The sequence below is a fragment of the Pyrus communis genome, chromosome 10 (genome assembly GCF_963583255.1).
Source record: "Pyrus communis chromosome 10, drPyrComm1.1, whole genome shotgun sequence".
Classification (NCBI taxonomy): Eukaryota; Viridiplantae; Streptophyta; class Magnoliopsida; order Rosales; family Rosaceae; genus Pyrus; species Pyrus communis.
Window position 1 is genome coordinate 1,185,700 of NC_084812.1, and position 60,948 is coordinate 1,246,647.

General features: G+C 38.5%; 9 protein-coding genes and 1 pseudogene across 10 annotated transcripts in view; 6 read left to right on the forward strand and 4 right to left on the reverse strand.

The window, feature by feature from the left end:
- LOC137748319 (uncharacterized) overlaps nucleotides 1–2,050 on the reverse strand; it is a 2,363-nt gene extending 313 nt beyond the window's left edge. Inside the window, exons 1-4 of the mRNA XM_068488461.1 lie at nucleotides 1,795–2,050; nucleotides 1,299–1,342; nucleotides 888–1,080; nucleotides 1–575 (exon numbers count right to left, since the gene is read on the reverse strand). The exon at nucleotides 1–575 is cut by the window's left edge and continues 313 nt beyond it. Of these exons, the coding sequence (XP_068344562.1) occupies nucleotides 271–575; nucleotides 888–1,080; nucleotides 1,299–1,342; nucleotides 1,795–1,858 (606 nt within the window). The 5' untranslated portion in view covers nucleotides 1,859–2,050 and the 3' untranslated portion in view covers nucleotides 1–270. The remainder of the gene's footprint in view (nucleotides 576–887; nucleotides 1,081–1,298; nucleotides 1,343–1,794) is intronic.
- Nucleotides 2,051–7,731: 5,681 nt separating this feature from the next.
- Nucleotides 7,732–12,507, forward strand: LOC137747563 (pyrophosphate-energized vacuolar membrane proton pump-like). The gene is made up of 8 exons (XM_068487694.1): nucleotides 7,732–8,065; nucleotides 9,523–10,097; nucleotides 10,187–10,566; nucleotides 10,696–10,782; nucleotides 10,866–11,196; nucleotides 11,313–11,723; nucleotides 11,827–11,886; nucleotides 11,988–12,507. The coding sequence occupies exons 1-8, from the start codon at nucleotides 7,819–7,821 to the stop codon at nucleotides 12,189–12,191; spliced, it is 2,295 nt and encodes a 764-aa protein (XP_068343795.1). The 5' UTR covers nucleotides 7,732–7,818; the 3' UTR covers nucleotides 12,192–12,507.
- Nucleotides 12,508–13,336: 829 nt separating this feature from the next.
- On the forward strand, nucleotides 13,337–16,959 carry LOC137747551 (arogenate dehydrogenase 1, chloroplastic). The gene is made up of 2 exons (XM_068487681.1): nucleotides 13,337–14,508; nucleotides 14,731–16,959. The coding sequence occupies exons 1-2, from the start codon at nucleotides 13,418–13,420 to the stop codon at nucleotides 15,620–15,622; spliced, it is 1,983 nt and encodes a 660-aa protein (XP_068343782.1). The 5' UTR covers nucleotides 13,337–13,417; the 3' UTR covers nucleotides 15,623–16,959.
- A 307-nt stretch (nucleotides 16,960–17,266) lies between these two features.
- Nucleotides 17,267–17,884, reverse strand: LOC137746879 (late embryogenesis abundant protein At1g64065-like). The gene has a single exon (XM_068486895.1). It carries the CDS (start codon nucleotides 17,882–17,884, stop codon nucleotides 17,267–17,269), a length of 618 nt encoding a protein of 205 aa, XP_068342996.1.
- A 1,128-nt stretch (nucleotides 17,885–19,012) lies between these two features.
- Nucleotides 19,013–22,508, forward strand: LOC137747395 (translocase of chloroplast 90, chloroplastic-like). The gene is made up of 3 exons (XM_068487500.1): nucleotides 19,013–19,233; nucleotides 19,469–19,600; nucleotides 19,864–22,508. Exons 2-3 carry the CDS (start codon nucleotides 19,474–19,476, stop codon nucleotides 22,119–22,121), a joined length of 2,385 nt encoding a protein of 794 aa, XP_068343601.1. The 5' UTR covers nucleotides 19,013–19,233; nucleotides 19,469–19,473; the 3' UTR covers nucleotides 22,122–22,508.
- Nucleotides 22,509–31,508: 9,000 nt separating this feature from the next.
- LOC137747117 (bifunctional purple acid phosphatase 26-like) lies at nucleotides 31,509–35,276 on the forward strand. Its single transcript, XM_068487127.1, has 10 exons — nucleotides 31,509–31,682; nucleotides 32,208–32,435; nucleotides 32,600–32,800; nucleotides 33,043–33,154; nucleotides 33,316–33,542; nucleotides 33,729–33,867; nucleotides 33,957–34,177; nucleotides 34,427–34,548; nucleotides 34,647–34,808; nucleotides 34,919–35,276. The coding sequence occupies exons 2-10, from the start codon at nucleotides 32,238–32,240 to the stop codon at nucleotides 34,995–34,997; spliced, it is 1,461 nt and encodes a 486-aa protein (XP_068343228.1). The 5' UTR covers nucleotides 31,509–31,682; nucleotides 32,208–32,237; the 3' UTR covers nucleotides 34,998–35,276.
- A 1,538-nt stretch (nucleotides 35,277–36,814) lies between these two features.
- LOC137747118 (bifunctional purple acid phosphatase 26-like) lies at nucleotides 36,815–41,210 on the forward strand. Of its 2 annotated transcripts, XM_068487129.1 has the most exons (9): nucleotides 36,818–37,559; nucleotides 38,126–38,353; nucleotides 38,564–38,764; nucleotides 39,032–39,143; nucleotides 39,306–39,532; nucleotides 39,777–39,915; nucleotides 40,009–40,229; nucleotides 40,472–40,593; nucleotides 40,787–41,210. In XM_068487129.1, exons 2-9 carry the CDS (start codon nucleotides 38,156–38,158, stop codon nucleotides 40,956–40,958), a joined length of 1,392 nt encoding a protein of 463 aa, XP_068343230.1. In that variant the 5' UTR covers nucleotides 36,818–37,559; nucleotides 38,126–38,155; the 3' UTR covers nucleotides 40,959–41,210. The 2 variants fall into 2 exon arrangements, with proteins under 2 accessions (XP_068343229.1, XP_068343230.1); XM_068487128.1 differs by having other exon boundaries at nucleotides 36,815–37,559; nucleotides 39,777–40,229.
- A 508-nt stretch (nucleotides 41,211–41,718) lies between these two features.
- LOC137748407 (synaptotagmin-5-like) lies at nucleotides 41,719–46,410 on the reverse strand. The gene is made up of 13 exons (XM_068488552.1): nucleotides 46,113–46,410; nucleotides 45,996–46,043; nucleotides 45,776–45,896; nucleotides 45,231–45,352; nucleotides 45,014–45,115; nucleotides 44,760–44,834; nucleotides 44,313–44,392; nucleotides 44,036–44,186; nucleotides 43,707–43,937; nucleotides 43,176–43,472; nucleotides 42,651–42,764; nucleotides 42,257–42,520; nucleotides 41,719–42,130 (listed from the first exon to the last, which is right to left on the reverse strand). The coding sequence occupies exons 1-12, from the start codon at nucleotides 46,323–46,325 to the stop codon at nucleotides 42,374–42,376; spliced, it is 1,701 nt and encodes a 566-aa protein (XP_068344653.1). The 5' UTR covers nucleotides 46,326–46,410; the 3' UTR covers nucleotides 41,719–42,130; nucleotides 42,257–42,373.
- Nucleotides 46,411–48,974: 2,564 nt separating this feature from the next.
- On the forward strand, nucleotides 48,975–52,797 carry LOC137747065 (putative chloride channel-like protein CLC-g). Its single transcript, XM_068487070.1, has 6 exons — nucleotides 48,975–49,513; nucleotides 49,612–49,789; nucleotides 50,066–50,328; nucleotides 50,577–50,846; nucleotides 50,953–52,081; nucleotides 52,235–52,797. The coding sequence occupies exons 1-6, from the start codon at nucleotides 49,152–49,154 to the stop codon at nucleotides 52,367–52,369; spliced, it is 2,337 nt and encodes a 778-aa protein (XP_068343171.1). The 5' UTR covers nucleotides 48,975–49,151; the 3' UTR covers nucleotides 52,370–52,797.
- Nucleotides 52,798–54,376: 1,579 nt separating this feature from the next.
- On the reverse strand, nucleotides 54,377–57,857 carry LOC137748403 (uncharacterized; annotated as a pseudogene).
- Between the last annotated feature and the right edge of the window lie 3,091 nt (nucleotides 57,858–60,948).

Here is a 60,948-nt window from a genome sequence, read left to right on the forward strand (position 1 = left end):
AGGCTATTAATGGAGTCAAGTTAACAACTTTACTACCAACTTCTGCCTGCTCGAATCCAACCTTGAAGGTTTGAACCTTGGGCACGTACAATGGAGAAGGTGGGTAGCATCTGTCTTCAAACTTGTTTTGTGCTTGAAACAGTGTCATGAAAACATGGCTGCAAACGTAGGTTGCCACGTAGTTCAGTTGTAGACTGGTGTTCGCAAGAAAATACAGTTCAGGCGTCAAAGGTTTCAAGTACAAAATTCCAAATGCTGTTCTCACTATCCCTACTCTCTTGAATCTTCAACCTTGGGCAATAATCCCGCACACAACGGACAGTGGGGGTCGTGTCTACCTTCAAAACTTGTCTTCTGCTCCAAACAATCTGCATGGAAAAGATGGCCGCAAACTAAAACTGCAACAACAGAGACTTCAGTAGAAGACTGTGTGCTACCGAGAAAGAAAGGTTTACGCCTCAACAGCTTGTCACAAATCCCACATACCATCTTCCCTGGATCCGGTGACACAGCATCCGTTGCCAAGAAGCTAGATCTAATTCTTGCTGGCCGAAGAAAAGGCTTTTCCTTGGTTTCTGGGGAGGAATTGAAAAAATAATGTCAATACGGCAAAACAAGAGTTCCGACAGCATTCTTCGAGAAAAGTCATGCTCAAGGAAATAAATTGAGCACATCGGAAAATTGAATATATAGTCATCCAACTACAAAAAGAAGTAAATTCCTATACTCCTATATGACATAGGAAATATTCATCCATGTAGCATACTAGAGTTCTCACTCGTTGTCTCGATACTCGAGACCTTCCATAAAAACTGAAAAACTTAATTAAGTTCTTTTGAAGTTGAACAAAATAAGGAGAAGAAAAAGGGGACAATTCAAAATAAAACCTGAATGACGTCTGGACTCGGAGCTGGATTGAGTAGCCAACTTATAGGAGAGCTTATCGTCACGCAAAGGCACTCCTTTTCCGCGAGAGGTTGATGGATTAGCAAGATTGCCTGAGTTACGTCGAGAGTATTGATGCGCATAGTGATGACGTGAGCGTTTAAAGAACATTGATCGCCCGAGGCTTGGATGATGCTGTGTAACAGAAGGGTAGGGATTTAGTAGCTTCAAACAAAGACAAAAAAAATACAAATAACTACTACTCCAAATACACGAAATAGGAAGAAATGTAAACAGAGTTGCAAAATGTCGATCAAAAGGGGTTCATTAAACCTACAAATTTATCAAAAACTCACTATATAACGTCGATGAAACACGAAACCACGAAACACGAAAAGGGAAGAACAGCTAACCTCTTGTGTTAATAATTCCATTCCAGAAGAACACGGCATGGTGTCTGCAATATGCCCAAAAACAACAAACAAATACAAGTCATTAAAATTCACTTAAACAGTTTTCCAACACAATCAAATTGGCTATTTTTCGATCGAATCTCGTGTTCTGAGGCTGTAAATGCCAACAAAACCCCATAAAATTGGCAAAAAATAAACTCAAATTCCAATTCCGGCTTTCTTCTAAACTATATCTAATTAAGAAAGCAAATCAAAGTAATTGATCAACTAACAAATAATCATACCAAATGGGAAAGTAAAATAACAAAGAAACACAACAGCTTGTAACATTTGGATTAAAGGACCAAATTTTGGGTTTTAATTAAACAAAAAACAAAGGTGGAGTCTTTTGATAATTCAGTGAATGCCCTTTAGAAAAGTCGATTTCTTTTGATAAAATTTCTTTGTTTCATGGCATTTTTATGAGAAATTGGCATGAAAAGAGAAGATTAATTACCCGAAGAACGAGGAGAGAAAGATGGAGGGCTGTGATCATCAGAGGGGAGCTTCCTCTTGCTCATAGCAATTGAATGATCAGATGAAGGAAGAGCTTCTGTGTTTGGGGTTTTAGTTCGATCTGCGGCTCTGCGGTCTCAGCGGACGAACACTCTTGCTTTTGTTTCTCGAACTAGAACGTACGGTCACCAAATGTAAGCAAATGTAATGGAACCAAACGGTGAGAGATACAGAGAGCGAGAGTTTCAGGTGTGGTGGAGGTGAAAGTGATTAAGGGAACACGTGCACATCAGAACCCAACCCACTTTTTTTTTTTTTTTTTTTTTTTTTTTTTTAGTACATCGATATTTTTACACAAGAATGAGAGAGAGTTCAATTAAGCAACCCACTTTTTTTTATTTTATTACATCGATATTTTTACACAAGGAGGAGGGAGAGTTCAATTAAGCAACATAATATGCAACCTAATTTGGTATCAAATTCACCATTCACTCGAACCTAAGACCTCTCACTCCCAATAAAAGAAAAATATCATCAGACCGTAATACTGAGTAGCTCATATTTTTCTTTTTAATGACCTTTTAATCCTTCACAGTATGACATTTCTCAAAGGAATACGATATTTACTAAAACTTTCGAGGCATTTACAATATGACAATAAAGCTACGTAATTGCCAACTATAGTTTGCTCAGTCGGTAATGTCTTTATTTTGTGTGTTATTCCACTAAAGTTTGAGTCTTGGAGCCAGTAATTCGTATTGGTGTGCAATCTGTAAATTCTTATGCAAATCTATATCGGTGACAGCTGACAGTTAAGTGTCGTGAGTAAGTCTTTCCGGCTCGAGATTGTGGGTATGCCCTAGCGCTAGTGGTGAAAGTAACCAATCTCCCTCAAACTTTTGAACAAACGATATTATTTACATTAAGAGGGTGGGGAGTGAGCTAAGTTTTACAACGGGTTAGCAATAATGAGTTCAAATTCCCTTTGGCGAAAATCAAACATAAAACATCTCACTTACAATTAAAAAAGAATATCATTAAATCAAAGTATTAAGTGACATCTACTTGAACTTTAGCTCACAAAAAAAATAAAGTTATGTAATGGTAATAAGGATAATCACAATTAGGTATTAAAATTTATATAGACGATTTACATTATTTATGTGAATCGTATTTGAAATCTTCTTTAGGATTAGGTATTGAAGTAAGATCGCCACCATATAAGAGGATTGAACATGACTATTGCATATGGCAATCACCAATATAAATGAGGATGTGAGACCAATACGATGTTGGATGGCACTAAAATATAGAGAGTCTCGTGTTTTTGAGGTTACTATCCATGTTGTTAGGCAGCATAATCGTAAATCTATAAATCTCACTTCGTAGTACTTAATGAAACTAGACAAAAATATTATTTAGATTCATTTTTTATTTTATTTTTGTGTAAAAAGAGTTCAAGGGAAAATTATAGGTTCAAACTCTATTTCTAAATTGCAAATTGCAATGGTGGTTAAAGGCCCAAAGGGAGATCTAAGACTCGAAATTCAAGCCCCCATCGTCGGCCGAAGTGGACTTCGAAGGTAGAACGAAGATCGACAAAAATGGGGTAACCCGTAACTCACGTAATGATACGAGCATTATTCTCAATTTCCTTCGAAAGTTGTTATTTGACACTCTAAGAAAGTGAAATTGTAATTTTCACAAGTATAATTGCTCAAACCAAATGCATTACAAAGTCACGAAGACAAAGTCTAGAGTTGAGTCGGACGATATGCTTCTTGGAACAAAGGTTCATTTTGAATCTGATGGTTGCTTTTGTTCTATTGCTATAGTGAAGCCTTAAAATATAGGTAGGGAGAAAGAAGCTCCTATAGTTGGAGAGATTTTTCAATGTGACCGGCACACGAGTGGTACATCACATGTCATTATACAAATGGTGGGATATGTGTGTCAAAAAGTTAATAATTTAAAAAGTAAAATTTCCCACCACTTACATAAAAACACTTGATGTACCATTTGTGTTCCCGTCACAATTAAAAATTTATCCTATAGTTGCTATCTCTAATTAATGCTAACTGTTTTCATATTATTTTAAATAAATAAATAATTATTATTGGCTAATTATTGACTTAGGTTCATCATGATTTTTTAAAGCAGGAAGTACAGTTGGAGTACAATTTTTTTATATAACTCTTACAGCAAATTTTGTAGTAATTTTAGTTAAAACGTTGCTATAAAATAAAAAAAACATGGTTGGACACGCTTAATAGTCAAATACTTAAAAGACTATTTCGTATTGCTAATAACCATATTCTTTCCCTCTTTGGCGCCTTACCACCAGTTAGATTTCATTTTGACATGCATGTGTTATATATGTGCATTACGTGATGCGACAATTAATGATTAGCTTTATTCTTTAATAATTTAATAAAATAATTTAACGATTAACCACCGTATCATGTAGTATTGTAGCTTGCAAAATATAATTAAAAAGATGACTTTTCTAACCTCACTTATTTAACGATAGATAAAAGCACTTTTCTTGTGAGTGGCTTTTTCACGCAACACTTGTGGTGGTTCCGCGTGGGATAAGATGGAAGATGAAATATCCACGACTTTCCACATAAGCACTTTAAAAAATTCTCTTGACTCGACTTCGACTACCTCACTTTACAGTCCACGTGTCCGAAAAACACTTGGCACTTGGATATACTATAATCTTTTCCTGGCTTTATATTATTCTCGTTTCGAATTTTATCTTTTTCTAATTCTTAGAATATTTTGTGTTTGATGCCACGTTAGTCAATATGTATAATTGGCATAATCATGTTCATCTTCTTATCGGAATCAAATTTTCATTTTCATATTCATATTTCAACTGTTATAAACCACCGTATGGTGGCTCAGTGATTGAAGACGAGTTTCAAATCCTTATTCTACATGACACTTTATGATTCGATTCTTGGTGCTAGCAAATCACACGATGGTGGTTAGGAGAGGCTAAAATATTTGTGTAAGTCTTCTCAACCTCTGAAAGAGTGAACTACCATGACGATTGCACCAATTAATCCCCTTTTCTATATAAAAAAAAACGTATTTCAATTGTTATAGAATTTATCGCAAACAATAATTTATGTGTCAAATAATTATGTTTAAACATGCATAACTCATACATTGCTAACATAATAGAGATGTACGTTATTATTGTGTAAGACTAACCCATACAGATCTAAGTACGTCGATTCTGTGTGTTTAGAATAACATTATTCTTATTCGTGTGGTAACAATCAACAAGAAGAGACTCCAAAAGGTTAGCAACCAATGCCATGAGGCCTTCAGATGTAGATTATGAAGAATTATGGTGAGCCAAATCTTTCGGAAATGGTGCAACTGCAAGGTGGAGAGACTTGAAGGGAAAGGCTCTGCTGGCATGGACGACTACTGGCCGGACATGATAACACAGTCTCACCTTCACTACTCAGCCAACCAACCACCCAACCATATATGCATGCAGATCAATTATTTATTCGACGATCGATCTCTATGTGCATGCAGATAAATTATATTAAATTTTCTATTAAAATATAGGTGGTAGGATAATGTCGCACGTCCCAACCCAACCACATGCATGATTGTTCCTGTCATATTTACGGGGACAAAAACCACAAGAGTAATGCTAGAGAGATTAAATCTATAAGTTAAATTTTGTAAATTACGTAACATAGAAGTTAGTGATTGGATTATTACTTTAATGTTGATAAACTTGCTCATTTCCTATTGGTGACACATCATTTAGTTTATAAATTTAATCTACAAATTTACAATTCCAACAAATAAATTAATACGAGACGACAAAAAATATATTAACTAAGTAGACAATTAGGATAATTTTTAGCACAGATTAATAGATGTAAAAATTTGTTATTGTTGACCATTATTTATTGTTTTTTTTTTTTTTTTGGTCAAAGCTGTTCATTATCTCATCTACAACCTATGCAACTTTCTCTCGTCGCCTACCTACTGCAAATCTTCATCGTATTCCACACGTATCATGTATTGATTTTTCCATTTTTTTCTGGTAGAATATTCTTTCAAAATATATTCTGCAAATAAGAGAGATATTGCAGACATGCAAGCGTGAAAACTACGTGCGCGGGTCGGGTGTATATTACTCTATTATTATTTCTCTATGCATACGGGAAAACTAATTCTAGCATATCAACATACGTTAGTGTGCTAAAGAAAATAACTTGATATATCAAGTGTTATAATATAAACGTTTAGATACATAAAAAAAAAAAAAAAAAATTAACTACTTTCATTATTACTGATGATGTACAGAGAAGTATTTTCCGCATATTGAAAAATCTATCTAGAAGAAGAATATGAAGTGGGGTCCTCCAAATACATAATTTGGTGGATCATTTGCATGTAGTGAGAGAGAATGTGAATAACATGGACCTTTTATCCTCCAAATAATAAACACACGTGTCAGCCAATAAAAAAAGAATACAAATCCACAACAAAATAAAAAATAAAAAAGTTGCAAAGAGGATAAAACCCTTAGCAAAGAAGGAAAGATCCGTTGGGGGCACGGAATAAACGTTCGGTGAAGAGTTATCCGAATAAGTTCCACGTCAGCTTTCACCTGATTTTCATCATTTAGGGCTTAAATAAGTTTTTGGTTCTAAAAGTTTTAGTGCTTGTTGCAGAGACTTAAAGTGTTTTTTAAAAAAACTTACTCGTATTTTTATTAAAAAAATAGCTTTAAAATATTTATGTGAAGAGCTCTTCTAGTTATTTTTTCTTTGACAAACGATATTAAGAGGTGAGTTTAGCCTCATAATGAGTTAACAATAATGTGGTTCATATTTGTCTTTTGCGATAATCAAACTTAAGACTTATCATTTATAACTATAGAAGAATATCACTGACCGTAGTACTAAGTGACATAACTCTTCCATTATTTAAAAATCACTTTCAACACATTTTATTTTTTATTTTCAGGAGTTAATTAATGAGAATTTTGTATTTAGTAAGGGAAAGGGATCATCTCCGGATCCCTTCCACTTAATCATCCTCATCAAACAATCCGGGCCTTTGAAATTTGATTAAATGGCTAAAAACACGGGCATACTTTAAAAGCTATAATAACTTTAACCGTTGGATCAAATTTTAAGAATCCAAATTGTTTGATGAGAATGATTAAGTAAAATGGATCCGGAGATAATTCATTTTCTTTAGTAAGAAAAGGTAAAACCTAATCCGTGAACATAACGACATGTCATGAGTTCTCTCGTACATCAACAGAATGACGTAGGTGGTAGTGTTGTTATTTGCTAGTGTTAATGAGACAGTGTGTCATTTTCCATCGGTTTCACTTGTCGTTTTGGGATTGGAGAGTTAGAAACTTCCTTTTGGCTAAGGAAAGGTGTCATTGTCTTGTTTAACATGTTGTTATTATTCTTCTTTAATTTGTTAAATTTGCAAAAAACTGAAAAGTGTGTTAAAGTAAAAATAGATATGTAGATTAACTGAAAGATTCGAGATTTGATTGGTTAGTAACAAAATATTACCGTGTTGATTGTTTTTAATCAATTAAAAAGATTTAAGTTTTTGTAATTACGGATGATATATTTTTTTAAATAAAAGAGATTAATTGAGCAAATTTAGGATCTAATAGGGAAAGATCATCTAAAAAAAGAGAAAGCAAAGATTTTGACCGTGGTAAAAAAATTAATACCTCAGACTCGGACATTTTCCATGGATATAGACCTAAACATCACTCCCTACAAACTGCTAATTTCTTAATTTTATTCTTAATTAAGTTTTTAATCTTAATACTTTATTTAATTATTTAATCATTTTAATTAAATATAATTAAAAAGCCACCCTCCTAATCCTGGCTCTCACTTATATAAACCCACTCTAACCATCCACGGACACATACTCGTTCGCATTCTCTCTACAACTCCAAAGCCTCCTCTGTTTCTCTGTGTTTCCTCTTCTGGGCAAAGAAGCTATGGGGGCGACGATACTCCCAGATCTCGGGGCCGAGATTTTGATCCCGCTGTGCGCGGTGGTCGGCATCGCCTTCTCCTTGGTTCAGTGGATGTACGTTTCGCAGGTCAAGCTCTCCCCCGGCGGCGCCCGGGACTCCAACTCCGGGAAAAATGGGCACAACGAGTACCTCATCGAGGAAGAAGAAGGCGGTAACGACCACAACGTCGTCCTCAAATGCGCCGAAATCCAAAACGCGATTTCAGAAGGTCCATTTCCACAACCATCTCTCTCTCTCTCTAAATTTCACGTCTTTTGAAATTCTGGTTGATGCGTCGGATTTGTTCATTTGGTTTTCGGGGTTCGGTTTATATGCTAAAGCTAGTTTGGTATTGCTGTGTTTGAAGAAAAATTATCAATAAATTTATTTGTACTGCTTGACGTTTTCAGTGTTCTTTTCATAAAAAATTATAAAAATAATTGTTTTTAAGTGTTTATCCAACATTTTTTTTAGTTTAACTTTTTTTTATATCTATTTTTTATAAAAACATTTCAATACCAAATACTAATTGATGTGATCGTGTCCCTTTTTGTTTGAGCTTTGAGTTCTCCAGTTTGCCGGCCAAACAGAGGAAAAATAAAGTTGTCACCTTTTTGTGTATCCGACGTCGTTTTACAATCTGTGATTAAATTATTAATATGTTTACTAGGGTTACGGTCGATAGTTCTGGAATTCTGAAAATCTGTGTATTTTTTATGTATAAAAGAATTCAGTGAGATGTTTACTTTAATTTTCTTATGTTTTCAATATAGATATATAAATAATGGAAGGATTTGTGACATTATTTTTTATAGAACTTTTTACAAAAATTTTGTAATGTATTTCAATGATTGGAACGTCTATCTTTTAAATAGATCATCTTTATCAAAAAAAAAAAAAGACAAATTTAAAACCAACAAGATATTCATTTGTAATCAAGAAAATAGATGAGTACAATTCTACAAAGAACTCTAAACCCTAAATCCAACAATCATATGATTTCAGATTTGAGTGATTTTTGGTAAACATGATATTTGAGATATCGAAAAGATTGACGGTTAGGATAGTTGAAATATATTATAGAGCAGGCCTCACAAGAACTTTTGTTAAAAGTTGTTTAAAAAAATAGTGTCACAGATCGGTCTTATATATATATATGTGTGTGTGTGTGTATTGTCACAATTCTAGGATTACTAGGATTACTGTTATTGTTATTAAACTTGGGAACAAAATGTATTATGTTAACTGAGCTTTGAGTCTCAGCTTCATATAGTTTAGTCTGGATTTGGAATGTCTTAATGTAACATGATTTAATCTTGCCAATTTGGAATTGTAGTCGAAATTCCCGGCTGCGCGGGGCTTCATTGGAACTGAATGTTTTTGGCAAGTGGAATATTTGCAAAATGATCAAATTCCACATCCCTTGGATCTGGCATTACCAAATATTCAACTAGCCAAAAACATTCAGTTCCAATTTTTGCAATTGTAAGATTTGATTTTTTTTGTAATGTGCTATGGTTAAACATCCCTCCTTAAGTCTAATTCATCTTAACCACGTATGATCATGTCCAATGATTGTTTATTGGACTCGTTTGGTTCAACGCCAGTTATTGTGGAATTGGTAACTTTGATCTTGCATTGTTGGTAAAGTTTATGTTTCACTAACTTGATGCTTGTGTGATACAGGAGCAACCTCGTTCCTCTTCACGGAATACAGATATGTAGGTGCTTTCATGGTTGCTTTTGCAATCTTGATCTTCCTTTTCCTTGGATCCGTCGAGGGATTTAGTACAAGTAGCCGTGCATGTACATATGACCAAACCAAGATGTGCAAACCGGCTCTCGCCACGGCCATCTTCAGCACCATTTCCTTTTTGCTTGGTGCTGTAACTTCAGTGGTTTCTGGATTCCTTGGGATGAAGATTGCTACTTACGCAAATGCCAGAACAACATTGGAAGCAAGAAAAGGTGTTGGGAAGGCTTTTATTACTGCATTTAGATCAGGAGCTGTGATGGGCTTTCTCCTCGCTTCAAGTGGTCTGTTGGTTCTTTACATTGCTATCAATGTCTTCAAGTTGTACTACGGTGATGACTGGGGTGGTCTTTTCGAGGCTATAACTGGCTATGGACTTGGTGGATCTTCCATGGCTCTCTTTGGCAGGGTTGGTGGAGGCATCTATACCAAAGCTGCTGATGTTGGTGCAGATCTTGTCGGCAAGGTTGAAAGAAATATTCCCGAGGATGACCCAAGGAACCCAGCTGTAAGAGATACACCACCATTCGGAAGTTTGTTTCAAGTTATTAATTTAATTCTCCGTGTTTCTAAAACTGATGTTTTCCATTTGTACAGGTGATAGCTGATAATGTTGGCGACAATGTTGGAGATATAGCTGGCATGGGATCTGATCTTTTTGGATCCTATGCTGAGTCATCGTGTGCTGCCCTTGTTGTTGCTTCCATTTCCTCATTTGGGATCAATCACGAGCTAACTGCAATGCTATATCCTCTCATTGTCAGTTCCATCGGCATCCTTGTTTGTTTGCTCACTACCCTATTTGCAACTGATTTCTTTGAGATCAAAGCTGTAAAGGAAATTGAGCCAACATTGAAGAGGCAGCTCATAATCTCCACTGTACTCATGACCGTTGGAGTTGCGATTGCTACATGGATTTCTGTTCCATCTTCCTTCACAATCTTCAATTTCGGAACACAGAAAGTTGTGAAGAACTGGTAAGCTTTGCTTTTTTTGAAAATTTATTGTAATCAGTGCTGTGATTAAGGAGGCTTGTGCGGTTATAGATCTACTTGTATGTTTCTCTATCTGATTTATTTGACCTGAACACTGAATTGCATTTGCAGGCAGCTATTCTTATGTGTCTGTGTTGGTTTGTGGGCTGGCCTTATCATTGGGTTTGTAACAGAGTATTATACAAGCAACGCGTACAGGTAACTAGTTTTCTTGGCATTTACCGTTCCATATGTAATTTAACTGTCTTTGAATCTAACGGTTGCTCTGAATTATGCTGTAGCCCTGTGCAAGATGTTGCTGATTCTTGCCGGACTGGAGCTGCGACCAATGTCATTTTTGGCCTTGCATTGGGATACAAATCCGTCATTATTCCTATTTTTGCCATTGCAGTCAGCATTTTTGTTAGTTTTAGCTTTGCAGCTATGTACGGGATTGCCGTAGCTGCCCTTGGAATGCTGAGCACCATTGCAACTGGATTAGCGATTGATGCATATGGTCCCATCAGTGACAATGCTGGAGGCATTGCTGAGATGGCAGGCATGAGCCACAGAATCAGAGAGAGAACTGATGCTCTTGATGCTGCAGGAAACACCACTGCTGCTATTGGAAAGGTTTGAAATTTTCTCTCAAGTATTCATTGATTGTCCGAGGAATTGACGTCTAGCTATCAATCCTAGTTATTATTAAAATTTAAACGTCACCGAGTCACATGTGCTTCTGTTTGTAGGGATTTGCAATTGGCTCTGCTGCTCTTGTGTCCCTTGCTCTATTTGGTGCCTTTGTCAGCCGTGCTGGTATCAAAACAGTTGATGTGTTGACCCCGAAAGTGATTATTGGTTTGTTAGTGGGCGCAATGCTTCCGTATTGGTTCTCTGCCATGACAATGAAGAGTGTGGGAAGTGCAGCTCTAAAGATGGTTGAGGAAGTGCGCCGGCAATTCAATACCATTCCAGGTCTCATGGAGGGCACTGCCAAGCCGGACTACGCTACATGTGTTAAGATTTCGACTGATGCTTCCATCAAAGAAATGATCCCACCTGGTGCCCTTGTCATGCTTACACCTCTCATTGTTGGGATCTTTTTTGGTGTGGAAACTCTCGCTGGCGTGCTTGCTGGATCCCTTGTCTCCGGTGTACAGGTAATGCTGATCGAGTTGCTGGATTGAAGCTTTCTTTCTGCTCACTCGTCAATTGTTTGGGACAATTATGCTATATCTGAATAACACCTATTTGCATTTGTAGATTGCCATTTCTGCGTCCAACACGGGCGGTGCCTGGGATAATGCCAAGAAATACATTGAGGTAAGCATTTGATAGGTTTTACAAATGCCTTTTTGTGGTTATACTTGCTGTATCGACTTTTTTGCTTTGTCTTATCGTCTGGATTTTGGCCGGTGTAATAGGCTGGTGCGTCAGAGCATGCAAGGACCCTTGGTCCAAAAGGATCAGAATGCCACAAAGCTGCTGTCATCGGTGACACCATTGGAGACCCTCTCAAGGATACGTCTGGACCATCGCTCAACATTCTCATCAAGCTCATGGCTGTTGAGTCTCTTGTGTTTGCTCCGTTCTTTGCCACACACGGTGGCCTGCTTTTCAAGATTTAAGTTGAAAACGGTGCAACAGAAACCCGTAAGTTGTTCCTCTCCGTTCATCTGCTGATCCTCCCTTCCAATCTCCTCCGCGAAATAATAGAAGATGGGACTCAAATTAGTAACCAACGGGAGAATTGACGCACAAATTTTCTCCTTTCTGAAGGAGGGTTTATGATTACGATGATGATAACGAAGATGATACAACGACGATGATAATGGTCGAACTTAGTAGGGTTTGGATTTTCTTCTGTAACTTTCGTTATTCAGAACTGGTCATTGTCCATTTTTATTGCATTGTAATAGATTAATGCATATCGCTTTTCGGTCTTCTGCGGTTTTGTGTTGTTTTCTCTTTCCAGCCAGTTAGTTTTAGCGTCCGGTTTTGCTTTCGCAAATGGCAAATGACAAGCCTAAAGTAACTTAAGAACTCCTTGAGAGAGAACTTTCATACAACGGGTAGCAAGTGTGACGGATTTTGAAGACATTGTGTGGTTGCTTTTTGTTCTCATTCAACGATAATGTTTTAGCATTTGTGCTGTAAATATAAGTTAAATAAGTTTGTCAGAACAATCTATCGTCTTACTTTGGATTCAAATCATCTTAAAAATATGAAAAGGTTTATCATATTAACTGTTAGTAACAACAATGGTCAATTTGTCCATAAAAAAATAACAAACAATAGTTAATACAACAATTTAAAGTAAGTAACGAGTTTGTTCAGTTGATTAAGAGCATTCATGTTTACACTCGAAGTTAGTTCGAATCTTCTTTTATCTTGTGATCATTCATATAAGAAGAAAAACAATTTGAAAAGAAACCAACTTATGTTTTGCAGTTAAACTTCTCAAAACAGAAAATTAACACTAGACCAACTTATATTTTACTATTATATACGAGGGGACAGTAAATTTGCCAATTTGGAGGCAAAATCGCCGAAGCCTCCTTCCTTCATTAATATTTTTATCTATCATTCTCGAGCGATGATGATGTTAATCGTTTTATTTATCATCATTAAAATAATTTTAATTTTAAAAATTCTCATCCAATCCGATGATAATAAGTACAGTAGCAGTAGCAGGCATTGTCATCGTTTGATCGCGATCGAGAAAAATAACCCCTTCCTAAACCCTAAACCCAATTAGGATTAGCCATCTTTTAAGACCAAGTCAAAATTTTTGGGCCGCCCCCGTCATGATCTAATTCCGTTCGAGAGTTGAACTCTCCGCCCGCAGCATAAAATGTTATCTCTCCGCCTCCACCACGCGTCGCCACCCAAACCATATCTCTCTCCCTCCCCCTTCGTAAACCCCCAAAGCCTCAACCTTTCCCCAATCCCAACAACTACCCGCCCCCTCCGTCGCAACTCCCTCAAAATCCAATCCATCGACGCCGCCCAATTCTTCGACTACGAGTCCAAGCTCGCCGCCCAGTTCCGCTACGCAAGCATGCTCAAAATCGCTGTCATTGGCTTCGGCAACTACGGCCAATTCCTCGCCGAGGCCCTCGTCGCGCAAGGCCACACCGTCCTCGCCCATTCCCGATCCGACTACTCCAAAACGGCGCAAGACCTCGGCGTTTCGTTCTTCTCCGACCCCCACGACCTCTGCGAGCAGCACCCGCAAGTTATCCTGCTATGTATCTCCATCATCTCCGCCGAGCCCGTCCTCAAATCGCTGCCTCTCCAGCGCCTCCGCCGCAACACCTTGTTCGTCGACGTGTTCTCCGTCAAGGAGTTCGCCAAGGCGTTGCTGCTCAAGTATCTGCCTCCCCACTTCGATATTCTTTGCACCCACCCGATGTTCGGACCCCAGAGCGCCAAAAACGGCTGGAAAGGGCTTCCTTTCGTGTACGAAAAAGTCCGGATTGGGTCCGAAGAGTCGCGGGTTTCGCGGTGTGATAAGTTTCTGAGCATTTTTGAGAGAGAAGGGTGCAGGATGGTGGAGATGAGCTGCGCCGAGCATGATAAGTACGCGGCGGAGTCTCAGTTCATCACCCACACGGTTGGGAGAGTGTTGGGGATGTTGCACTTGGAGTCCACTCCGATCAATACGAAAGGGTATGAGACGTTGTTGGATTTGGTGAAGAACACGGAAGGGGTTAGCTTCGATTTGTATTACGGGCTGTTTATGTACAACAAGAATGCCTTGGAGATGTTGGAGAGGTTAGATGTGGCTTTCGAGGCTTTGAAGAAACAGATTTTCGGGCTTCTGCACAATTCTGTGCGAGACCAGATCTTTGGCGATGCGGAGAAGGGAAGAACTTTGCAGGAGGATAATGCGAATCGGGCTCAGAATGGAGCTGCGTTGGCATCTTCTTCTAGAGCTTCGAGGTCCGTGATGTTCCAACTTTCCGGGAATACTGTTCACTTTTAACGTTCCAACTTTACGGAAACACTTTAATTTTAACGAAAAACTATTTTTTAGCTTTAACTGTCACTATTCACTATACTTTAAAGAACTTTTCATTAAAAGGGAAGATTTTTTGAATTTTTCGTTAGTTTTCCTTTTAATTAGTGGAGTTGTTAACAAATAGTTTTAATGGTTTCCTTCAGATCGCTGAAAATTGCTCGACCACATGACCAAAAAGCAGAGGTTTCTGATGAATCTAGGCTAGATATTGCAATTGTCGGCTTTGGTAACTTTGGCCAGTTCCTTGCTAAGACTATTGTACGTCAAGGCCATAAGGTTCTAGCATTCTCTCGTTCAGATTACTCTGAAGTGGCTCATAAACTAGGCGTTTCATACTTCTCTGATGTGGATGATTTATGTGAAGAACATCCTGACGTGATACTACTTTGTACGTCTATTCTTTCAACCGAGAAAGTTTTGAGGTCATTGCCCCTGCATAGGCTCAAGAGAAATACTTTATTTGTTGATGTTCTTTCAGTGAAAGAATTTCCCAGAAATCTCTTTCTTCAAACATTGCCACCGGAGTTTGATATTCTATGCACGCATCCTATGTTCGGACCAGAAAGTGGTAAGAACGGGTGGAATGGCCTCGTTTTTGTTCATGATGAGGTCAGGGTTGGAAGTGAAGAATCTAGGGTATCACGGTGTGATCAATTTCTTGATATCTTTGCACGAGAAGGGTGCCGAATGGTGGAAATGTCTTGTGCAGAACATGATAAGCATGCAGCAGGCTCACAATTCATTACACACACTGTAGGAAGGATTTTGGAAAAATTGGGTTTGGAGTCGACACCAATCAACACAAAAGGTTACGAGACTTTGTTGAATTTGGTGGAGAATACAGCGGGAGATAGCTTTGATCTTTACTACGGCTTGTTCATGTACAATGTAAATGCAATGGAGCAGCTGAAGAGATTGGACATGGCATTTGAATCTTTAAGGAAGCAGCTTTTCGGGCGCTTGCATGGTTTTGTTCGGAAGCAAAATTTTGAGACGTCGGATGAAGTGGAAAAGTGCATCCAGTGTGTTGTGTGACCGCTGTATGCCACTGAAGCTCAATGGAAAATTTGATAAGATGGCAATAGGGCCGGCGATGCTGTATGGCATGGAATGTTGCGATGTGAAGCATCAACACGTACATAAAATGGGTGTAGCGGAGATAAGGATGCTTCGTTGGATGTGTGGGCACACGATAAAGGATAAGATTAGGAATGAGAATATCCGAGGTAAAGTAGGAGTAGCCGAAATTAAAGGAAAAATGAGAGAAAATCGGTTACGGTGGTTTGGACATGTGCAAAGAAGGCCTATTGACGCTCTGGTTAGAAGATGTGACTACGAGACAGAGGTTCAAGGCTGAAGGGGTAGAGGAAGACCTAGGAAAACTTTGGAAGAGACTCTAAGAAAAGATTTAGAGTACTTGGATCTAACGGAGGATATGATACAGAACCAAGTGCAATGGCGTTCTAGTATTCATATAGCCGATCCCATTTAGTGGGAAAAGACTTTGTTATTGTTGTTGTTGTTGGATAAGTCTCAAGTTACGCAGGAACAACCGTTGTAGCCAGAACCATCCCAGGGTGAGCAAAATTTTGAGAAGTCGGATGAGTCTCAACTTACGCAGGCAAGTTGTTGCCAGAACCATCCTGGGTGAATCTGCGCCAAGTCAAGGATGACCTATTTTGCTGTCTTTGATTTGCTATGGTGATCTTTCAGTAACATATTTATCTACATTATCACATAATTTTCTTTCTTTTTCATGTTTTTTTTATTATTCTTTTTTCTTGTATTACGAGGGTTAGGATTATGATCTCTGACTAGGTGTAATTTTTTTTTCGTTATAAATAAAAATCCCCACGTACTGTCGAGGTTTTTTAGAAAAAAAAACATAAGTTTCTTTGATTGTATCATTTGTGGGTGTTCAATTAAAATTCTTTTTTCCATGCCATTGAGGCTTATGTGTAATTTTCCATCTGGAAATAGAAGTCGATTTGAAAAAAGGGAAGGGTGTCAGTAACTCGAGAACAACTTATAAGAAACGAGATCATTATCTTGTAGTGTTTCGATTCAATAATATACGTAGAACCATGTGTTGATAAATTTACACTTCTCATTATTTTATTGGAAATGAATGCCACATGTGTCTTATTTATGTCCAAATCATCAAATCTTATCTTAATAGATAATATCTAAGGATATTTATTTGGAATTTGGTTGTGGCTTTTTCGATGCCCTAATCTTTGGCAACAACATAAATCATTAAATTGTGTAATCCAGTCCAATCCGACAAAATGTGGTTGGATAAGGGTAATCGTCTTTACACTCTCGTTTTTCTATGCCCTAATCTTTGGCAACAACATAAATCATTAAATTGTGTAATCCAGTCCAATCCGACAAAATGCGGTTGGATAAAGGTAATCGTCTTTACACTCTCGTATTTCTATTTGCATTTATCATGTGATTTTTTACTCTATTTTAATTTATTCAATAAAAAGGTTAGAAGAAAAAAATAGACGGGAGAAAATCGAATTTTGAAAATAAAATTTCAATTTGCTTTATAAATGAATTTTACCCTTCGAAAGTAAAAAATGGTAATTAAACAAAAGTTGAAGAAATCTTAATTAATTAAGGAGCTATACATAATACATATAACACACATCATCATAAAGTTGTCACTTTCCTTCACTCGCATTTCAAATACTGAATTTTCTTGGTGGACAAGTTAACTTCCAGAGTGCAGTCCATTTTCGCAGACTTCTTCTTCTTCATCACCATCATCAGCTCCACCGTTCCACTCACCCTCGCTTCGCTCGTCAGCCGCAAAACCCCGGTGCTCAGTTCACTGCGAAGTCCGGAGTTTTTTGAGCTCGGCAGCCCCTTGGCACTCAAACTCACCGTGACATCAATCTTCTTGGTCGACCACATTCCGGCCCTGCTCTTGGGAACGCTAACTTGCCCGACAGTCGCGCCATCGTAGTCAAACTTAACAGTGCTTGCGTCGAACTTGTAGCGACCGAGATTTGTGTTCTTGATACTGATTTGGGTTGCGAAGGTCATGTCGAACGAGGGCGTTGCCGGGGCGGCCGTGACGTTCTGGACGTTGACGGCGCCAAGTCTCACCTTCGGCGTCTTCACTTTCAGCACGGTGAGGCTTAGTGCGGTGATCACGATGATCTGAATCACAACAAACACAGTAATGTAGATTCCCAATCGGATTCTCTTCTTCCGTTTCAGCTCATGCTGCTCCGCTTGCGAATTCGCCATCTCTTCGTCGCTTCTCTGATTGCCCTTCTCCGCCATTTTCTTGTCGTTTCGGAATCTTTGATGGGTTTCTTCTGTGGAGAGAGTTTGCTGTGTATTTATCGACCGGCGTTCTTCTGACCGAGGAATGAGAGAGGAAGAAGAGGAGGTGATTTGTTCCTGCAAGAAAAGCTGCCTTTTTCGACGTTGGACTGATTAGGATGGTCACATGGTCCTCGCTTTGGTAAAATACATGTGAAGTTTCCTAAATTCTATCCACTAAAGCTTTGATGGCAACTCCAATTTGGACCTTGAGACTTTTCTCCCCACAAGTTGCCCCACATGGATCGGCCTTTGATATGGGTTGCTCAAGATTGGGAGAGATTTTCAGCGTGTTCGGAACATGACATGTTATTATACAATTGGATAGACATTTGAAAAAAAAAAACTTTCTTCCAATTGTATACTGACGTATGGTGTTCTGCTCCAGGTTCCGAGCACACTGAAAATATATTCAAGATTAGACACTGTTTTATGTTTGGGCCTTGGGCTGCCTTAGCGGCATTGTGAACATATATCGAGATGTAGACGTGGGTATGATCACATTAATTTGAGCGGATGTGATCCTTCTTATGGGCTTGAATTCGAAATGCCACTCTTGATAGTTTACATTTCATTAAAGTAGGATATTACTTGCATAGAAAAAAGAAGTGTTGAATTAAAAGTTGTTAAGATTAAAGACAGTTGAAACTGCGCATGCAAAAAGAAAGAAAAAATTGGCTCATAAGCACTTTTGTTAGAAGCTCTTTCATTAAAAAGAACAAAGTTGAATTTTGTCTCGTAATTCATGTAGAAAACATATCTTTTTTTAATAGAAAGCAAGGTTGAGTAGGAAAAAAAAAAAAAAAGTAAAGTGAATATTATCAAGATTGATTTTTTAATGAAAATAATTTGAAAACTTCGAGTTTTATCGATAAAAACAAAATAAAGGATAAAATAAATAATATTACAATTGATTTTTTTAGTGTAAAAATATAATTTTTCATTAAAATAAACAGTACCGATAGTTTTTCGTTAAAAATTTTTATTTTTTATTTTCTATTGAAAATTGAAATTGTGGATTGGCCTTTAGGGCACAAAAAATTTTCCAAAATATTTTACTTTTGGCTTTGGAAGTATTTGGTTGTGTCTGTCTTATCTATCTAAAGCTCATAGTCATCGTCGATTCGTCTTGTTCCTCCTCAGCCTCTCACACCCTTTCTTTCGTCGCCCCTTCCGATTCAACGGCTCTGTGAATTAGGGTTTTCTGAGCTGCCTCAATCCTTGATTTCGTCTCTCGTGGTGTCGATAGTCATCTCCTTCAAATCGTAGAGTAAAAGCAGCTTCATTGCAGAATTCGCATTTTCCAGGTAAAATTCTAATTCCTTTTTCTTTCAAATTAGCCAAGAAATTCATAAAATTTGAATTAAATTCATAAAATTACATAAAGAAGCAAACTTGCTGCAATTGCTGGAAGCATAAGCTAACGATTTAAAATGGGCTCTTTTTTTTTTTTTCCTTTTAATTTTGTTGTATTTTCAGCCTTGTAAAAGGTGTAATATAGTTAGTCAGATATGTGGTTTATCAGTTGGGAATATTTTGCAGGAAGGATGAACAGCCTTAAAGATTGGATTTCTTCTCAGTTAGTATCCATGCCTCTGGTTTCGCCTCGGCCGTTGTCGGGCAGTGACAGTTTCTTTAGGGAGGAACCCTCCAATGAAGAGTTTGATGACCAAGGTAATACCGCCAATCCGAAAATTCAATGCTGTTGATGTTTTCAAAGACTGATTCCTTAGATTGACTGTCAAATGCCATCTATCTATGATATGCAGTTCTTTAGTTTGACTGTAAGAGTATGTATTGTTTTCGAATTAATTAGTTTCATGTAAAAGGTAGATAATTAATCCATATTTGATGCTAAAAAGCGGAAACCAGTTTCAATCTGCGGGGTTGTACTTTGTTTGACTCTGCGAGGAGAGCTCAATGTTTCTAATTTTCAGGTGCTGCTCACTCGAGCACTTTGGTAACACCACGCATCCGGACTGCCCCATCAACCTCATTTAATAGTGATCGGGAAAATCAGTCTGATCAGTCCCTGCAGCATGTTGTAGTTCAAAATTCTGATCACTCTCATAATCGCTCTGATAAGAAAAAGATGGATCCTTTGGTAAGAATTGATGACCTTCAAGTTAAGTTCTTGCGCCTTCTCCTCCGGCTTGGTCTGTCACAAAACAATGTTCTGGTTGCTAAAGTTCTTTATCGTATTCACCTGGCTACTTTGATACGAGCAGAAGAATCAGATTTGAAAAGAGTTAATCTGAGGAGTGATAGAGCTAGAGCCGTGGCAGCAGAACAGGAGGCATCTGGCCTGCCTGAAATGGATTTCTCTCTCAGAATACTTGTCCTGGGGAAAACAGGAGTTGGCAAGAGTGCCACAATAAATTCTATATTTGATCAAACAAAGACTGAAACCAATCCATTTCGACCTGGCACAGATCGTATTCGAGAGGTTGTGGGAACTGTAAATGGGATTAAAGTAACTATCATCGATACCCCCGGTTTTTTGCCATCAAGTACTGTTAATTTCCGCAGAAATAAGAAGATTATGCTCTCTGTGAAGAAATTTATTAGAAAAAGTCCACCTGACATCGTTTTGTTCTTTGAACGCCTTGACCTCATGAGTAGTAATTACAATGACTTCTCCCTTTTGAAGCAAATAACCAAGGTATTCGGGCCTGCAGTTTGGTTTAACACCATTCTTGTTATGACACATTCTTCCCTAGTCCTTCCGGAAGGACCTGATGGGTATCCTGTCAATTATGAATCATATGTGAGGCAAAGCACAGATATGGTGCAGCACTATATACACCAGGCAGTGTCTGACTCCAGACTTGAAAACCCAGTGTTGTTAGTTGAGAATCATCCTCAGTGTAGGAAAAATATTGCTGGTGAAAAGATACTTCCAAACGGACAGGTTTGGAAATCTCAGTTTTTGTTATTATGCATTTGTAGTAAAGTTCTGAGTGATGTCAATATCCTCATGAAATTTCAAGACAGCATTCATCTGGGGCCCTCAAATGCCACTCACGTGCCTTCCCTGCCGCATCTCCTATCGTCTCTTCTACGTCATCGCACTACTATTGGTCCAAGTGGAGGGGACGTTGGAGTTGATGAGAGCTTGGTTTCAGATGCGGAGGAGGAAGATGAGTATGATCAATTACCTCCAATCCGAATTCTGACAAAATCTCAGTTTGAGAGATTAACAAAATCACAGAAAAAAGACTATCTTGATGAATTGGATTATCGAGAGACCCTTTATCTGAAGAAACAGTTGAAAGAAGAGTACCGTAGGCAGATGGAGATTATGCTTTCCAAAGAGAAAAATACGGCGAGCGATGATAATTCTGATAGTCAGCAGGCTTCCCAAGTAGAGGCTGTTTTATTACCAGATATGGAGGTCCCTCCAAGTTTTGGCTCTAATTGGCCTGCACACAGGTATCGTTGTCTTCTTACAAGTGATCAGTGGATTATGAGACCTGTTCTTGATTCCCATGGATGGGATAATGATGTGGGCTTGGATGGGGTAAGCTTGGAAACCGCTATGCAGGTAAATAGGAACGTGTTTACCTCTGTCTCAGGGCAGATGAGCAAGGACAAGCAGGATTTTAGCATTCAATCCGAGTGTGCTGCAGCTTACCTAGACCCCAATGGGACCACATATTCTGTAGGTCTTGATGTTCAGTCTGCTAGTAAAGATACCATCTATACACTTCACAGCAATGCGAAGCTGAGAAAATTGTGGCACAATGTTGCTGAAAGTGGATTCTCGTTGACGTCTTTTGGGAACAAGTATTACATTGGTGGCAAGCTTGAAGACACCATATCAGTTGGGAAGAGATTGAAATTTGTGATGAATGTTGGCCAAATGATGGGTCCTGAGCAAGTGGCGTATGGTGGCGGTGTTGAAGCAACGTTGAGGGGTAGAGACTACCCTGTGAGAAATGATAATGTGAGCCTGATGATGACTGTACTGTCTTTCAATAAAGAGATGGTGTTGGGTGGAAACTTACGGTCTGAGTCCCGGCTTGGGCGAAATATGAGTGTGTCGGTTAATGCTAATCTGAATAGCCGCAGGATGGGTAAGATAAGCATCAAAACAAGTAGCACTGATCATTTGCAGTTCAGTATGGTTGCGGCTTTCACAATTTTCTGGGCCCTTTTACGGAAGAAGGATGTTAAAAGTACAAGTGATGAATAAAGGGGGTTTGGATGAGTTTTGTTGCTGTTTTTTGTATGAAGAGGACACAAGGTAAATAGAAGCTTTGTTCCAAATGTTCGCTCTTGCTTAAGTCGCAACATGGGAGAATGCTAACGAGCTGCATCTGTTTTTGGCCGTTGTTAGCAGCATTCTTTTGAGTTTATCGGACTTGTTATTGAGGTAAGCGCCAGCTTCCGAGCAGCGGTGAATTAGTGAGCTTCCGAGCAGCGGTGAAGCAGTCAGCTAACTGAAGAGGTTTTGTAGTGAAGTAGATTGAGGCAATAAGTGTACAGATAAATCCTAGAGACGGTCTGTCTTATGTTTATGATATTCACAAAATAAGTTGAACTAGAATTAGCAATTAGGTGGAAATCATTATGATGTTTATGTTTTGTGTTATTTATATTGTTATTGTTTTCTTTCTTTTGGCTAAGATACACACACACACATTACGGAGTGGACTCCACAAAAACGTTTAAAAACGTGTGATCTGGATCTTAACCCACAAGTATGTATGTGTATGTATACATATAATTGCCTTGAAACAACTGGAATTAAACAGGGGTGCTGTCAAACCAAATTCTATCAGATATATGTACTAGGTCATCTACTTTGATCAACATTATACACAAATTCGACGCACCGAAATTTTAGACCGTTAACTTTATGGGTTAGGTCTTGTTCGTCCATTAATAAAATAAGTTGATACGAACACAACAAACACAACCGATTGCTAGGTCTACTTGTGGATACAGTATTTGGAAGTAAGATTTAACTTTTCTCAGGCTTGGACCAAACCCTTGTATTAAAGTCTAAAAGCTACCTACCAACATAACAACTGAACCGCCATGTATCTGCATTCAGAGAACTTGTCTAATGACCGATTTCAGCAATCTTCGTCCAATATTTCAGAGATTTGTCGTCGTAGTCGATTTCATACAACGCATAACGAGTTACAGGGAACCTCAAGCTAGTAATACTCTCATCGAGAACATTAACGATTTCTCGAGCTTTTTTCCTCTCTTCTTCTGTCAACTTCCCGTAGAGGAGGTGCAGATATGGCATGGAACCTGCATCCAACAAAAATTGCAGACAGGCAGATTACAGATGAACATTCCAGTAAACAAATAATACACCTTCTTAACAGTTAAATGCAAACAACAACTTACAGTTGTAGAAACCGAAATGGTGACTCCAGGTTTCGGCAGTTGGAAATAACTAAAAATGAAAATTTGGTGATGAGCGAGTCTATCCCAACTCAAGAAACCAAAACTGAAGAAAACATGAAGAAAATGAATAGCAATTAGCAAGCGATGGAGAAAATATATACCTCTTGATCCATCGACAGAGAAACGCACTGGTGATGGTAATTCCTAGTAACCACCTGATCAACTTTGGCAACGATATTACACCGAGGGGCAGACACCAACGATATTACAACGATATTACACCCAGAGAACCTCCATCACCGTCTTGATTCTATGGGAAACATCAGCCAGCGGAATGGCCCAAACAGCATGTGACTCTGCCTTCAGCTTTCCCTCTTCTCGTCTACCCCCACCATCGCATCTTCATCTTTGTCTGAGCAATTATTCTCTACGCTCTCAGGCTTGTGGCGACGTCCCATGACCAAAACCATGCTATTCACATAACCAACAAAATCCATATAATCTTGTGGCCGGAGGGCTTCAATGGGAATATACATAAACTTCTTAGTACAAAGATTAAAGCAAACTACGCGTCGATCCTTGTCAACCTTAATAAACTCGTCGCTCCACAATGCCACAGGCTTAGACCAAAATATGTGATATGTTTGCGTTAACATCTCAGTAGGGCACTCCATGCGCTCATCGATAGTTAACTGTTTTGTCTAAGCACCCTTAGAGTCGTCATCCATCACCCACATTTCAAATGACACAGGACACAAAGAGCAACGGATTCATTCCACACAGTAAGCTTCAAATCAAAGGGACGCCGGCGCCACCCGGGTAATCGGTGGAGCTCATATGGTACTTTTATACCATGAAGTACCTTACAACTTGTATCGAACGAAATGATCAATCTCCCATTCGCAAGGTATCGATCCATAGCTGTGTCAAATGGAAATAATTCCTTATCTTGCTCAATTCCCAGCCAATAACACATTCCCTTGAAGCACATCTGGAACTCCTTAGGCCAAAACAACGTAGTTTCGGCTTCTAAAGAAACGGTGTCAATTTCTTCCTTAGAATCACAACTCATGGTGTGTACTACGGCTTTGTGCGGACAAGGAAATCTCACACAAATTTCATCGGTCTCTTCATCATCATAAGTATAGGTCACAACTTGGTACTAGTTAGATTTGGGATGGTAGCCAAATCCAGTATGAAAATCAGTCGGTGGCTAATCTAACATCTAATCTAATAAAATCTAAATATATTTTTTGACAAAAAAAAGAGAGGAGAAATTTGGAAAAATAACCAAAATTTGGACCTCATATAGAGTTGTGACCACATTTTTAAATTTATGAAAATTATAACCAAAACTTGATAGGAAATTACTCATACACCCTTAAACCTAGCTTTTTTCAGAGTGTGGCATCCTAGAAAGCGTCATTTCTGCCGAAAAGTAAAACCCTTTTTCTTCATATCTTGTTCACTGAGGGCAAATTGCCTCATTAGCATAAATTTGTTGGCAATTTCTAGGAATTCAAATGAAACCCAAAAGCCAAGTCTACAATTCTGTCCCAAATGAGCCGACCTCTGGGTTTCAATTACCGGTGGATCTCCACATGTGAACCACTAAATGAGGTTACACGTAAGGGGGACTGTTAAAGTCCCACATCGGTGGGTTCAAAGAAACCCAATGGGTTTAAATAGTATTACCCTACTCTAACTAATATTGAAGCTCTTTGTGGTAAAACCCCACAACTAATAGATTGGGCATGTGATAAAGTTGGGGATAGTAACAGTTTCGTTAAAGTGGGGTTGGCCCGACGATCCAAAAATCCAACATGGTATCAAAGCCCACGGTTTGGGCCCATGCAAGCCAATTAGCTTGTGTGCAAGCCTTTGAACTCTTAATATAGAGACGACCGTTGAGTTCCATTGAAAACAAGTGGGCCCAACATGAGCCGACCTCAGAGTTTCAATTATCGATGTGGATCTCCACATGTGAACCACTAAATGAGATTATACGTGAGGAGGAGTGTTAAAGTCCCACATCGGTGGGTTCAAAGAAACCCAATGGGTTTAAATAGTATTACCCTCCTCTAACTAATATTGAGACCTTTTGTGGTAAAACTCCATATCTAACAGATTAGGCAGGTAGTAAAGTTGGGGACAATATCGGTGTCGTTAAATTGGAACGGGCCCAGTGATCCAAAAATCCACATGGTATCAGAGCCCACGGTTTCGAGCCTATGCAAGCTAATGAGCTTGTGAGCAAGCCAACGAGCTTGTCACCCAGAAGGAAACAAGTTTGAACTGTTAATATAGAGATAACCGCTGAGTTCCATTGAAAACAAATGGGCCCAACATGAGCCGACTTCTGAGTTTCAATTACCGATGTGGATCTCCACGTGTGAACCACTAAATGAGGTTACACGTGAGGGAGAGTGTTAAATGTCCCACATCGGTGGGTTCAATGAAACCCAATGGGTTTAAATAGAATTACCCTACTCTAACTAATACCGAGGCTTTCTGTTGTAAAACCTTACACCTGACGGATTGGGCATGTTATAAAGTTAGAGACAGTATCGATGTCGTTAGAATGGGACGGGCTTGGCGATCCAAAAATCCAACACTGAAGGCGGAAGAAGTTTGGATATTTACGGCGGTGTAGAGAAAAACCAGAAAGAAAACAAAACCAGACGTAAAGAAAACTCATTCCCAAATCAATTTATGTTGCTGCATTTCCTTGCACGTGTATGCTCTAGACTTGTGACTACAAAAGCAAACAAAAATGTCAATTTTTTTGGGTCTGATTGTATATGCAGAACAGAAGTACCAAATTAGAGAAGGAAGAGTCGAAGAGATCTATGGTGGACTATGGAAGAGAAAGAAGTGGAGTTCATTGGAGAACTTTATGGGTATATTAGTACTTTTATACTAAATGTTGGTTATAATTATCATAAAATTAAAAGGGTGACTATAATTTTATATGAGTCCAAATTTTAGTTATTTTTCCAAATTTTTAATTGTGTGAAATTACATTTATGTTTATATTTCTTGTTCATGTTTAGTTTTAATTAGAGGGTTAAAATGATCAATTCGTAAAATTTTGGTTGATAATAAGGATTCTAGTAATATGTAGTTTAGATTAACATAATATTATTAAACCAAAACACTACGTCACGATAAACTTGCACCCCAAAAGTTTGCTTGCTTAATTAGGAGGGATCCTTATAGAATATGGACCACGTGACCGTATCCCTATTTTTCGTTCCATTAAGAATTTAAGACGGGCTTAATTACACGGTTGCACCCACCTAAACCATTTACATTAATCATTTAAAAAGTGTACTATTTATAAGATTAGCCTTCAATTTAAATCATTAATTAATATCAATTGCTTAGATCCGATCCAATGATTCCCATCCGCATCTGACATGGCATCATTGATCGTTGACTTTAGATCCTCACCGTTCACACTCACGTGACGTCATGAAAAACCAAATTGCAGATTATCCAGCAGCATATACCTAAGCTAAGAATATCCCTTAACACAAATATATTCGGATTCCTCAAACCCTAAATCAAGAGTCCCCAAAACCACCAAATTATGTTAAGCTCCCCTCCACTAGTCGCAAACAAGTGGCGATGTTTTAAAAAGTCGTGTTTGTGTGAAATTTAAGTTGTGTGATGATATTGTATTAATAATCTGTAATATCACGATGGCGTTTATAAGGGTGTAGACAACTTTTTGACGCAAAACACGTAATTACACTTAAAATGAGTTTTCTGGTCGAAACTCTTGCACAACGCATCTATTTGATCAAAATATTCAGCAGGAATTAGGATGGGTGTCGATGGGATTGTTAGGTATTAATGATGATGCATATTATTAAACCAATAATGTATTGTAATATATTTTAGTTTTTATTAATAACAATACGTAATTAACTTGAAATGTCGTTACATCTATATGATTTGATGTTTTTTTTTTCTTTTCTATTTTTTGGTAAGAGCGATTTGATATGTCTTCGAACCAATTTTTCATAAAGGTGTAATTTTTCATACCACTGATACTAATTAATCGCATAATTACAATTACAAATAAAAACAATATAAACGTAAACGTGATTTCACTAACAAACAAATTGAATTTCTAATTACACCAAAACCTATCATTTCAATTTCTTTCTTTCACCCCCTTACGGCGAAGCCCCCCACAAAACCTCCGCAGAAAGGGTGGCGGCCTCCGCTTCGGAAACGGAGGCCTCCCTCACTCTCACCAATATCTGCTGCTTAAACGCCCTCCTCTCCCGCTGCCTCAGCCCCTCCCCCACCTCTAACTGCACCGCGAACCTCGCCACGCAGCTCGCAAACGGGTGCCTCTCCAAGAACCCCTTCTCCCTGCTCTCCCTCATCAAATCGCCGCCGTGCTCCGACCTCTGCAACTCCATAAGCTTCTCAATCAAACCCTCCTCTAGCATCGCATCAATGGCTTCCTTCCGCCCGAAATAACCGATTTCCAGCACGCAGACCATCGCCATCACTCGCATTTCCAAATCTTCAGAATTCAGGAAGCTTATGATCTTGGGTATTTCTCCGTTGAACTCGATCTCTTCGACGAGCGGCGATTTGATCAGCCTGACGAGCGCGCAGAGCACTCTGATCGCGTCCGGTGATGCCATTTTTATCAGAGAGCTAATCGTCGGCCGACCCATCAAAACTTCACCCACGAAAACATCTTTATTGAACTTGATGAGAGCTGCAATGGCGAAAGCAGAGCGTTCTCTGACTCGCTTCGATGACCGAGTCGAATCGCACAGAACTGACTCAAGCGAGGTGAAAACTTTGGACTTCAAGATCAAATCTTGCAACTCGCGGTTGAACCCCTGCGCGACTCTGTCCTCGAACTGAGTCAGTAGCTTGATCAACTCGTCCTCGTCGCGAATTGGGTCTTCTTCCAGAGCTCGCGTCAAGCTATCTAAGCTCTCGCGGTCAATCCACGCTTGAATTTCGGACTCGATCGACCCGGCGAGTTTGGAGAGGCAGTGAGTCGATGAGCGGCGGGTCAGGAAGGAGCGGATGCTGAGGTGGCCGCTGGACTGCCGGAGGGACTCTACGAGGGTTTTGAGGGTGGCGAGGTGTTGGGAGAGGGCGGAGAGTTGTGGGTCCCGGGAGAGGATGTTGTCGGACTCAGTCTCGAGCTCGAGGAGGGCGTTAATGGCGGAGGATGAGTTTGACTCGGGCGAATCGGGGCTCGGGTGGGTCTGTAGCTCGTGGGAGGCTTGTTTTAGAGCTTCTAGGACCTTGAGGACTCGTGGGCCGTCTTCCTTTTGATGGAGCTTGATCTCCATGGCCATGGAGATCAGAAGCCGTCGTGGTTTTCTGATGAAGAGGACTTGAGTTTTTTTTTCTTATTAGTAGTGGGAGATTAAATAGAGAGAGAGTGATCCAATTTTGAGATGAAATTAAAATAAATAAAAAGGAATTTTCTTGTCACAACTCAACGACCAGTCTTCGTCTCTAGCTACATGCATGGCTTGCCAAAGCAAAACATTCTTTTTTTTTAAAAAAAAAAAAAGATTTTTCTGCGTGCTGACAACACAGACACATATGTAAAATAAGTGAAGAGACACGAGAAATTTTTCAGTGTACTGAAAAACACGGCTCAGTATTAAGGACGGAACTAGAAATTTCTGCTAATGGGGGTAACCGAAAACAACTAAGAAAACCTTATTATAGTATGATTATATGCAATATGATATTAATGATGGTTTGAAATGATGATGTATCACAATTCCAATGTTACAAAAATTTCAATATAGTGGTGGAAAGTGGCAAAGTAATGAGAAAATATATAAGTACATGATAGGCGGGAAATGGTTTTTTTCGACTTGGATGACAGAACAAGAGCACTATTGCTCATATAATATTTGATATGAAGTATAAGTAGAATGAATGTATTTTGGATATTAGATACATATATTTTCTTCAAAGATAACCCGTGTGTATTATATAATTATAGTCTGCAACTAAACAAACGAATTATTTGAGTGGGGGCATCTGTCCCCAGTGAGCCTTCATTGGCTTCGTCCATGCTCGACATACTAGTGTCATAACAAAAGTGGTTGGAAATTATGTTTTTCAAATATCCATCCACTTATATATTATGACACCTTGGTGTACCAATTCATGTTTCCGGCATACTGAAAAATCGTTCGAGGGGAACTTGAAAAAACGAACCTCCTCTTCTTATATAATAACATGCATATGCTTACCATCTCGTGCTTCGACCACTTTAAAAAATCTCCATTTTTACCAAAACACTCACTTGGGCTTGGAAATATATTAATTAATTGATAGAATAACGATTAAAAATGGATATAGAGTTTTAAATCTGAAAGAGAGTTTTGTTTTAGGAAGAACTATCTGAAGAAAAAAAAAAAAAAACGAAAGTGCGAAAATCATTTCACAGGTTAGTGATTGACGATGTTGTGTATGCCAATTTGAATGGTAGAGCTTTGGACTTGGAACTCAGAAGAAGGTCAACTAGTAGGACACATACGGTGAGGGCGTAGGTGGAAAGATCAGGGTGGTTGTATGATGTGATGTACGGACATTGGATGGCTAGGATTGTGTGGTGACGTGGTCAACTTTGCCATAATTTTGGCATGATAGTACGGGTAGCTAAACACATGGAAATCTTCTGAACCGCGTAACTTGTTTCCCAAGCATATATGATGACGAGCGAGATTTAAAACCGAATACAAACAAACAAGCTAGTTGTTCTGATTGTTTGACTTATACGATTAAAACTAACTAGAGTTTCATAACAATTTATTGTTGACTCATTGTTCGATTTAGACGAATTTTAATCCCGTTGTAGAGAAAGGAAAGGATAAGTAGAGAATCCAAACCATAGTTTGAGTTGAGTTCTATGATTAATATTTGAAGGCTACCGTGCATTAGAAAGCCTCAAGCAATGATTTTCGTACACAAAGTCGCTCTTCTTAAATTCTCTTATTTTTAAAACTTTTATTGCTTTACGACTTGTTTGAAAGTGAATCTTAAGAAGTGCTTTTGGAACTCAAAATAGTTTTATCAAAAATGTTTTCAGTCATTTTAAAAGCAATTTCAAATGAATTGTTGACAATAGACAGATTTATGTAAAAGACACTTATGCTTATAAACATTTTTTTGTTTAAAAGTGTATTTACATAAACACGTTGATTTTTCAATTAAAATTTCAACTGCTTCATTGAATGAATAGTTTTACACAAAATACTTTTTATGACTAGAAATACGTTTAATATTTTTCTACCAAACGCAATAAGAAACAATCCAAATAGTTAGCAATGAAATATCGATGGTTCCCGATTCATGGGGTTGAATCATTATTTATGAATGTGTGGGTGTGGGTATTGTGTTTGGCCCACGCATGGCCACGACTTTTGATGTTTTGGGATTTAAGAAAGAGATGTGAGCCATGAGTATATCATGTCTTTGCCCTCCTTGGGTCATCTATGATGAGTCTTTGCCCCCAACTACGGGTTGAGATTCATTCCGGATTTTTTTGTCGGATTATGTAGATCGAGAGATTTATACCATCTATTAGTCCATTTGAGTGTTCCGCACCAACTTAACTATCAAGATTATCCTCCAATAATAAATCAGAAATAACCTTGCAATGTTTTAAGGTGACTGAAATTATTTACTTTTTCACATCACACTTTAAAAATCAATTCTTCAAAAAAATTAATTAAATTAAAATTATTAACTATTTGACTAACGTTGTCAAAATTTTAGTGTTTGATTAAAAAATTTTATTAAATAACTCTTAGATTACTAAATAATTTTAAATTTGACTGCTTTTGACAAGTTGATGTTTATAGGTGACTTAGGAGAAATTCATATATCATTTGAGTGTCGCATTCGTAGTTGATCCACTACATAATTTGGACCATTCAAAAAAGGAATTCGAAGATCTAGACTTGATTTTTATAAGATAGACTAGCCAAATAAACGAATACAAATCGTAAAAAATAAAGAAAAAAATCTCGATTTCCGTTTTTGATCACATGTCCTTTGATGGGGAAATCGAGCGATGATGTTTCATGGAATAATAATCAGTAATTTACCAAATTACTATCAATAATTTACAAATAGACAAGAAGGACCAACATCATCTGACAACACACACGCCGGTACCTTGTGGGTTTCACAAAAACCAGAACTGACCACTCCAAACTCGCCAGCTGCCGCGCACTGGAATTATATCGCTTGGCACGAGCCAAGCGGATGAGAAATCTTTTAGGATTTCAGAAACACGATAATATAATTGATTAGAAATTCCAACTACTATTTAGTTGAACACCCTCTCCCCTCAACCTCTTCAAGCTCTGAATTTCTGGTACTCTCTCTCTAACTTTGAAAGTTTCTTTTTTTCTGTTCGATCTATTTAATTTGTCAGAATATTAGTGCTAATTAGTCAATAATTAATGAGTTTTTAGTTATTTAGTTATGTTCTTGTGCGTTAACGTGGATTGGAAATGTTGTATTTAGCAGAATTTCAATGGGATTTGTTAAATTTGATTAGTAATTGCAATGGTTTACTCAAATCAGCTGTTCATATCTATTTCTAACTCTAATATGTGATTGTTTGAATAAATTTTGATGCTTTGATCTTGTTGGAGTGATTTATGCTCGTTGTTGGACTGCAATTGCAAATTTTTTGAAGTAAAAGTCAAAAGGGTTTGTGAAAGTTTGAAAATTTGATATGGCCTCGACTGGGAGGAGGATCATTTTCCGCGGAAAGAGCGAAAATGGTCTTCCATCCCTTTCGATTTTCATCAAATGTTTCGTCTTTAGCTGGTGTTCGTGTTAATCCAACTGTCTCGCAGATGGCTGATTGCTTGTTCTTCTTCTTTTGCTGCAGTTAGTTTTACTGTAATTTGGTGAATGAACAATGAGGGCAGCGGTTACTAGGATGGAGTCTGCGTTGCTTGCAATTATTCTTACCTCTATTGTCGCGTTGAGCTTCTTGATGAATGGGAATGCAACGGGAATCACGAGTACTTTCATCCGATCCGAGTATCCATCGGTTGATATACCTCTGAACAATAAAGTATTTGCTGTGCCAAGGGGTTACAATGCTCCACAACAAGTGAGAATCCATAGCTATTTTGATATTGATGTAGAAAAAATAGTAGTTTTTCATAATTCGGGATGTCAAAAGTGCTACGTTTAATATGAACAGGATGAAAATCCGTTATCAGTATTGATGTTTTGAGTTTTGATGTTCGTATACACTTTGAACATTCATTGCAGGTGCATATCACCCAGGGTGACTATGATGGAAAGGCTGTAATCATCTCATGGGTTACTGCCGACGAGCCAGGGGATGGTAAAGTGCGGTATGGTACCTCAGAGAAAAAATACGAGTTTTCTGCTAAGGGGGTCATGACAAACTACACCTTCTACCAGTATAAGTCTGGCTACATCCATCATTGTCTTGTTGATGGCCTAGAGGTAACCATGATTGCTTTGTGAAGTACACTAGTAGTAGCATATGTGGTGCAATTTTCACTCTCCGGGTTTGCCTATCATGAAAAGCTTGTGACAATGATGTCGTCTCAGTCAGCAACGTAAATTTTAAAGTTATATATCGACTCTGTGAATTGGTGTGTCCGAGTTTCCCAAATATGAGAACTTGGTCATTCTCTTGCTTATAGTTTCACTAAACCGTCAATTATTTCTTCTCTTTTTTTCAGTATGACACAAAGTACTACTACAAAATTGGAAATGGTGATTCATCTCGAGAATTTTGGTTTACAACGCCTCCAAAGATCGATCCAAATTCTCATTACATATTTGGGATCATAGGTGAGTTGTTTTCTGTCTGCAAAGGGTCCGATAACAGTTAGTTTCTGTATGCCGTGACCACAGCCTGATATACTTGTATCCTAGGATTCTTATCACTCTGTGTATAAAATGATGTTGAATTTTGTAGTTTCTCCTAATAAATCATTGTCCGTATGTTGCAGGTGATTTGGGTCAGACATTTAACTCTCTGTCGACTCTTGAGCACTACATGAAGAGTGCAGGACAGGCTGTTTTATTCGTCGGAGATCTTTCCTATGCTGATAGATATGAGTATAATGACGTGGGTTTACGGTGGGACACATGGGGTCGATTCGTCGAGCAAAGTACTGCATATCAGTCATGGATGTGGTCTACGGGAAATCATGAAATTGATTACATGCCTTATATGGTAAAGTATCAAGCATATCTTGAGAGAACTGTCTGAGTTACATTTTGTCACTATAAGTCTTTTTTTATTATTCTGTGATCCTAGAACTGTATACATGATTTGTTGTGTTCCGAAACTCCTATCATGTTGACAGTGCAACCTAAAAATTGTTGCTTTATCTAACTATTAGTTTTGTACATATTCTAGGGAGAAGTTACTCCGTTCAAGAACTATCTTCAGCGGTATGCTACTCCGTATTTGGCCTCTGGTAGTAGCAACCCTCTTTGGTATGCCATCAGACGCGCATCAGCTCACATAATCGTGTTGTCCAGTTACTCTCCATTTGGTAATTGTACATTCCTACGCTTGCAAATATGTGAACAGACTCTATGTTTTGCCGGTATACCTTACATCGAATTTTAACTTTGTCACCAGTGAAGTACACGCCTCAATGGACGTGGCTAGAAGCAGAATTGAAAAGGGTTGACAGGGAAAAGACACCTTGGCTCATAGTCCTTATGCATGTTCCGATATACAACAGTAATGAGGCTCATTACATGGAAGGTGAAAGCATGCGAGCAGTGTTTGAGAGTTGGTTCGTTCAATACAAAGTTGATGTGGTGTTTGCTGGCCACGTCCATGCTTATGAGAGATCGGTATGATTCTTCGCCTTTTACATGATATGTTGTTGTTGATATGGCATTCAACATTGGAGTAGAATCTTATAATTCCGTTCATCTTCGTGCACAAACTGTCTGTTACTCTAGCATGGAGGTCCATTAAGTTTGTAACACTTTAACGGACATTGCGCTTTATTCATACATATTGTGCCAGTTCATCTTATGTCGATTATAAATTTCATCGCTAAATTGAGAATCATGTTCTTCTTTCCCATTTGATTTCAGTATCGTTTCTCCAATATACAATACAACGTAACAAGTGGTTACCAGTACCCCGTACCAGACAAATCAGCTCCTGTATACATAACTGTTGGAGACGGAGGGAACCAAGAAGGACTTGCTGGACGGTAGGAACTTTAGTCGAGCTTTTTCATTACGATTTTCGTTTCTTTGATAAAAGGTCGGTCGAAATGCATGACTAACACATGTTCCATGGTTTCTGTAGGTTTAGAGATCCACAACCAAATTATTCTGCATTCCGAGAAGCAAGCTACGGGCATTCGACGCTTGAGCTGATAAACAGGACACACGCACTCTACCATTGGAACCGCAATGATGATGGGAACAAAACCGCAGTGGATGCATTCGTATTACACAACCAATACTGGTGAGTACAGCCGTACCATTCAGTTTCTGGTACCAAAGCAACGAGCGATTCACTTTCTGGTAACGTAAACCAGCATACGCGTCTGATATGATTGAATTTTGGTAATGCAGGGGTGCGAATCACGGGAAGCGAAAACTGGAGAAGCATAAAGTTAGGAAGATAATGATGGACGAAATTGCTACGCATTGATAGAAACCGATCACGTCTGTCGGGTGTTTTGCTTGAGAAATCTCAATGAAGAATGCAGAGTTGCTTGGAAATTGAAACATTGGATTAGCTTGTATCGAGACCTCTTACGTAAAATAAGCAATATGATCCCTTGTCGCTTGTTCATGGTATTGGATTTTTAGTTTTGTTTTACGACTATTTCGAATGTTCATTCGGATTACCAGTTTGGCCTATTGTTTTTATCCAACAATGTTGTTTGATGATCGGAACTATCAAGACATTTTAATCTTCTTCTGACCACTATTGTGTAATTTACACAACTGCTGGATCATCCGTGATGGTCTGTCATTCTTCACGTTGGGGATGCTATTTATGTTTTTTTTAATTAGGATTCTTTAGATATAAGTCCTTGAAACTCTACCCTTAATAAAAATTTGAATATGAGACACAATAAGTTGAAGAAAAAACTTAGGGCCCGTTTCTTATCCTATCTAAAAATTTTCGTTATTTTTTTAAAACATTTCTTGAAAACAATTTTTTTTAAGATTAAAAAACTTTTTTGGTATACGATTTAAAAATTTTGAATCTTAAAACTTAAACTGGACAAAGAGATTCAAAGACAAGGAGAAATAGGGGAGAGGACAAAAGAAAGTAAGATATGATCAAAGTAAAGAGAAACAAGAGAGGATCAGATGAGATAGAAAGGAGGAGAGAGAATGAAGAGTGGATTGGAGGAGAGACAAAGAAGAAAAAGGACAGAAGGATGAGCACGGAGAAAAGAGAGAGGTTTAGAGTGAGGGGGAGGAGGGTGAGAAAAGAAAAGAGTAAGCTTTAAGTTTAAAATCTCTAAAAACTCACTTTTTGTGTTTTTATATAATATGCTATATTTTTGAGTTAGTCTTGAGTTCAGTTTTTAAAAATAATCCTATCAAACAAGTTTTTAAGGCTTAAAACTTGAAAATTGTTTTTGAGTTCAAAAAAAAAATTAAATTCAAGTAGAGTACCAAACAAATCTTTAATTACTAAGCGAATCCACTACTTAACCCTACCTTGAATAAAAATTTGAATACGAGACGCCATAAGTTGACAAAAAAACCTTACTTACTAAGGGAATCCACTACTTATGCCACTAACCTTATCGGTTGAATTTGTCATTCTACCTTTTCATCTTTTTATTTTCTTTTGGATCTTGCAATATTGCAAGTGACTCTCTATCACAGTTGTGGTGACGAGTATTGACTCTGCTCTATAACGTGATTTGAATTATGTTGATTTTTTATTTAACATAATTTAACAAATTTATCGTTTAAAAAAAAAAATATAAGAAATTGTTTACTTGTTAAGTCACGCTTTAAAAACCAACTCCTTAAATTAATCAAATCGTACATTATTTAATCGTTCGATTAACATTGTCAAAAATTTTAGTCTTTAATTGAAGACATAATGCGTGTAATTATTGAACAACCATTAAACGAATAAATAATGAGTAATGCTATTCTTATCACAATTTTATATCACATTTATTTACCATCTTAGGTGGCAGATGAGTTGGACAAGCTAAATCATTTAATTTCAATCTTTTTATTAATTAAAATACTTAAATAATCTTAGGTGGGGGAATGAGACTTCTCGTATACCACAATCATCATTTAATTAACAATCTTTTTATTAATTCTTAATTAATATTTTGATTAAATGCTAATTAATTTAGATGATGTAGCTGTCCAAATAATTATGGTAAGAATACTATTATTGATAAATAATTATAAATTTGGCTAAATAATTATTGAACAACCGTTAAACGAATAAATAATTTCCTTGAATTTCTCTTCCTTCTGGTGAGAGTCCCTCTTCTTTGAGTGCTTTCTCGCCGGCCGTGTGCGACTGTGCAACTTTCTCCGATCTCCTCTTTGAGCCGCCGGTGGCAGACCCTTGCTCCTTTTCTCCCTTCTTTTCCGCTGCCCTCTTGCTGGTTTGACCCTTTTCACCACCCTCTGGTTTCGTTGCCAAGATGCCCCGATTTCACTCCACCCTTCCCTCCACCTCCATGATTTCCAACTATCATTTCCCTTTCCATTCCCATTGCATCGTCTCCCCATCGATCCCGCAATCCGATTCTGCATGCAGTAATCAACACCGCCATTTTTTTTTCGATTTACGAGGAAGGTGGGTGGTTGGGGTTTTTCCCACGACGGCGTCGGCGGATGGAAGTTGTTAGGATTTCTTTGGGGTTTTCTTTTGTCTTGGGCTCACAACTTTCAGCTGGGTTGTAACTCGGGGTCCATAACCGATTTCGAGCACGTTGATCATATGCGCTGCACTGAGTTAGGTCCCCCATGTCCTTTGGATGGCCGTATCGAGCGGTGATGGACCATGTTTCACCAGATAGTGATCACAACTGACCAGTCCCAGCTCGCCAGCTGCGCACCAAGATATCGCTTGCTACTACGAGCCAACCCAGATGAGGATAATGGTTTCCTCTAACATACGCTGCGCCTCGACAACTCATACGCCTTCCCCTCCAACTATTATATAGCTCACTCTCTCTCTCGCTCCTCAGCCTCTTCAAGCTATGAACTTCTGGTACTCTCTCTCTCTCTCTCTCTCTCTCTCTCTCGCTCTCTCTCTCTCTCTCTAACTTTGAAAGTTTCTTTTAGTGCTAACTAGTCAATGATGAAAGAAATTTTAGTTATTTAGTTGTGTTCTTGTGTGTTAATGTGGATTGGAAATGTTGGTGTTCAGCAGAAATTCAATTGGAATTTTAATGGGATTTGTTCAATTTGATTAGTAATTGTAATGGTTTACTCAAATCAGCTGTTTATATCTATCTCTAACTCTAGTAAGTGATTTTTTTTTTAATAAAGTTTGATGCTTTGATCTTGTTGGAGTGATTTATGCTTGTTGTTGGATTAAAAATTGCAAATTTATTGAAGTAAAAATTAAAGGGTTTGTGAAAGTTTGAAAATTTGATATGGCCTCGACTATGAGGAGGATCATTTTCCACGGAAAAAGCGAAAATGGTATTCTATCCCTTTCGATTTTCATCAAATGTTTCGTCCTTTGTTGATGTTCGTGTTTATCAACTGTCTGGCATTGGATACTTGGTCATCGATATGGCTGATTGCTTGTTGTTCTTCTTTTTGGTGCAGTTAGTTTTACTGTAATTTGCTGAGTGAACAATGATGGCAGCGGTTACTAGGATGGAGTCCACATTGCTTGGAATTATTCTTACCTCTTTTGTAGTGTTGAGCTTTTTGGCGAATGGGAATGCAGCAGGAATTACGAGTACTTTCTTACGATCTGAGTATCCAGCGGTTGATATGCCTCTGGACCATAAAGTATTTGCTGTGCCAAAGGGTTACAATGCTCCACAACAAGTGAGAATTCATAGCTATTCGATATCGCTGTAGAAAAATAGGCACATTGTATAGTTTTTCAGAATTCAGGATGTGGAAAGTTACGGCCCCTTATTTCTTATTCTGATTAACTCGAAAGTGCTATAATTAATATGAATAGGATGAAAAATCCTTTACAATGTTGATGTTTTGAGTTGTAATGTTCTTATACACTTCAAACATTCATTGCAGGTGCATATCACCCAAGGTGACTATGATGGAAAGGCTGTAATCATCTCATGGGTTACGCCTGATGAACCAGGGGATAGTAAAGTGCAGTATGGTACATCAGAGAAAAAATATGAGTTTTCTGCTAAGGGCGTCGTGACAAACTACACCTTCTATCACTATAAGTCTGGCTACATCCATCACTGTCTTGTTGGTGGCCTTGAGGTAGCCATGATTACTTTGTGAAGTATACTAGTAGAAGCATATATGGTGTGATTTTCTCTCTGGGTTTGCTATCATGAAAAGCTTGTGTCAACGATGTCGTCTCAGTCAATAATGTAAATTTAAAGTTTTTATCGGCTCTGTTAATTGGTGCCTCCAAGTTCCCCAAATTATGCTTCCACCTTGTTGTATGATTTAGACTCAATATAAGAAATTGTTCATTCACTTGCTTATAGTTTCACTAAACCATCAATTGTTTCTTGTTTTCAGTATGACACAAAGTACTATTACAAAATTGGAAATGGCAGTTCATCTCGAAAATTTTGGTTTACAACACCTCCAAAGGTCGACCCAAATTCTCACTACACATTTGGGATCATAGGTGAGTTGTTTTCTCTCTGCAAAGGGTCCGATAACAGTTAGTTTCTCTAAGCTGTGACCACAGCCTGATATACTTGTACCCTAGGAATTCTTGTCATTCTTTGTGTAAAATAATGTTGAATTTTGTAGTTTCTCCTAATAAATCATTATCTGTATGTTGCAGGTGATTTGGGTCAGACGTTTAACTCTCTGTCAACTCTTGAGCACTATATGAATAGTGCAGGACAGGCCGTTTTATTTGTCGGAGATCTTTCCTATGCTGATAGATATGAGTATAATGACATAGGTTTACGGTGGGACACATGGGCTCGATTCGTTGAGCAAAGTACTGCATATCAGACATGGATGTGGTCTGCTGGCAATCATGACATTGATTACAGGCCTATTATGGTAAAGTACCAAGCATATCTAATTGTCTGAGTTACTTTTGTCACTATAAGCCTTTTTTTTATTATTCTGCCTTAGAACTCTATGCAATGAAAATATATCCGCAACATAAAAAAGTTGTAAAATATTAGTGACATCTAAATAAGTTTATATACATGATTTGTTGTGTTCTGCAACTCCTATCACGTTAACAGTGCAACCTAAAAATTATTGATTTATCCAACTATTAGTTTTGTACATATTCTAGGGAGAAGTTACTCCGTTCAAGAACTATCTTCACCGGTATGCTACTCCTTATCTGGCCTCTAATAGTAGCAATCCTCTTTGGTATGCCATCAGACGTGCATCAGCTCATATAATCGTGTTGTCCAGTTACTCCCCATTTGGTAATTGTACATTCCTACACTTTCAAATATGTGAACAGACACTTTCTATTTTGTGCCAGTACATCTTACATCAATTATTAATTTTGTCACCAGTGAAGTACACGCCTCAATATATGTGGCTAGCAGAAGAATTGGAAAAGGTTGACAGGGAAAAGACACCTTGGCTCATAGTCCTTATGCATATTCCAATGTACAATAGTAATGACGCTCATTTCATGGAAGGTGAAAGCATGCGAGCGGTGTTTGAGAGTTGGTTTGTTCAATACAAAGTTGATGTGGTGTTTGCTGGCCACGTCCATGCTTATGAGAGATCGGTATGATTCTTTACCTTTTATGTTTTCTATTGTATCCTATTATATGATATGACTTGGTACGGCATTCAACGTTGGAGTAGAATCTTATAATTCCGTACATCTTTGTGTACACAATTCTGTTATTCTAGCATCGAGGTCTATTGAAGTTTGTAATACTTAACGGACATTTCTTGTTATTCATACATATTGTGTCATTTCATCGCTAGATTGTGGGTCACGTTTTTCTTCCCTTTTTATTTCAGTATCGTATCTCCAATATACAATACAACGTAACGAGTGGTATCTGTTACCCCATACCAGACAAATCAGCTCCTGTATATGTAAATGTTGGAGATGGAGGGAACAATGAAGGACTGGCTGCACGGTAGGAACTTTAGTCTAGTTTCTTTATTACGATTTTTGTTTCGTTAATAAGTAAAAAGGTCAGTCGAAACAGGATAGCATAATTTAAGAGACATAATTTCATTTCGTAGATTTGATCACTAACAGTCGGTAGGGAAATCGAGTTCCTTTTGTGCAGACAGTCTTGACTAACACATGTTCTATGGTTTCTGTAGGTATAGAGATCCACAACCAGATTATTCTGCATTCCGAGAAGCAAGCTACGGGCATTCCACGCTTGAGCTTATAAACAGGACACACGCACTCTACCATTGGAACCGCAATGATGAAGGGAAGAAAACTGCGGCGGACGCATTTGTATTCCACAACCAGTACTGGCGAGCATAGCCATACGGTATTCATGTTTTTGGTGCCAAAACAGCGAGCAATCACTTTTCTGTAATGCAGGGGTACGAATCAGAGGACTGAAGAAGAATAATGTTAGGAAGTTAATGGACGAAATTGCTATGTATTGATAAATAATGGATGACGTCGATCGGGCTTTTGCTCGATTGATATCTCATTGAAGAATGCAGAGATGCTGTAATAGCTTGTATCGAGACGGACGTAATAGCTATGGATTTTTAGTTTTGTTTTCGACTATTTCGACTATTTTAAGGAGTTAAATACAAAATCCTGGAGGGGCGCAAAACAAAATGGAATTTTCTTTCGATGTTAAAAACACTGTAATAATGAAAATCATACTTGTTAGGATGAAAAATCAAGCATTAAAATAGAAACAGTTTTGCCAAGAAATCGGGTGAATCTTGTAAATCTTCAATATAAAATCAACAAGAAAGATCAAACGTGTAGAAGTTACAATTCCAAAGTATCTCGTTGTGCATCTGTAATACCAATAAAATACCATCGCATTAGTGAAAATCAAGTATAACCGAAAAGATCGTTAATAAATCATTTTGCTTGTTCTTTTTATTCAACAATGTTGTTTGATGATTGTAACCGTCTAAACTCTAAGTTAGCCTTTAAAGTTCCACACTGTAAAATTTCAAGTCGTTAAATTGTCCCGTTAATCAAGCCAAAATCTTAGTGTCTTGGGGAGAAACATGGCTCATCTATTTGCTGACTAGTGTTAAATGCCAACGAGATTTCGAATTTAGTTAATTTTAGGAACATTAAGAGGGGCATAGAAAATAGACTGTTCAAATCATCTTACAACATTACAGGACGAGAATGCAAGCCGAAGTGGTTGCCAGCTTTCGCATACATATATAAATAAATAAATGCGAGCAAATAAGGCAACCAAGTCGTCGGGCACCACTGAATCAAATGAGAAAATCCAGCAAAAATTAACTCGGTCAAAATTCCGAAATGTCACCAAAGATCGCAATGTGGCATCCGATCCTATTAACTTGCATTTTCCGCGACAGTCGGGCGGGCAGTGACATAAGAACCCCTCCATACGAACCACAAGGCAGCTGGAAAAGATGGAATGGTAAACCGTAACCAAAGGCAATGATGCAGAATCCCGCTACAAATACACAGTAACGCAGGTCGATAATCTGACAATCCAAGCAAAGAGGAACTGAGTAACCCCGCGCGTAGAATCTGATCGGCAATACAGTATACAACTTCACTACATTTATGACAGGTACTATGAAAAAACTAAACGTACACCATCTGAGTACCTTTCATGTTTGTGAATCAAGCATTTGTGAAGGTGTCTTTGGTGCTCTGTATACATCTCTGGGCGGATAGTACATCTTCGATCCACCGTTAGCCATACAACAGTCGACAGAGATCAATTAAGAATCACGGTAAATTGGTTGTGCGTTCCACTTAAGCTGCACGTTCAATTTCCCGGATTTGGCCCCATCTAGCGGTATCGAGTCTTGGTATTCCCCTTCTATGATAACCCTGGTGAGGGTCATGATGCATCTGCCCATATAGTCCTGCACGACGCAAAAAGGGCCTAGGTTAATGCACGTTCGAAGGTAAATGTCAAAGCCACCATGAGACAGTTGAGAAACATTGCCATCACGTCCGAAAGTAAAAAATCATATGAACTGAAAGGACTAGTACCTTGCCAAAAGTGTCATGGTCCCAGACTTCAAGTATGAGCATGTCATGCAATCCATCCTCGACAACAAAGTCAAAAGTTTGATTCCAAACAGGATTCAAGTTGTCGTTAACTACCTGAGAGGAAAAATAATTTTAAAGATCAACAAAACTTATAGGAGCAAGTGGCCCTTTACCACAGTGGTGGAAAGGTGTTGAGCCCTTGCATGACAGCGTGGGTTTAAACCCCGTTGGTGGCTAATCTAACAAAATCTATCGTTTGACCAAAAAAAAAATACAAAACAAAACTTAAAGGCTACAACTACACAAATGAACAAGGCAGCAAGCCTTACGACGGGCAATTAAAACTAAGGAAAACTAACGAAAAGTCCTCAAAAACTTTAGTTTTAACGAAAATGACAAAATAAAGGTTACCGGGAGTGACTTTTCAAAGTAAAAATGTCATTTTCGTTTAAAGTGAACAGTACCGGGAGTGTTTCATTAAGATTCCCTTAAAACTACACGGTCTTTTGGCATTCAGAATCTTACCCTAGTTTTGTTTTTCGTTCCTGATTTCTTTAAGGTGAGTATTATGTAAGGATCAGCCTTCCCCATGAGATCAGCAGGTGGCAAGTCCTCAGCAGATATCATAGTAATAGTTAGTACTCCTCTAATTATGACCTCCCTTTTCTTCTGTGCGGCTTCCTTTTCACTTTCAGTAGCATCTGTTCCGTTCATTCCACTTTTAAGCACCTTTTCCAAAGAGGTCATTGCGGAGTTGGAAGTAAAAGGATTAGCAAAGCCATTCTCCATGCCAAATGGACAATATAACAGCTCCAAATGCACCTAAAACAGAAAGAAAAACGATTAAGAAATAGTGAAAATTCGTCTCATAATATATCAGAAAGAATATACAACTATAGCGGGTGGGAGTATATAATATGATCTAATTTCAAATTCCAGTAGCCATCCACAGAGGGGTGTAAATTCCAATAGCCATCCATAGTATATGATCCATAAAGCATCTCAAAATTAATTGCTGTTATTAGTGACCGATAGGATGAAGATTAGTCTTCTAACCTGCCCGCGGTTTTTATTATCTCTTTGGACATCCAAGCTTTTAACCAGCTTCAACCACACATCCTTCACTTTACCAGGCTGAAGCTCACTTAGTTGTACTTGAGCACATCCAATGAGCTCAGATGCTTGAAATCCCTCATCATCATAAACTTTAACCACCAAATGTTGAGTCGATTCATCTTCAACAATAAATTCAAAGTGCTCATTCCAGATTGGATTCAAATCATTGTTCTGACGAGGAAGACAAAAATATAGAGTTTCTTCAAACCCAATTAAAAGAAAAACAAATAAGTAAATGCATGGATATATAAGAAGATCCGAATATTTACAATGGTTTTGCTTCTTTTCATTCTGTTGGGTAAAGGTCGTATGTATAGTCTTGCAAACGGATCTGATTTTCCCACCACGTCTTTATTTGTTAACTCCTTTGCCTGCACAAGTTTCACCTCTAGCATTCCAACTGGCTTTAACTCCAGATCACTAACCAAATGAAGGTAATCAAAATAGCGTTAAAAAAAAACATTAATTAAAAACATAGACCATTGAATAAATGATTAATAAATATTGATAGGTGACAAATGGACAATCCTGTGCATTCTCCTTTACCTGTAATCCCCTGGCAAAATGGGAAAAACTTTCCGAACAGGCCATGTAATTGAATCTTCAACGGCATCCCGTATTGTCCCCTGTATAAATATTATGCCTCTCAATTAAACCAAGTATGTATGATAAAACAAATGCTGCATATATTTTAATAAGACCTCCTAACTCTTCTAGTGTTGGAAAGTAGTGTTCATTTTAATGCAAAGCATGTATGATAAAACTGATCCTGCATGTATGAAATAAGACCTACTAAATCGTATATTTTTTAAAGACTATTATACGTTTCTTGCAAAGTCATCCCTTGCAGCCGTTCAATTGGTTTGATTTAATTTACAAGCAAGGATATATGAAACCCGATGTCTGCATGTGAGTTGCCAGATGACAAAACATAAATAATACATGAGTGCAAGAATCAATTAAGAAAGAAAAAAACTACGGAATTGCTCAAACCTCAATTGCATCAGATATCCCAGGTAATGCAGATATGTCGCCACCCACAACTTTAAGCTTAAAATCTAACTTTTTCTGCAAACAACAAAACACTTGCTAAATCGGAGTTGTTGATTGTGTCTCCTGCAATCTAACAGCATTCAGCTAGCTATTGATGACAGAATATCAATAATCCTACAAATATGCTATTTTATGCGAAATATGTAACCTCCATTCAAAATTCTTTTAAACATGGCTCTAGAAATAGAAGCTACCTTTTCTCTCAATGAGTAGCAAACAGCTCCAAAGCACGGAAACTCATCAACCAGAGGCTTGAAGATCAGCCTGAATACCCCCGTGAATCCAATATCTTTCACCTGAAAATCAACATATCAGTTATCAATCACAGATAAAAGTACATATATTCTTATCATGAGCTTTAGAAAAAAACCTCTATTGAAGGAAGCAAGTAGGCATTAAGTTGCAGATTACCTGCACCGGTAGTGCTACGCCAACTAAAGTCTTGATAGCTAGTATTATACTCGGATTTCCATCCCATTGCATTTCCAACTCCATAATGATACTGTCACCTCCACCTTCAACTATAGAAACCCCTAATGAAAAGAAAAAAAAACTCTCTCATTACAACCCCCACATTAATGAATGCTTATTGCTTTGCAGAAGCTTCATTTAACACTCCCGCTTTTAATGATATCGAAAACCATAACAAATTGGAAGATTTTGATCCACTATCATCTATACCATACATAATGCTTAAAAATAGAACCAGAAACAACTGGCATGCTCACGGCCGTAACACGATTCAACTTAAAAACTACTTAGGACTAGTGTGCCTAACTCTAAGTTAATGACTTACAGATATATGTAGGGATTATCTACATGATCAATCAAGTTGTGGTGAAAAATAAGGAAATGTGACATCTTTGTGAAAAATAAGGAAACCCCATTTTCCAAACAAGCACAAAGAATTCAAAAGAGACAACTTTTTTTTCGATCGTTAAATAAATTGAACTGACCTGTAAACTGAGGTGCCACCGTACCAAGAGTGAACTTGGAAAATTTGAGTGAGGACAATATGATTGGTCTGTACTGCTCCAGAACTGGCTCCACGGATGTCTTTATCAGCTCGGACGCTGCCTACACCACCATTTTTAGAAACCCACCTCAAAAAATCATCAAAATTTAGCAAAGTTCCAAAATTTTGGATAAATACAGAAACCCCAGATGGATCTTTACCTCATTGACATAAGGCCACAACTTTTCGAGGTGAGAATTGAGCCATGCCAACTGAAAAATTCAAGGAAAATACATTAGTCGCCGGAGATTCTGATGGGAGAGAGAGAGTTGGGAGCTCAACTTCTGGCGGTGAGAGAAGACGACCCAGGATGGGTAAAACTCGGGAGGCAAGAGCTTTCTGGAGTCCTCGACGGTCATTCGAGCAAAAGCAGCCACAGTGGTGGCCAGCTCGGACCGGAGCTTGGACCGGTGCTTCTCGAACCGGACAAAGAGGACAATGATTGCGAGTCCGACAAGTATTCCGAGAAATAATCCGAAAACGAAGGCCATTGGATTGGTCGAGATTTGGGGGTGCTGCTGCTCGGTTAGTAAGAGAAAGAGCGAGAGAGAGAGAGAGTGAGTGGGGTATCAAATCGTAAATGCTAATATAATTATATAATTATATAATTAATATTATGGAGTCTTAATTATGATAGTTAATCTCGATTTTCTTAATTTTTCTTCGGGGTAGTGAAAATATGGGCGGAGGAAGCGGTGGGTGGAGGGCGGGGGTGGGCTGTCTCCGACGCAGAGAGTGAAAGGAAATGCTTTGCGTAGCCGACAACAAGACAATTACAAAACAAAATAAATACATAATTTACAAATTGGGACACTTTTATGAGATCGGAGAGAAAATAGTTGACGTCTGACAAGCGACCGTTAGCCTAATGGCAGTTACGCGCCACCTTTTTGTTCAGGACAATAGGACATGAAAGTCAATCTCGTGACCCTGAGCACAAAAGCGAAAATTTATAATCAACTGAGTTACAAATCATTTATTATATTTTATTTTGAAATGAAAATGCTATGATGAAATACAAAATCTTGAAATAGTTGGCTAAACTGCAAGTTTTGATTTTTTTTTCTTCTGTATTTTAGTTATTTTTTTAGATTGTAATACGGTATGTTGAATTGGCTGCTAGTTTGAATCAGATCTTCGGCTCTCGATTGTTGATGGATTACCTATGTTGCCTACGCTAAGCTTTTTTTGCTTTTAGTATTCAGAGATGCATATGCCATGGATTTTAAAGCTACCATGTTGATAAGAATAGTGTTGCTCTTTTTACGATTTATGTCATATTTTTCTCAAGTGTCTCAAGGTCTTTCCACCACCTATCTGCACAAGTTATTGCGTCCCATTCCATATAATTGACTTATTGAGAATTCTATTCTTTTGGGAAATAAAAATACTAAATGTAATAACAAAAGACTTGGTAAAAGACTTGCAAATTTGATTTAAAATTTTAATCTCATTATCATTATTCTCAATCGTATAATCAATTTGTCAATTAAGAATTTTACAATCTATTGATTAAAAATGACATACAGAATATAAAATTTCAGATATTTTCTATTAGTTATTATCGAGCTTTTTCATCATACGAAAAATGATAATCTAACTGAATTTTTACAGCAAAAACATAAGTTTCGAAAGTCAAACGTAAACGAACAAGCACGTTATCGCAACCAACCAGTCGACTTGTTCCATTTTTTTTAGGTTGGATTTTTAAGAAAAAAGAACATTGGACAGGGCACGTGCTGGGAGAATGGTAGGTGAGCAAAACGACGGCGTAGAGGATTATGTGGGACCATCTCTCTGCGTAAAACAACGATATACACCTCATCGATTCGCCACGGGTACCACCCCGAGGCCCACACGTAAGATGTTTTCACTACCTGCGCTCGCGCCTACGTTTTCTGCATGAGGACAATCACTTAACCACTCCACGTGTTATGATGACGTGTATTTTTAATTGGTTTTTGTTTTGGAAGTCAACGTTTGCTAATTTCCTAATATTTGATTTTGTTTATAAATTATTCTCATAAAAATAATAGTATAGTACTAAAATAATGGTTTTTATTTGCGCCTTTTGTTTGTTTTGTGCTTATTGAAGCGGTTTTAAACAAAATTAAAAATGTTGTGAATGTAGAAATTGTCGCATACCGACCCGGGCTCCCACTATATTTGGGGTTCGATTCCACCGTAGCATGATATTGTGTGTCAGTGGGTCACCCATTATGGGATTGCTCTCGCGCTCTACTCGCTTAACTTCAGAGTTCATCGAAACTCCGAAGCCAGTGAGCTTGCAAAAAGCCTCGTGCTAGGTAGAGATGAGAATATACATGTAAGGCTTATAAGATCCACTCCCCTGGACGATATAGGATGTTACAGAAATAATAAAGAATTGTAATAAATAAGTTTTTAATATTTGGAAAAAGAAACCAATCTTGATCCATATTACAAAAGAAGTAACATTTTATCACAATAAATGCACAAGATTCATTTGAACTAAAAAAATGAGTATGATTTTCTTCCCTTCAAATTTTCTCCCTTCTCACTTTTTTCTTTGTCATTTTCTCTTAGTAAAGAAGTCAATACAAGATGTTTACACGATTTAGTGTGACTTTCAAATAGGAAAGGATAAGAGAGAAGAAGGATTTACAAGACAAACAATCCTACTCCATTAGCAAAATGCAAAAACTCGATTCCTCTTCAATTCCTATTTCCAAGTATAGCAAATTTATAAAATAAAAAAAATTAAAATAAATAGTAAAAGTAAAATATATAGAACTAGTTTTTGAGTATATCTATTGTCTATCATTTTAGTCATTTTGTTAAAAAAAAAAAAAATCTATTAAATAGGGACCAAAACAAAAATATACCATAAATTTAATAAACAATGGTCAAAACGATTTGACACAATTTGAGGGTATTTTTGTAATTTTATTATTTAACAAAGATTTTCGCAAAATGATCAAAATAATTAATAATAAACAAATCAAGAACCAACCTAAAAAATTATTTTGACTGAAAAGCCTATATATTTAAAATATATATATATATATATATATATATATATGTATTACGACAAACTAAATTAAATAATAGAACAATATGCAAGCGGGAGCAGCGTATCATCGCCCAACAGCGGTGGAGTCCCGAATCCAGCCAATTCTGCAGATAAGAAGCCACAGAGACAGATTGAGAGAGAGAGAGAGTCTCCCGACAGACAATCATATATAAAATCAAACACCCACTTTACTTTTAACACTTCAATCGAGTTCCGTGTCCCGACGCTCCGCCGCCCGCCGCCGCCACTTGCAAAACGCAGAATCATGTTCGTCCACGGAAACACCAACGGCAGCCTCAATGCGGCGGAGGACCCCGAATCCATCACCGCCCCGTTAATCTCGCGCCAGCGATCCGCCCCGAACTCCACGTCGCAGGTGGCTCTGGTGGGCGCCAATGTCTGCCCGATCGAGAGCCTCGATTACGAGATTCTCGAGAACGAGTTCTTCAAGCAGGACTGGCGGAGCCGCGGGAAGGTCCACGCGTTCCAGTACCTATTCATGAAGTGGGTCTCGTGTTTCCTCATCGGCATCGTTGTCGGACTCATCGGATTCTGCAATAACCTTGCTGTCGAAAACATCGCCGGAATTAAGTTCGTTGTCACTTCCAACATGATGTTGCAGCGCAGGTAGCTCTGACTTTCACTTCAAGATTGAATATTGGTTGTTTTTTCTTTGAATTTTTGTCTTCAATTTTGTTTTTTCTTTTGTTGTTGGGGATTTACAGGTTTTGGCTGGCTTTTGCTGTCTTCTTCTTCTCAAATTTTGGTCTCACTCTGTTTGCGGTTGTGATCACGGCTTTGGTGGCGCCGGCCGCCGCGGGCTCCGGTATACCGGAGGTGAAGGCTTACCTGAACGGCGTCGATGCGCCCAGAATATTTTCCATTAAGACTTTGTTTGTTAAGGTGACTTGCTAACTCTGTGAGATTGTGTTTATAAGTGCTGTTTATAAGTGCTTTTGTTGTGTAAGTGAATTGCTTGTTAGCAAAGCTGCTTTTGCCAATTGCAAGTTTGAATTGGGTTTTGCTTACTTTGTGTGAAAGTTAGCAACTTGATAGTTTTTGAATTCAACCATGTAATCTGAACTTACACATTGAGATAATTATGAATTCTGCATATGGCAATTTAGGAATTCAACCGAAATTCGATTTGCTAGATTTCATATTTTTCTTTTGTTTCAGATTGTTGGTAGTGTTACTGCGGTGTCATCGTCTCTTCTTATCGGAAAGGCAGGGCCCATGGTGCATACTGGTGCATGTGTTGCATCATTGGTGGGTCAGGGAGGATCGAAGAAGTATGGATTGACATGGAAATGGCTGCGATACTTCAAGAATGATCGTGACCGTAGGGATCTTGTAACGTGTGGAGCAGCTGCTGGAATTGCTGCCTCTTTCCGTTCCCCTGTCGGTGGTGTACTCTTTGCTTTTGAAGAAATGGCATCTTGGTACACTAACTTCTCTATCTGAACTCGTTTGTTTTGTCGTTGCTTTCGTTTGTAGTAGTAGTAAGAATGATTTCTGTTAGACTCAATTATTGACCTACTCATGACATACGGGTGTGAAATGGATTTCCAATTATATTTCTTGCATTTAACCCAAGTGTTTCCGTTTGTTTCAATATTCAATACCTAACCGTACGTCTTGGATCCAGCAGATTGGCACATTTTTATCTAACCGAGTTTTTGTTTTGTAGGTGGAGAAGTGCACTTCTGTGGAGAGCTTTCTTTACAACTGCTCTAATCGCGATTGTGCTTCGAGCTCTGATTGATGTTTGCTACAGCGGAAAATGTGGGCTATTTGGTACAGGGGGGCTGATAATGTTTGATGTTTATTCAGCTAGTATATCATATCACATTACCGATGTGCCTCCCGTGCTCCTCCTTGGCTTTGTAGGCGGCATATTGGGCAGCCTTTACAATTCTCTATTAACAAGAGTTCTCCGAGTATACAATATCATCCATGAGTAAGCCCTTCAGCTTAGTGACGTCTGCACAGATTAGTATATGTAAGATGTTCTGAAAACCCATAATTTGCTGACTGACGTCCCCTTGATGTTTTCCTTTGTCCAGGAGAGGTGTCATGTATAAAATTCTTATAGCTTGCACAATCTCCGTTTTCACATCTTGTCTTCTCTTTGGATTACCATGGCTTGCATCTTGTCGACCTTGCCCACCTCATGCAGCAGAAGCCTGCCCTACAATTGGACGGTCTGGTAACTACAAGAAGTTTCAGTGCCCTCCTGGTCATTATAATGACCTTGCCAGCCTCATATTTAACACGAATGATGATGCTATTAGAAACCTCTTCAGCAAGAACACTGATTCTGAGTTTCAATATTCCTCAATTATCATATTCTTCGTCACCTGTTTTTTCTTAAGTATCTTCAGCTACGGGGTTGTTGTGCCAGCTGGTCTTTTCGTACCTGTTATTGTGACTGGTGCATCTTATGGTCGTTTTGTCGGAATGGTAGTTGGCAAACACTCGAATCTCAATCATGGTCTATATGCTGTGTTGGGTGCTGCTTCTTTTCTTGGTGGAACCATGAGGATGACGGTCTCGCTGTGTGTAATTATACTGGAATTGACCAATAATCTGTTATTGTTGCCATTAATAATGGTGGTTCTTCTTGTTTCCAAGACAACGGCGGATGCTTTCAATGGTAATATATATGATCTTATTATGAAAGCAAAGGGTCTTCCCTATCTGGAAAGTCATGTTGAACCGTACATGAGGCAGCTGACAGTAGCGGATGTAGTAATAGGGCCACTTCAACTCTTTCAAGGCATTGAGAAGGTTGGTAACATAGTACATGTCCTCCGGACTACAGGGCATAACGGGTTCCCTGTGATCGATGAGCCTCCATTGTCTGAAACCCCCGTTTTGTATGGTTTAGTCCTCCGCACCCATCTTATTGAATTGTTGAAGAAGAAAGCATTCGTGTCCACCCCAGTTCGGACAAGCACCAATTCTTTTAAACTCTTCTCATCGGTGGATTTTGCCAAGAGGGGTTCAGGCAACGGTGACAAGATAGAAGACATAGAATTGACTGAGGAAGAGAAGGAAATGTTCATCGACTTGCATCCCTTCACTAATGCTTCACCTTATACTGTTGTGGAGACAATGTCACTAGCAAAGGCGCTCACACTTTTCCGAGAAGTTGGCTTAAGGCACCTTCTAGTGATACCCAAGTTGTCCAATGTAAGTGCGCATTCCCTGAAGTTTTTGTAGCTAACATCACGGTGTTGTGCTATACATGAACCGCCACATCTTATGCTAATTACTTACCAATCCATATTATTCCTTACAGCAGTTTTCTTACTAATGTCTTGTAATATCTACGCGTAATTGCAGAGATCTCCCGTGGTGGGTATATTGACAAGGCACGACTTCATGCCAGAACATATACTGAGCTTACACCCTATGCTGGTAAGGAGCAGGTGGAAAAGATTAAGATTCCGGCTGCCACCTCCGTCTAAACTCTTTTAGGCCTTTTCAGCCTAGCACAGAAGAAGAAGGTCTTGTAAACGATCTTCACTCGAGGTTATGAAATCACGACAAGTCCGGTATCTCATCATTTTTCGACTTCTTCAGTCGCTCCTGAGTTGAGGGCAGTAGTTTATATTGTCGGAATACATAATATGGTTCCATTAGATACCATGATAAACCAGGAAAGGTGGTAATTTTGGCTGTCTGATGAAAGTATTTGTACGGTAATACGCAGCCGTAGAGAAAGAAACGAAGACGGTAAAATACTATACTTTAGTTTCCTTCTCTTCCATTAAGATGGTCTGGTAGATTTTTACAGTTTAACTTCATGTTAATTTTCCAAACTAAATGCTTCATCCCGCACTCGATAGGGAAAAAAAAAATTACAGCTACACAACCCCTGCCGGTACTTAAAATCATGTGAAAAATCGCTGTAAAATGGAAAAAAGCGGAACTAGGTCTGAACTTGCCTCGATTGTTATACAAGATTTGGTAGTCAACATTTAAATGTAAATGCGTTTGTTTTTCGGCTTCTCGTGACATGTAGTAGTTTTTCAATGTGACGGACAAAGATGTCCAGAGAAAAAGTACATGTGGTGTTATTTATACATTCCATTTTATCTTTCACCCACACACTTCATTAATTTTTATCATTTACAACAACAACAACAAAGCCTTTTCTCACTAAGTGGGGTCGGCTATATGAATCCTAGAACGTCATTGTGCTCGGTTCTGTGTCATATCCTCTGTTACATCCAAGTACTCTAAGTCTTTTCTTAGAGTTGCTTCCAAAGTTTTCTTAGGTCTTCCTCTACCCCTTCGGCCTTCTTTGCACATGTTCAAACCACCGTAACCGATTTTCTCTCATCTGTTCTTCAATTTTGGCTACCCCTACTTTACCTCGGATATCCTCATTCCTAATCTTATCATTTCTCGTGTGCCCACACATCCAACGAAGCATCCTCATCTTTGCTCTATATATACTCATCCATCTAGAATCGGTATTAAGTTACAAAAGAAATTATTACCGATATTAAAAAAAAAATAAAAAAAAAAAAAAAAAAAAAAAAAAAGAAGCTGAATCCATCTATATATACTCATCCATCTAGAAATCATTCCATAACAATTAATATATTTTAGGTCATTAAATTTAGATCTTGAGGGTTGATCGACATTGTCTTTTAATTCAGTAATGTACAAAGGTTTTATCCCTGCCAAGCCGCAAATGAGTCAACGATGTTTCTGGTTGAAGTACCCAGCCAACAGAAGGAAAATAGCACAAAAGGGTCATGGGGTTTCCGGTCTGAAGAGCTTTAGCGGCTGCAGCCCTCGAGCATGACAGCAACTTATGGCACAAGCATCCGTGTGAATGATACAATCGTCATATAGACAAAAATTTACACATATCTTTGCATCATCAGTTCGAAACGACAAAATAATAGTGTTATTACTGTGTCCTTGCCATGGAAGTCATTCTACTCGAGTAGAGTTGGTGTCCGTCCCTGGGTTGGATCCCTAGCGCTAGGATTCCTGTCCATGTTTATTATTATTATTTTTTGTTGAGTACATCGATATTTTTACACTAAGGGGAGGCGGCGTTTGACTAAACTACACAATAGGCAGCCTAATTTGATATCAAATTCGCCACCTACAAGATTCGAACCTAAAACCTCACACTTCCAAGTGATGAGGAATACCACCAGACCGTACTACTGAGTGAAGATTCCTATCCACGTTTTGGTTGGCAAAGTTCCTAGGTCGAGTCTTAAGTATCAAGGTCCTGGGGATGTCTTGGCCTCCAAGTTCCCCAAGCCAGGTTCTGAGTACTAAGTTGAAAGAGAAGTCCCACATTTGGAGACGAAACATTGGACTTTTGTGATAAAATTTCAAATTTGAGTTGAGATCCATTGAGCACGATACCATCCGAGGGTATTGGGCACAAGTTATTAAGTTGGGAACAACAACAAACGCTCAAACAACCAAAAATTACAGCTACACATAAGCACATTGAAAAATCATGCCAAATATTTAAATTCAAATGCGTTTGCTTTCAAGGTTGCAAAATGATGTCGCGTAGAAAAAAATGGCCAAACTGAAAAGCAAACTCGTGTCTTGTGACAAAATTGTTTTTACGGGGTAAGGTCTAATAAGGGGGAAGATATATCTCACATTCTTTATACTAGGGGTGTGCTATCCACACACCCCTTTTTACTTCTCACACACCCTTTGTTAATTTCTGTTCATTGATTTTTTTCAATTCAACCGATTCGATGACTGAAAATTAAAAAGGTGTGTGAGAAGTAAAAACGGGTGTGTGAACATCACACCCCTTTATACTACTGCCCTCTCGACACTTCTAAGGTAGTCTGCCCTTATTGTCCACAACTGCTCTCCCACCGCTTTCATGTCCGGCCTAGCATCTCGGATGGGGGCTGCACATTGGATCCCCAAATCGAAGATTTTCATCAGAACCTCTGCATCTATAGTTTCCTCCATCAAAGGATCAACCAATTCCGCCAACCTACCTTCATTCAACTTCTTGATGGCCTGCAAAATGTTGAAGCCGGATATAATCGTTACAGTTCGAATTTAATCTGGTTCAAATAAATTATTGAGCAAATGACAAGACTAAGAGCTCATTCGCAATCATTTTATAACAATAATGCTAATCACATCTCATTTTAATAACAAGCAATATGGTTGGTGATTTTATCTCGTTGCATATTGACTATACTTACCCATCTGAGTGTCACCCGCTCTTCAACAGGTCTCTTCAACTCCACTGGACGACGGCCAGTCAAAATTTCTATTAGTAAGATCCCGAACGAGTAAACATCACTTTTCGGGGTGAGTTGAAAGGTTTTCATATACTCAGGGTCAATATAACCGACAGTTCCTTTCACTTCGGTTGAAATGTGTGTTTGATCTGTTTCCATCGGGCCAAGCCTTGCAAATCCAAAATCTGCCACTTTGGCTTTCATGCTTTCTGTAAGAAGAATGTTGGAGGACTTCACGTTTCGATGGATGATTTGTTTTTCTGTTGTGAGATGAATAACGGATTAGGCATCAACCAGGTTGACAAATCGAAATCAATTTTCATCCGCATCCAGAAAGATAAAACTTAAACAGAAAACTGTGATGCATGTATTAAATGAAGAGTTTTGTTACCAGCATATGTGTGAAGATAGGTAAGGGCATGAGCAACATCGATAGCAATTTCAAGTCGCTGGTTGAAATTTAGGACTTTCCTATGCTGACCTGCCCATGTAGCAGCATAATTATTTACGATCTCATCACTTTATAAATCTGAACTACCTATTGTTATGAAAGGACTTGAGTAAGCTTACGATCCAGATGTTCTCGAAGAGTACCATTCGATACATACTCCGTAATGATAAGACGCTCATTTCCTTCATCAACATAATCTAGTAGCTTTACGAGATTTCGATGATCAATTTTGGCCAGCAGTTCAACTTCACTGCTGAATTCCGTTTGCAAATTCTCAAAGTGCTCCTATTATAAAGTTTCCATGTTACAAAAATAGCAATCAATTGATTGAATCACGGACATGAGATAAAAACTTCCTTAAAAGTCCACTCGAATGTTTGATAGAAATATTTCAACATTATGAACTGTTCATACCTTCTTTGCACGTTTAATAGAAACAACCTGGCCATCATCTAACCGAGCCTTGTATACAGTTCCAAAATTTCCTTCACCTACTTGTTGCGATCGAGAGAAATTGCGAGTTGCTTTTGCAATCTGCTTTAAACTGAGATGTACTGATCCAAATCTACTGAGCTTTGGAGACATTGAAGATATAGGAATCGGTGGCACATGAAGCGGACTGGCAGAAAAAGAGCTCAATCCAAAAGAAGAAGCTGAATCCGCTACAGTAGTAGAGAAAGAATAAGAGCTCAATCCAAAAGAAGAAGCTGAATCCGCTACAGTAGTAGAGAAAGGATAAGAGCTCACTTCAGAAGGAGGTGAATCCACTGCAAAAAGCGAATAATCAGTGCCAAGTGGCAACAGAAATGCAATTGTCTGCAGAATTGGTATATCTAATCCAAAAGTATGCAATGGAGATTCAGGTACTGCGGACCAACCTGTAATTTCACTTGGAGTCTGTTCCGTACCAATCCCTTCAATTTGTTCGACACCTGCTTTTGTAGTGCTAGACAAAACCAATGTCTCCCTCGCATCACTCGTTCCCTGCATGTTTAGTACATCCGATCCAATTGTAGGCAATGAAGGTTCCGGCAATGCACACCAACCGTCAGCTTGAGTTTGATTTTGCAGCACACCACTTTCTTCAATTCTCTTGATCTCTGCCTCTATATTCCTTATTGAAATAAACGTCTCCCTCACGTCTCTTGCTACCTGCACTTTCAGTATACCTAACAATTCCTGAAGAGATTCATCCAATCCAATAATTTTGTTGCTGTATTTATAACTTTTGCAACCAGTCCACATACCAACTTTGGAGCACTTGTGGACGAGCTCTACACCTTTCTCCATTTGTGTTCTGAAGTTTTTACACTCGTCTTGGCGATCCAGTAGTTTGCTATATTCTAGTAACTCGTCCATTAACGGTCTTAAGGTGCCTAGCGTGGACATGAGATTTTCTATGAGAGGTTTGAACACTGTAGTCTTGTCTTTAACTTCCATAACAACATCCCACAACACTGCGAATGTTGCTTGTAGAGCGGCCCCTCCCTCAAACGTAGTGACTGCCATATTTACATCACCACCAAATCAGAAAAATTGAAACTGTTACCATGTACATAAAATGGAATCCAATAAAGCGCGCTTTTTTTTTTTTTTTTTTTTTTTTTTTTTTGTTTTTTGCAAATGGTTCCTGATGTCAAACATGCTCATAAATTTAGTTAAAAAAAAATTCACCTTGTTCCGAGCCATTCCCTTGAGCTTGCTCGGGCACTGTCTCGGTATTACTTATGGAAACCAAGTCTTCCACGACATCCCCCGCTCTCTGCTGCAGTAACTTTCGTATATCCAACAATCTTCTATTAACTTCATCAAGTTTGTTCCGGTTTTGCCTCGACAAAACCAACACCTCCTTCACATCCCTTTCTTCCTGCATCTTCAATTTTATTAACAATCTTTTAAGAGCCCTATCCAACTCAACAATTTGTTGAGCGTAATCATCCAAGCAGCAGTAGTTCCACATGCGAAAGTTGGACAACTTGCCAACAAGCTTCACACCATCCTCCATTTGCATTTGAAGACTTCGGATTTCCTCGTTTAGGAGACCCAATTCGACGCTATGCTCTCCAATCTGTTGGATGTCTCTTGGTTCTAAAGAGTCTAGCGTGGATTTGAGGTCTACGAGAAGGGTTTTAATCATCCCACTCTTGCTCATCGCTTGCTTGACGCCGTCGTAGAGCTGCGTAAACAATGTTCCACCAATAAACTCCAGTGCCATAATTGGGAAACCTTGTCCAATTACAAGGTCAACAGACCAAGCTGTAGCGTTATGATCTTTCTGTGGTTTAGTTTTCATGGTCTATATTTCTTGGTACGTAAGCAGATATTTGTTGTGCATGTGGTCCAAATATGGCGTTGAGTTTCCACTCATACATCTTGAGTTCAAAACTCCTCATCTCTTGTGTTATTGTACGAGTTTCTAACCATCTCCCTTCCCCTTAATAATAATAAATTAAAAAAAAAAAAAAACCGAAACTAGGTATCTGTTGAAGAATCATGAAAGTTACGTTACATTAGTTTTTTTTCTCTCAGAGGAAAGTATTTGTGTTGTTAATAAATCCCACATTGATTAGAGGTGTGTTGAGAATGAATCTCACATTAATTAGAGGGGACCTTGCATGTGCTTATAAAAAGTAGGACTACTTCCCATATTGCCAATTAGTTTTATGGTGGAACACCAACTTTCTTCATGGTACCAGAGTAGGTTGTCCTAGTTCAATAGCCACATGGCCACAAGTGCTTTACGTCATCCGAGTTGTGTTGTCCACGTGTTAGTCTTGAAAATTTGCTACGTGTAAGAAGGTTTGTTGAGAATGAATCGAGCATTGATGAGAGGAGGCCTTGCTTGTACTTATAAAAAATTGAAATACACTCATATTACTAATTAATTTTATGGTGATACAGTTTGTTTCTTTAATTTGACTAAATATATAGTTCTAATATTCAGTCAAGAATTTTGGCTGGAAATTTCTCCTCTTTGAATGTTGAACAATTAACCAACTCACCAAGCCCAAGCGCAAGACCCAAACTCAAATATTTGGATTAAACCCAAAAAATGCAATCCAATGGTGACGCCTAAACCCTAAAATTTGGTTTTGAGCCCAAAATAAAATCCGAAATTCTATTTGCAATGTTGGGGCCCCAGCTTGTACAAAAACGGATAGAGGAATGGAACTGGATCCTCTCCTAAGCTCATGATGGGGATACTCCTGAGTAGTTCATCCGGACCGTTGAAATTTGATCAAACGGCTCCAAATAGGGAGCCCCTCTAAAAATTATAATAATTGCAGCCGTTGGATCAAGTTTGAGTGGTCCAGATGGGCTGCTCAGGAGGATCCCCGTCCTGAGCTCAAGAGAGGATCCAGTTCCCAGAGGAATTTGGTAGTGGTCGACAACTGGGCCCCATTTGATAAGGGACTCCAGTTGTCCAACGGTAACATGTGGACTAAAGGGAGCTGTCATACCTCGGTGCTAGGCGATCGGTCATCGTCCCGATTAATGCTTAGATGTTTGAAAATTAAGAAATGGCTCATATACCTACTGAGGCACCCGCCTAGCCCACCCAGACCCTTATAGGCACCCGGTTAGGTTGCGACTCACTTAGGCAGAAAATAGATAATTTTCATTTTATTTTTTATTTTTTTCAATAAATTGTAAGAAACTTGCTAAATAGTTAAATGAATACACATTATATGCTTGTTCCCCCATGTTTTCATTATATTTCAATACTTCATAATATATATATGTCAGTCTATTTGTAGTTTATGATGAAATTATATATATTTTAAGTATAAACAGACACTTATTTACACGAAATATAATAGATTTACGCAAATCCGCCTAGTCTGCCTAGGCACCACCTAAACCCCGCCTAGCCGCCTAGGTGTTAGGTCCCAGCCCACCACCCAACTAGCACCTAACATCTTTTAGAACCTCAAAGGTAACACTTGGACTAGGGAGCCATTCAATTTTTGGACCATTCGTGATCAACAATCTAAATTACAATGCCTCTTTTGGTAATCATTTGGTTTTGATCTAACGGTCCGTATTTGTGTTTTTTCAAATCCAATGGTAAGGGGAAAAAAATTTCAACAGTTCAAATTTAAATCTAATGGTCAAGGGTTAAAATCATTTCACAATAGTTAATACAGTTTAGGTCCTAAAATTTAAGTCTTACGGGTTGGGTGACATTCCATTCATGAACCTTAAATTCTGTGACCTAAATATTTAGGTTTGGATCTAAGGCTACCCAGCCAACAAAAAGAAAATAGCACAAAAGGTCTTGGGGTTTCCTGTGCCGAGGTGCTTTACCAGTTGTAGCCCTCGAGCAGGAGTGCAACTTATGGCACGGGTATCTATGTCAATGACACAAGCATTATATGACAAAAACATGGTGTTCTGATGTTGGAACACTCATTGTCCCACATCAGCCAAAAAGGAAGAGAGAAAGCACTTTAAATAGAATTACCCCACTCTAACTAACATCAAGGTCTTTTGTGATAAAACTCCACACTTGAGGATTGTGCAGGTGGTTAAGTGGGGACAGTATCGGTGTTGTTGGAGTGGGCCCTCTGCCCGTTGACCTGAAAAATTCTACATGGTATCAAAGCCAGGGGGTGGGCTTGTATTGCCACGTGATTGGGTGGGTCCCCATTTGGGCCCACGCAATGGGTGAGTCCCGACATGGCTCCACGTAGGCCAAATATGTCACATGATTGGGTGGGTCCCCGTTTGGCCTCGCGTGATGGGTGAGCCCCGACTTGGCTCCACGTGGTTGTCGATGTGTGGATCTCCACATGTGACCCACAAAATGGGGTCTCATGTGCGGGGGAGTGTTGGAACACCCATTATCCCACATCGGTCAAGAGGGAAGAGAGAAAACACTTTAAATAGAATTACCAACTAACATCGAGGCCTTTTGTGATAAAACCCCACACCTGAAGATTGTGCATGTGGTTAAGTGAGAACAGTATCGGTGTTATTGGAGTGAGTCATCGGCCCGTCAACCTGAAAAATTCTACATTTGACGTATCAGTCCCACATTGCGGTGCCTGAAATATATTCGTAGCTCCACATCTTATGCTAATTATTTATCAATCCATCTAGCTTGAAATGATCCTTATTGCAGTTTTCTTACTAATTGCTTGTAATATCTACGCTGCTTGATTGCAGAGATCTCCTGTAGTGGGTATATTTACAAGGTACGACTTCATGCCAGAACATATATTGAGCTTACACCCTATGCTGGTAAGGAGCAGGTGGAAAAGATTAAGATTCCGGCCGCCACCTCCGTCTAAACTCTTTTCGAGCCTTATCAGCTAGCGTTGTAGTTCCCACCGAAGAATAAGGTCTTG

What these genes read in the sequence shown, in the direction of transcription:
- LOC137748407 (XM_068488552.1), bottom strand. Translation starts at nt 46,325, where the DNA reads ATGGCCTTCGTTTTCGGATTATTTCTCGGAATACTTGTCGGACTCGCA. An exon ending in GCGTAGCACTACCGGTGCAG is followed by an intron (nt 45,116 to 45,230) that starts GTAATCTGCAAC and finishes GTTGATTTTCAG; the next exon opens with GTGAAAGATATTGGATTCAC. An exon ending in ATTTTGCCAGGGGATTACAG is followed by an intron (nt 44,187 to 44,312) that starts GTAAAGGAGAAT and finishes TCATTTGGTTAG; the next exon opens with TGATCTGGAGTTAAAGCCAG.
- LOC137747065 (XM_068487070.1), top strand. Translation starts at nt 49,152, where the DNA reads ATGTTCGTCCACGGAAACACCAACGGCAGCCTCAATGCGGCGGAGGAC. An exon ending in AACATGATGTTGCAGCGCAG is followed by an intron (nt 49,514 to 49,611) that starts GTAGCTCTGACT and finishes GGGGATTTACAG; the next exon opens with GTTTTGGCTGGCTTTTGCTG. An exon ending in TTTGAAGAAATGGCATCTTG is followed by an intron (nt 50,329 to 50,576) that starts GTACACTAACTT and finishes TTTGTTTTGTAG; the next exon opens with GTGGAGAAGTGCACTTCTGT.
- LOC137747117 (XM_068487127.1), top strand. Translation starts at nt 32,238, where the DNA reads ATGAGGGCAGCGGTTACTAGGATGGAGTCTGCGTTGCTTGCAATTATT. An exon ending in GTTACAATGCTCCACAACAA is followed by an intron (nt 32,436 to 32,599) that starts GTGAGAATCCAT and finishes CATTCATTGCAG; the next exon opens with GTGCATATCACCCAGGGTGA. An exon ending in TTACATATTTGGGATCATAG is followed by an intron (nt 33,155 to 33,315) that starts GTGAGTTGTTTT and finishes CGTATGTTGCAG; the next exon opens with GTGATTTGGGTCAGACATTT.
- LOC137747551 (XM_068487681.1), top strand. Translation starts at nt 13,418, where the DNA reads ATGTTATCTCTCCGCCTCCACCACGCGTCGCCACCCAAACCATATCTC. An exon ending in TCTTCTTCTAGAGCTTCGAG is followed by an intron (nt 14,509 to 14,730) that starts GTCCGTGATGTT and finishes GGTTTCCTTCAG; the next exon opens with ATCGCTGAAAATTGCTCGAC.
- LOC137747118 (XM_068487128.1), top strand. Translation starts at nt 38,156, where the DNA reads ATGATGGCAGCGGTTACTAGGATGGAGTCCACATTGCTTGGAATTATT. An exon ending in TTGATTACAGGCCTATTATG is followed by an intron (nt 39,533 to 39,776) that starts GTAAAGTACCAA and finishes TACATATTCTAG; the next exon opens with GGAGAAGTTACTCCGTTCAA. An exon ending in TCCATGCTTATGAGAGATCG is followed by an intron (nt 40,230 to 40,471) that starts GTATGATTCTTT and finishes TTTTTATTTCAG; the next exon opens with TATCGTATCTCCAATATACA.
- LOC137747563 (XM_068487694.1), top strand. Translation starts at nt 7,819, where the DNA reads ATGGGGGCGACGATACTCCCAGATCTCGGGGCCGAGATTTTGATCCCG. An exon ending in TATACAAGCAACGCGTACAG is followed by an intron (nt 10,783 to 10,865) that starts GTAACTAGTTTT and finishes ATTATGCTGTAG; the next exon opens with CCCTGTGCAAGATGTTGCTG. An exon ending in CCCTTGTCTCCGGTGTACAG is followed by an intron (nt 11,724 to 11,826) that starts GTAATGCTGATC and finishes TTGCATTTGTAG; the next exon opens with ATTGCCATTTCTGCGTCCAA.
- LOC137747395 (XM_068487500.1), top strand. Translation starts at nt 19,474, where the DNA reads ATGAACAGCCTTAAAGATTGGATTTCTTCTCAGTTAGTATCCATGCCT. An exon ending in TGAAGAGTTTGATGACCAAG is followed by an intron (nt 19,601 to 19,863) that starts GTAATACCGCCA and finishes TCTAATTTTCAG; the next exon opens with GTGCTGCTCACTCGAGCACT.
- LOC137746879 (XM_068486895.1), bottom strand. Translation starts at nt 17,884, where the DNA reads ATGGCGGAGAAGGGCAATCAGAGAAGCGACGAAGAGATGGCGAATTCG.